The sequence below is a fragment of the Papio anubis genome, chromosome 3 (genome assembly GCF_008728515.1).
Source record: "Papio anubis isolate 15944 chromosome 3, Panubis1.0, whole genome shotgun sequence".
Taxonomy (NCBI): Eukaryota; Metazoa; Chordata; class Mammalia; order Primates; family Cercopithecidae; genus Papio; species Papio anubis.
The window spans coordinates 179,188,788-179,255,149 of record NC_044978.1 but is presented as its reverse complement, the minus strand read 5'-3'; the positions used below and the strand labels follow the sequence as shown (position 1 = coordinate 179,255,149).

Genomic DNA, 66,362 nt, shown 5'->3' with positions numbered 1-66,362 from the left:
CAAGTGTGAGCCACCACACCTGGCCCAAATCTTATGGTACTTACTTAGCACCATAACAATCATTTGTCACAATTCTGTGGGTTAGGAGTTTAGGTAGGGCTCAGCTGGTTGGTTCTTCTGCTTCATATATAGTTTATCACCTAGAGGCACTCACTCTGCTGTGTTGAGCTGCTACCCGTAATGGTTGAAAAATCCAAAAAAGGTCTCACTCACATGTTTAGGGTCTTAACTGGGGTGTTGGAATGGTCAGAGGCATTCTCTTTCACTACCTTAGTGAGAAGGATTCATATGCTCCCTTTGGATGTAAGGAAAGCTGGGGAATGTGGATCCTGTCTGGGAAGCCACTTCTCAGCTAAAACTGTCATTTATATCATGGAGGGGAAGAATGGATGCCAGCAGAAAGCCAACTAGCCCTGCCACGACCAAAAACATCCTCTTATTGTTTAAGCCAGTTTGAGCTACATAAAAAGTCTGGATTATATAAAAAGAGCTGTTAGATATAAGATGTGAATTTGGACTTGTTTTATCTTTTTCCATTTATATATTTCACAATTTTTGTATTTTTCTTTTAAATATTTTAAATATTTTTTGGTGAAAACAACATATATGCAACATTATTTATATTCTCATATATACATGTGCATTTACCATGTATATCACGTATATGAGAGAATATGAGTAGAAACATTATATATATGTGTATATAATACAGTTTCACCTATGAATAATTTTAAAGGAAACTCACATGTTAACAATAAACTAAATCAGGAAATAAAACCATGCCACACCTAGAAATCCAGGTATGTTCCTTCTTAACCCAGATTTCCCTCGCCTCACTGAAGGTAACCCCTTTTGTGACTTCTAGTTTCCCTTCCCTTCTCTTTCCCTTCCCTTCTCTCCCCTCCACTCCCCTCCCTGCCCCTCCCCTCCTTTCCCTTCTCTTCTTTCTTTTTTTTTTTTTTTGAAACAGGGACTTTCTCTGTCACCCAGGCTGGAGTGCAGTGGGATAATCTCAGCTCACTGCAGCCTCAACCTCCTAGGCTCAAGCGATCCTCCTGCCTCAGCCCCCTGAGTAGCTGGAACTACAGGCATGCACCACCACGACCTGTTAGTTGTTTATTTATTTATTTATTTATTTTTTGTAGAGATGGGGTTTTGCCATGTTGCTTAGGCTGGTCTTGAACTCCTGGGTTCAAGTGATCTGCCATCTTAGCCTCCCAAAGTGCTAAAACTACAGGACAGAGTCACTGTACCCAACCTTGGCTAGTCATTTCTTTGCTTTCTTTGTTGTTTTATCCACTAGGAATGCAATCATAAAGAATATGGTATAGTCTTTCCCACTTTTGAACTTTATGTAAATGGAATCATAGTTATTCATTTGTGTATTGCTGCTTTTGCTCAATATAATCTATCTATCTATCTATCATCTATCTAACATCTATCTATCATCTATCTATCTAACATCTATCTCTCATCTATCTAACATCTATCATCTATCTATCTAACATCTATCTCTCATCTATCTATCTATCTATCATCTATCTATCATCTATCTATCATCTCTGTCTATCTGAGATTCACCTGTGTTGATTCAGGTAAGGATAGTTTACTCATTTTGATTGCTCTATGGCAGTGAGTGTTAAAATTGAGTGTGCATCAGAAAACCCAGGAAACTTGTTAAAACACATGTTCCAGGGTCCATCCCTAGAGTTTCTGATGTATTTGATCTGGGATAAGGCCTGAGAATTTGTGTTTCTAACAACTCCCCAGGTGATGCTGGCATGTGGGAGCCGCACTTTGAGACCTGCTGCTCTGTAGTATTCTCTTGTACAAATAAACCACCCTCTATTTATCCAAGTACTGGTAAGGGGCCTATGAATGGTTTTAATTTACAACTATCATGAACAATGCCACTGAACAGTCTTACATATTCTTGTGCACATGAACATGATTCTTTTCTTTTTATTTTTTTTTTGAGACGGAGTCTCACTCTGTCGCCCGGGCTGGAGTGCAGTGGCACATTCTCTCTCGGCTCACTGCAACCTCTGCCTCCCGGGTTCAACCGATTCTCTTGCCTCAGCCTCCCGAGTAGCTGGGGCTACAGGTGTGTACCACTACACCCGGCCAATTTTTTTTTTTTTTTTTTAGTAGAGATGGGGTTTCATCATATTGGCCCAGGCTGGTCTTAAACTCCTGACCTCCCTCAAGTGATCTGCCTGCCTTGGCCTCCCAAAGTGCTGGGATTACAGGCGTGAGCCACCGCGCCTGGCCAAACATGATTTTCTAGCTTACACACCTAGAACAGAATTGCTGGGTCCAGAGCATGCGTATCTTTAACTTTAGAAGATAACATGGAATTATTTTCTTAAGTTTGCTCCTTCTGTTTACTCTCATATTAGAAGTCTAAGAGAGTTTTCATGATTGCCCATATTTTTAATCTTTTAAATAGAAAACATGGCAGATGTGAAACAGTATCTTATTGTGGTTTTCATTTGCGCAGACCTGATTACTAAGGAGGCTGACCATCTTTTCACGCGTGCATTGACTGCTGGGGTTTCAGCAGGGGCTGTCTGTGTATGATGCGAGGGAGTGTCAGGTTTCTTTTCGTTCCAGGTGAGCAGGCAGTTGTCACAGCACCTCTGCCATGCAACCATTCTTCCCCACCATGAGGCACCCCATCTCTCTCTCTCTCTTTTTTTTTTGAGACCGTGTTTCACTCTTGTTGCCCAGGCTAGAGTGCAGTGGCGCGATCTCAGTTCATCGCAACCTCCGCCTCCCGGATTCAAGTGATTCTCCTGCCTCAGCCTGAGTGGCTGGGATTACAGGCATGCACCATCACGCCCGGCTAATTTTTCAGTTTTTTTTAGAGATTGGGTTTTACCATGTTGCCCAGGCTGGTCTCCAACTCCTGGGCTCAAGTGATCTGTCCCCCTCAGCCTCCCAAAGTGCTGGCTGCACCAGGCCAGCCAGACTATTCTTAGTCTTTTTTTTTTTTTTTTTTTGGACAGTCTCCTCTGTTGCCCAGGCATGGCTCATTGCAGCCTTGACTTCCCGGGCTCAGGGGATCCTTCCACCTCAGCCTCCTGAGTAGCTGGGACTACAGGCGTGTGCCACACCCAGTTAATTTTTGTTACTATTTATAGATACGGGGTCTCCCTATTTTGCCCAGGCTGGTCTCAAACTTTTGGGCTTATGTGATCCTCCTGCCTTGACCTCAGCCCAACTATTCTCATCTGGGTGTGTGGAAACCGGCAGCTAGCTACTTCCAGGATCGCTGGTCAGTGCAGTTCTCTCTTATCTCTGCTGAAAGTCCTCTTTCCCTGAGGCTGTTTTTAATGAATAGTCTGTAAGCTTAAGGAAAGCTGTAATTATACTCAAGCAAACAAAATGTTTCTTTAGTGTAGACTCAGTACTGTTATATCAGCACCCACCCTCCTAGAAACAGCCCAGAGAGCTGCCTTGCCCCTTCTGCCATGTGAGGACGGAACAAGATGGCACCATCTGTAAACCAGGAAACAGGCCCTCCCCCAGACCGAATCTGCTGGCACCTCGATCTTGGACTCCCGGCATCCAGAATTGGGAGAAATAAATTCCTGTTGTCGATAAGCCACTCAGCGTACGGTATTCTGTGACAGCAGCCCAAATGGACAAAGATGTGCACTTTCGTGTTTTCTTTTTTTTTTGAGACAGAGTTTCGCTCTTGTCGCCCAGACTGGAGTGCAATGGTGCGATCTCGGCTCACCACTATCTCCGCCTCCTGGGTTCAAGCGATTCTCCTGCCCCAGCCTCCCGAGTAGTTGGGATTACAGGCATGCACCACCATGCCAGGCTAATTTTGTATGTTTAATAGCGACGGGGTTTCTCCATGTTGGTCAGGCTGGTCTCGAACTCCTGACCTTAGGTGATCAGCCCGCCTCGGCCTCCCAAAGTGCTGGGATTATAGTCATCTGCCACCAAGCCCGGCTAATTTTTGTATTTTTTTAGAGAAGGGGTTTCACTATGTTGGCCAGGCTGGTCTCGAACTCCTGGCCTCCAGTGATCCACCCACCTCGGCCTCCCAAAGTGCTGGGATTACAGGCACGAACCACTGCACCCAGCCCCAGTGCACTTTAGAATCATCCTGTCAAGTTCCACGATCAACCTGTTGGGGTTTTTATTGGGTGTATGACTATCAGTGAGCAACATGGTTTATTGGGAATTTGGTGGTTGTTGTTTGTAAAAACAAAACCAAAAAACAAAACAAAAAAACAGGCTGGGCACAGTGGGTGGCTCTAGCCTATAATCCCAGCACTTTGGGAGGCCTAGGTAGGAGGGTTGCTTGAGCTCAGGAGTTCAAGACCAGCCTGGACAACATAGTGAGACTGCATCTCCACAAACATTTTATAAATTAGTTGGGTGTGGTGACTCATGCTTGTAGTCCCAGCTGCTCAGAGCGGTGGGATGGGAGGACTGCCTGAGCCCAGAAGTTACGAGGTTCTAGTGAGCTATGATAGTGACACTGCACTCCCGCCTGGGTGACAGAGCAAGACCTTGTCTCAAATAAAATAAAACAAAAACAAAACAACAAATGGATGCTAGATTTTAGCCAATACTCCGTCTATTGTGGGGGAGGTTTTCCCCGTCATCTATATTCTTCTCGCTCTTCCCAGTTGAGGGTGCTGGGTGTTGGAAGGACTGTAGGAGGAAGTGGCTCTCCTGCTGTTTTTGTTCTGAACGGAGATGGTCAGCATGGGTGATGGTACTTTCGGTGCACATGATTTTTCTACAGCCTGGCAGCGCTGGGGATAACATTTCCATAGTCTTTATTTTTTTCTGAGACAGGGTCTTGCTCTGTTACCCTGGTTGGAATTAGTGACATGATCGTGGCTCACTGAAGCCTCAACCCCCTGGGCTCAAGTGATCCTCCCACGTCAGCCCCCAGAGCAGCTGGGACCACAGGTGCACGCCACCACGCTCGTCTAAAACATAGTTTTTGTAGAGATGGGGTCTCACCATATTTCCCAGGTTGGTCTGGAACACCTGGGCTCAAGCGATCCTCCCGCCTAGGGCTCCCAATGTGTTGGGATTTCAAGCATGAACCACCATGCCTGGCCTCCATAGTCTTCTTTTTGTTTTTGTTTTTTTGGGACAGAGTCTCGCTCTTGTCACCCAGCCTGGAGTGCAGTGGCGCGATCTCCTCTGCCTCCCAGGTTTCAGTGATTGATTCTCCTTCTCAGCCTCCCGAGTAGCTGGGACTACAGGTGCATGCCACCATGCCCAGCTAACTTGTATTGTTAGTAGAGATGGAGTTTCACCATGTTGGCCAGTCTGGTCTTAAACTACTGCTTCGGCCTCCCAAAGTGCTGGGATTAAGGCATGAACTACTGTGCCCAGCCTTCATAATCTTCTTGACACAGAAACCAAGCCCCATGCAGCCCACATGCTCTAAAGGGCTCTTGCCTCACCCCCTGAGCCCTAGCCTCCCACTGCACATCCATGCCACTGGTGGCTGCTCACCTGACCCCACAGGGGTGGCTTATTGCTTGGTCAGCAGCTCCAGCCCAGCTCCTGTCTGGCCAAACCAGAGAATGTCTTTGCTGTCTAGTGGCCAAACTGCACATTGTCCAAAGAGGTCTGAATCCTTCCAAGCTGGTCCTTTTTGGGTACTTTCCTTCAGCCCTAGAGTACCATATAATTTCCTACATCTCATAGTTCACTCTTTAAAACGGCTTAGGCTGGGCACAGTGTCTCATGCCTGTAATCCCAGCACTTTGGGAGGCCAAGGCAGGTGGATCACCTGAGGTCAGGAGTTTGAGGCCAGTCTGGCCAACATGGTGAAACCCTGTCTCTACTAAAAACATAAAAATTAGCCGCTGCAGTGGTGCACCTGTAGTACCAGATACTCGGGAGGCAGAGGCTGGAGAATTGCTTGAACCCAGGAGGTGCAGGTTACAGTGAGCTGGGATCATGACACTGCACTCCAGCCTGGGCGACAGAGTGAGATTCTGTCTTGGGGGGGAAAAAAAAAGTTTCAAAATTGAGATATAATTCACAGACCATAAAATTTATCTTTCAAAGTTAACAATTCAGTGGTTTCTAGTATATTCACAAAGTTGTGCAACCATCATTGCTAATTCCACAATTTCATCATCTTCCAAAGAAACCCCATCCCTGTTAGCTGTCATGCCTCTTCGCTCTTCCTTCAGTCCCTGGCAACCACCAATGTGCTTTGTCTCTTATATACAGATTTGCCTATTCTGGACATTTCACGTAAATAGAATCACACAATATGTTGCCTTTTGTGTCTAGCTTCTTTCACTTAGCATAATGTTTGCAGGATTCACCCAGGCTGTGGCATGTGTCAGAATGTCCTTCCTTTTTATGGCCAAATAATATTCCATGGTATGGACAGAACATATTTCATGTCTTAATTGACCTGTGGATGGACATTTGGGTTGTTGCTACCATTTGACTTTTGAGTAATGCTGCTATGAACGCAGAAGCACAGGTTTTTTGTGGATGGATGCTTTCAATTCTCTTGGGCATAGACCTGGGAAGGTTACACTTTTATCGATATTAATAGTTCTGACATTGGACATCCCTGCTGTGTGGTTTCGTCTCGTCATGGACTCTGATGGCTGCTGTGCCTTCTCTGCTCAACAGGCGGTGCCCCGAGACATAGGTGGGCGTCTGGGGCTGGAACTCTGGCCCGGTGCTACAGCTTCCTCTCCTGCCCTGTGGCAGAGCCAAGCCCCTTGCAGGCCTGTTGCCAGCATGGGATGAGTCTATGAAAACAGGCGGCAGGCAGTAGGTCCACAGCTACCACTGGCAGCCTGGGCAAGCCTGGCAGGGCCTGGACGGCAGATGCGTTTCGGCGCTGCTGTGGGTCTTGTGCTCTGCCTTAGGCAGAATGTCTTGGGTTTGTCTTTTGTGAGTGAATGACACATGAGCGTGCCAAATATCCTTTACTTGACAGAAGAGGAGAGGGCTGGCTTGAGTGTGGGAGGGGAAGAACCTGGATCTTGTAATGTAATTTTTATTTCAAAAAATTAGGGACAAAACCCCAAATAATGACCATTTCCTGCCATTCGCCTGCAGATGAGCAGCTGACTCCCGTCCCTCCACGCTGCTTTTCCCTGTCCTGGGTCTGTTCGGTTACATGGAGTTCCTGGGGGTAGCCCTGGGGACGGGGCATCTGCCCAGGGCTCACTGCTGTTGAAAGTGAACGAAGAATGTCCGGATTTCCTTTGGGTGGACAGTGATGATGGGGCCTCCTGGTGGCCTCGAGGGAAAGGTGGTGTCACCTAGGGGAACAGAGGTGATCTGTTCAGTGTGGCCCAGGATGCCTCCTCCCAGCCTCCCTCTCACCACACTGCACCTGTCTACAGTCTTGCATGTGGCTGCCCAGCCTCCGAGGGTAATTCATAGATTGATCCTGGCCCTAGTGGCCTCACTTCCTCATAGGTGTTGCACTCAAAGCCCAAAAGCTTTCTGAGACCATCTGGTGAGTCTGCCCTTGCCTCACCAGGCTCCCCTGAAGGCATGCCCTGGGGTTGGGCTTCAATCTTGGGAGGCAGCCGTTCACTTATCTATCATTCATCCATCTTCCTTCCTTCTTTCCAACCATCATCTTCCCTCCCTCCCTCCCTCCCTCCGTTCCTCCCTTCCTTCCTCCCACCACCAACTGAGCGTGCACCAGGCACCCGCCACCATGCTGTGTGTAGTAGACAACAGGAGCTGCACAGGACAGAAGAAACTCCCGGGGCCAGGAGAGTGGCGGAGGCACTTGGCCTGATTGGGGACTCTGGGGAGGTCTCCTGGGGAGCTTGAGCAGGTGCTGGCCAGAGTGAATGGGACCTGTGCGTCCCAGGCAGAGGGCATGGTGCGGACAGGGACTGGAGGCTGGAAGCCGCCTGTAGTGCAGGAACTCACAGTGGCATACACCGTGTGAGGCACGGATGGGCTGACGGGCTGAGGTCAGCAGGGCCAAGGTGGGCAGAAGCCCCTGGGCGCCTGGCTCTCTCACCCAGGGCACAAGCAGGGTGTGTGGTCTGCGTGTGCACATGTATAAGTGCACACACACGCCTGTGTGGAGCCCTGGCAGGCAGAGACTAACCCAAAGCCTTAACCGACTGTGGTAGATTTGGGAGGGCTGCAGGTGCAGAGCGGGAAAGCAGCCTCTCGAGGTCGCACAGGCCGGGACAGGCAGATGGTTGGATGTGCACAGGGTCTGACTAGCTCCTGAGCCTAGCCGGAAGTCCTGGGTAGGGAGCTGAAGCGGGGGTCCCCAAACCTCTGTGGCGGCCAGGCCCCGTCCTCCAGCTCCAGCGGTGCAGCATGCCCACATCCCAGGTCCCTGTGAGCGAGCGCTCCTCCACTGCCACCACGGACCCCAGCGCCTGCAGCACAGCCTGCAGGGAGACGAGCAGAGGGACGGTGAGCTGCACGAAGCCCTGGATCTGAGCAGAGAACCAAGACAGCAGCAGGGTGGATACGCCAGGAACTCGGTGTCCTCAGGGCACCAGCCCCTGCCCTAGTGCCTGACACAGCTCCCTCATCTGCTCCTCACAGCACATCTGCGAGGACAGCACTGGCCGTGTACTTTACAGATGAGGACACTGAAGCAGAGGTGCGTGCTTCACCAGGTGGCCGAGCCAGAGGAGCAGCCCGGGAGGTGTGGCATTTTGAGCTGCTCGCCCCATGCAGAGTCCTCCTCTCCTCACATTGCTCAGGTGGCCCCATTTCCAGTCCAGGGAGGAAGCCAGTCAGAGTTACTCCAACCCCCTTTCCCAATAGGCCTTGTCCCAGCCTCCCTTACAGCTAGGGGAGGCTGGAGGCCCTCAGGGGTCTGGAAAAGTCTGTGGAGCAGGAGGGGTGGGGGTGGTTCTTGGAGAAGCTTCTGTGTGCTGATGGAGACAGACAGAGAGAGAGAGAGAGAGAGAGAGAGAGAGCCACTCTAGGGCAAAGCCTTTCTGGCCACTACCGCCCAGCCCCACCCTGCCTTGAAATTTGCTCATGAGGAAGGTCTGTGCCATCCTGTGACCGCAAACAAGCAGATGGCAAAAGACAAACAGCCAGTGTGCCGGCGATGGCAGGAAGACGCCAGCGACCAGGCCCACAGTGATAGTGCTGGGGGTCCACCCGGACATGCTCTTTGGGTGAGAAAACACTCTGTCCTCTGTTCCAAGCACATCTGTTAAGTGTTTTGTGACCTGCAGCCAAACTAACTGCATTCCTAACTCAATGGTCTTTCCACCCCGCCACCGTCCACATCGGGAAGGGAGGCATGGTCCATCCCAACCGTCTCCTCCTCTCAGGGCCTTGGTACTTCCATCTGTGAAACAGGGGAGCATAGATGACCAACTTCCAGGTCCCACGCCGGCCTCCTGGCTCCCCAGGGCAGGCTGGCCGTGTGCTGGGCGTCGGTACCCGCCATGGCCCGGACCTGCTCTCAGGCAGGCCAGGGACTGTGAGGAAAGGGACACCTGCTCCTCTGAGGCGAGGATCATGAAAGAAGACTTGGGGGGTCTAGGAAGACATCATGGCGAAAAGGTCCTGGGGCTTCTCTGGATTCCCCCGAAGACTCAGATGTCAAAGGAGGCCCAAGGCAGAAACACAGAGATTGACAGAAATTCACAGAAATTCTCCACGAGCAGGAAATGAAATAGCAAGAATGCAAACTGGGGAAGAAATGAGGTGACTTAGGTGGCGCCTTCTTGGGAGGGCACGTGGGCAGGCCAGGTGGCGGAAGCCTCGCCTGATGGTGGGGCCAAGAGAGCAACATCAGCCAAGAGAGGAACCTGGAAGGGGCCGAGGCCCGGGGGCCCTGACACTCCAGGAGGCCCCTTAGTGCCAGGGCCTGTCAACAACCTTCTGGGCAAAGAACTCTCACCTCTCCCCATTTTACATGGGGGGAAACTGAGGCCCAGAGGCATGGGGTGCCTGAGACTTACCTGTAGAGCGGCCTGTGGACCCTGGAATGTCTGACTCTAAGCCACCTCTCAAAGCGACTCTATGGAGAATCTGTTTTGTTTTTCGGATTACACAGATGATGTCTGTGTTTTAAAAGTTTTACTACAGAATAAATAAAAAATAAATAAAATGCAGGCCACTCACGCCTGTAATCCCAGCACTTCAGGAGGCCGAGACAGGCAGATTGCTTGAGGCCAGGAGTTCGAGACAGCCTGGGCAACACAGCAAGACCCTGTCTCTACTAAAAATAAAGAAATAGGCTGGGCGTGGTGGCTCACGCCTGTAATCCCAGCACTTTGCGAGGCCGAAATGGGTGGATCACCTGAGGTCAGGAATTCGCGACCAGCCTGACCAACATGGAGAAACCCTGTCTCTACTAAAAGTACAAAATAATTAGCCGGGTGTGGTGGCGCATGCCTGTAATCCCAGTTACTTGGGAGGCTGAGGCAGGAGAATCGCTTGAACCTGGGAGATGGAGGTTGTGGTGAGCCGAGAGCGTGCCATTGCACTCTAGCCTGGGGGACAAGAGTGAAACTCCGTCTCCAATAAATAAATAAATAAATAAATAAATAAAATAAAAATTAGCCAGCGTGGTGATGCGCCTCTGTGGTCCCGGCTACTTGGGAGGTTGAGGTGGGAGGATCACTTGAGCCAGGGAGGCAGAGGTTGCAGTGAGCTGAGATTGTGCCACTGTACTCCAGACTGGGCAATAGAGTGAGATCCTGTCTCTCTCACACAAAAAAACCCTCAAAAAACAGGCCAGTTGAAATACCTGACAAACCCAGAAGACCACAAAGAAGGGCGGGGCGGGGCCCATACCGGTGTCCATTTGGAAGGACGCCCTCGTGGATCTCTTTGCCAAGGCAGTTTCTTGGGGCCACATCTAGGGTTTGCTTTCCTGGCTCATGGTCTGGATGGGGGTGGGGAAGTTCACCTCCAGATTCACTGTCACTGGCTGAGACAGGACTGGGTCCTCACCCACTTCATACAGGTGGTGGAGCCGCAGCAGGACACGGCGGAGGTCAGCCTGGGCTTCCCCTCGATGGCCTTTGGGGACAGAAGAAAGGTGGCAGTGAAGACCCTCATCAACCAACCCCAATGTCCCTGGTCATTACCCGCTGCTTTACACACTCAGCTCCATTTCCTATCCTTACTATCCTTAACCTCCTCCATATGGCTTGGCTGTGTCCCCACCCAAATCTCATCTTGTATTGTAGCTCACATAATTTCCACGTGTCATGGGAGGGACCTGGTGGGAGGTAATTGAATCATGGGGGCGGATCTTTCCTGTGCTGTTCTTGTGATAGCAAGTCTCACGAGATCTGATGGTTTTGTAAAGGGCAGTTCCCCTGCACACACTCTCTTGCCTGCCACCATGTAAGACATGCCTTTGCTCCTCATTTGCCTTCTGCCATGATTGTGAGGCCTCCCCAGCCACGTGGAACTGTGAGTCCATTAAACCTCCTTTCTTCATAAATTACCCAGTCTTGGGCATGTCTTTATGAGCAGCATGAGAACAGACTAATACGCTCCCTGTGAGACAGCTGACATGGCCCCCACTTGACAAGGAAACGAAGGCTCAGAGAGGGGCAGTCACCTGCCTGAGGCACACAGCTGGGGTGTGGCAGAGGGAGGATTCCCACCCAGGTCTAGCTGACTGTAAGGCTGCCCACCATGACACCAGCTGCAATGTTTCCATCCTCGTCCACTATTGTGGGCATGATGGGGCATGTCCTCAAATACTCCAGTCTCTCATACCCTGTCTCCCTTTGAAGTCGGGGGAGGCTGCGTGGCCTCTGTGGCCAATGCAAGGTGAGCTGAAGTGACACAGTACTTCCTGGCAGAAGCTTTTTCCTGCCTTGGTGAGTGAGGAAGCACATGCTGCAATACAAACTCCATCAGCGGGGGGCTTGGCGGCCACAGCAAGAAAAACCTTCCTGCTAACCCCACTGGATGCACAGCATGGGGGAGAAAGGAATGTATACTGTTAAGACTGTGGCATTTGGGGCTCTTCGTTACTGCAGCATACACCAGCCACCCTGATTGATATAATGCTGTCATTTGCCATGAGATGTATGTGATCTCCTGTCCCATCTCTGACCTTCCCACTCAGAAAGGCTCATTGCTATTGCTCCTGTTTTACAGATGGGAAGACTGAGGCTCAGAGGAAAGCACTCAGTTCAAGGTCCTGGAGAGAGGACCTGGTTAACACAGGTGCTTCCTAAACCCTGGCTGGTAGAACCTCAGCTCTGCAGCTATGCCTCAAAGCTGACTGAATCAATCTGTCTCGGATTAGAACTGAGGCATCAGTATTAAAAAAAAAAAAAAATTTGGCAGGGTGTGGTGGCTCACACTTGTAATCCCAGCACTTTGGGAGGCCAAGAAGGCCTGCTGTCAGGAGTTCGAGACCAGCCTGGCCAACACAGTGAAACCTGTCTCTATTAAAAATACAAAATTACAAAAATTAGCTGGGCATGCTGGTGAGCACCTGTAATCCCAGCTACCAGGGAGGCTGAGGTAGGAGAATTGCTTGAACCTGGGTGGTGGAGGTTGCAGTGAGCCAAGATCGCACCACTGCACTCCAGCATGGGCAACAGAGTGAGACTCTGTGTCAAAGAAAAAAACCATTTTTTTTAAGAGACAGGGTCTCGCTCTGTTGCCCAGGCTGGAGTGCAGTAGCATGATAACAGCTCACTGCAGCCTTGAACTCCTGGCCTCAAGTGATCCTCTCACCTCAGCCTCCTGAGTAGCTGGGACCACAGGCATGCATCCCCACACCCGACTCATTTTTTAATTTTTGTGTAGAGACAGAGTCTAGCTATGTTGCCCAGGCTGGTCTCGAACTCCTGGCCTGAAGTGATCCTGCTACCTCGGCCTTCCAAAGTGCTGGCATTACAGATGTGAGCCACCTCGCCTGGCCCGTTTTTAAGAAGCTATCACGGGGCTGTGGGGTAGCTGGTTTTCAGAATGGCACAGGGAAATGGCTGCCCAAGATCACAAAAGCCAAGAGGTTTGTGAAAGTGCTTCCATATCTCCTGGTGTGGTGGTGAGGGGTTCCAGCTCCAAAGCCAGGGAAGACCTCCTGTGTCCTGCACAGCAGAATGGTGGGGGATCCCATTTCACAAGGGGGCTGCAGGTGCCTGGGAAAGCAGGCTCAGGCACACGCCACCACGCCCAGTGAACTTTTCTATTTTTATTTTTATAGAGACAGGGTCTTCCTATGCTGCCCAGGCTGGTCTTGAACTCCTTGGCTCAAGCAATCCGCTTGCCTCGGATTCCCTAAGTGCTGGGATTCCAGGTGTGAGCCACTGCGCCCCACCCTTTTCCTCCTATTCTTAATTCTGCAGGTGTGCCAGGCCTTGGGGGCTTGAGGATGGCCGAGGCATAGTCCGACCCTGCCTTTCAGCTGCTCACACTGTAGAGTGGGCAGAGAAGGTGCAGCTGAGGCTCTGGCAACAGGACAAGTCGGTTCCCAGCAGGTGTTGCTCCCTCGGGGAGCACCCCCCCCCGGTCATGCTGTGCAGGGGGATTCCTCTTGTCCTTGTCATTACTGCCTTGTGACTTGACTGCTTCCCCTCTAGACCAAGCACTCAGAGAGCCGGGACCTTGCCCACCTTGGTCACTGCTCATTCCCCGGAGCCTGGCACGAGATGTGCTGTTGAATGAGTGAGTGGAAGCTCCCAACAGTTAGGCTGCCTAAGCTCAGAGGATGAGTGGAAATTTGGGTGTTTGGGGGCTCCAGGAGGAAGCAGGACTGGCAGGCACCCCTGAGGGTCAGGGGGACTTTAACTAGTTCCTTAGTCTCAGTTGCGGATGGCGGGCTGAGACGGATCCACTCAGAATGGGCTGGGGTCACAGGGCTGGGGGCCAGGCCCGCCTTGCCTCCAGCTTGCCAAGTGACGGATCACTGACTCCTCCCTGGGCCTCACTCTCCCCATATGCCAGATAAGAAACCAGGTGACCCTGCAGAGCCACGATAGCTCTAAGGTGAGCCCCTGTCTGGTGGTGGGCCCAGGCCGGAAGCCTGGTTGACTCAGGGAGGGACAGAGCGGGTCTGAGACCCCAGGGCACCTGCCTCACCTTTCCGGAGACTCTGAGCGTGCTCCGTGTGGTTGGAGCTGTAGCGCCAGCCAGGGATGCTCAGGATCTGCAGATGAAGATTAGGGGGCAGCGTCTCACAGGCTGCTCTTAAGCTGCTGGGGTCCTGGGATGCTCCCTCCTGGTGCAGTCCCTGCAAGGCAGATAGACAGAGTGAGGAGAGGGTTTCGGGCTCAACTCCTCCTCCTGGCACTCAGAGCTCTGCACATGACATGCCCCTGCCCCTGCCAGCCACCTCCCATGCATCCTTGTGGGTAGCCTACCCCGCTCCAGCCCGAAGTGTCTATGCTCCCAACGCCCCAGGCTTCCACTTCCCTGCCTTTGCTCAGACCATAGAGCTTAAGAGCTGGGAGGACCCTGACTCTCCTCAGGACCAATCAGCCATCTTTCCCCAGAACTAGAGCACTGAGGAACTAGAAAGCCCAGAGTCTTAGGTCCTTTTGAGTGGGGAAGGCAGAGCTGTTCTTTGAGGGCAGCCCCAGAGCTGTTCAGAGTCACATCCCAGGTGGGAGGTGAAGGAACGTCTGCAGACAGAGAGAAGTGCAGGTGAGAGATGCACAGGGACAGCCTCACGAGGGCTCCAGGCCCTGAGGCCCAGTTCCACCCCGCCCTTCCCTTGGTTATGTGGGCCTCACCATGCACTCTCCTTGGGGGCTCAGCTACTTCATGTTGGGTTTCCCTTACTTGCAACCAACAGAGATCAGAGTGAGGCCAGGTGGGATGGGGCTGACGACAGCCATGGGGCTTTCTCAGACACAGCCTCATCTCCTTTTGCAGGAAAAGCCCCGGCTACCCAGAAGGAACCACTGACTGGTCTGGGAGAAGAACCTGATGCTGCTAGACCAATCGGATTTCCTCTTCTGGGAATCTGAAGCATGGGAACCAGAGGTGGCTCAATGGCAGTCCTGGGAGACAAGGCTGTGAGCCTCTGCTCCTGAGATGCCCAGAGCTGCCCTGCCCCGTGCCTGTCTGGACCTTGTGTCCAGCTCCTCCTTAGATTCCATAAGCTTCTCCAGGCTCTGCCCAAATAGCTGCCCCTTTAGGCTCTGTTACTTCCAAAGAACCTTAATTGACACCCCCGGACCTGATCCCTGACCTCCTCCCAGCTGTGGTCTCACACTCCTCCACACCCACGAAACACCAGGCCCTCTATGGCACGGCTCCCTCTCCACCCTGAATCCTGGCTCTATACGAATACACCTCCCCTGTCCAACAGCCCAGGAAAACTCTCCTGGGTCAGGGGCTGCTCTTCTGCATCTCCGGTGTGTGGCACAGGCACCCTGCAAGTGCTCAGTGTATGCTTGTTGCATGGGTGGGTGACAGCCTGCCTGCTTGCTACTGTCCTGGGAAGGTTCTGGCTCTAAAACCAAAGCAGGGAAGCACATGCTAATCAAAACCTCCATAGGTGAGCAGAAAAATAAAAGAGTTTAAAGATTGGTGAGAATGGCAGCAAATTGTATCTAGGTCTTGCAGCTCCAAAAGACTATCTTTAAATGTAATCATTGTTTAATGTTTCTCATGTTCTGCTACTTTATAGAGACACAGAACTACATGGTCGTTGATCTGATCCACAGAAGCCTTGGTGGAGGTACAGAATAAGTCCTTCAGATTAGACTATAGATTAGGAATACCCCCACCTGGTGACAGCACACCTAGATTCAGACCAAAATTGTCTTTTATTTTTATTTTTGAGACAGAGTCTTGCTCCGTCACCCAGGCTGAGGTGGAACGGTGCAATCTCAGCTCCCTGTAACCTTTGCCTCCTGGGTTCAAGTGATTCTCCCGCCTCAGTCTCCCGCGTAGCTGGGATTACAGGCATGCACCACCATGCCAGGCCAACAAACCAGTCTTTTAAATGCTAAGCCTCCAGACCTAAAGTGACATGGTGGCATAATGTCATGTTAAGAAAGGAAAAGATACATCAGAGAAGAAAATGGAGAAGACACAGGGAAGAGGCATATGGTGAAATGGGTGAGTCCCAGCTCTGTAGCTACTAGTTGTATGACCTTAAGTGAGCCACTGTTTGCCCTCAGTTTGCCCATCTGTTAAATCAGGGGCTTGGACTAGAGGTCCCTGAGGTCCCTTCTGCCCAAAAGCGGCCCAGATTCATGAGGGCACAGGCCCCTCCCAAGACCCGCCCTGGCCTGGCTGGTGCTGGGGCCGTGATGACGTTACTCTGAAAGGGCACCCCTTACCGGCCAGGTCTCCGAACAGCACCACGGGCCTGTGCTGCAGGGCCACTGCACTCCTCTGGCGCAGAGCAGCGGTGAGGGACCAGGACCCCAGCAGAAGCCAGAGCACTGGGTGGACGACTGAGGTGTCGTTCAGCGTGAGGTTGTAGCCCAGGTCCCAGTCGAAGTTGTTCCACAGCCGCCGGTGGAGCATGACCTGCGGGAAGGCATTGTCCGAGAGGCCCGGCTTGCACCTGGGCATGCCTGTGGGGGGCCGCGAGGGGCTGCTGCGGGACAGACCATGCCTCCTACCTCCACCTGCCCATTCTCTTGGCTGGAGATGCCATGTGCCCGCTCTGACAGCAACGCAAGCCTGCTTTCGTCATCCTCCATGAAGGCCGACTGAACCATGGGGTAGTAATTCTGCAGAGAGAAACGTCCCCAGGAGGGCGATTGGGGCAAAGGACAAGGTAGGTCAGGCATCACCTTCTGGCCATCCCAGCTAGTGCTCCCAACAGGCACAGCAGCAGCGTGGGGCCAGGACCCTGACTTTGGACCCTGAACAGACCGGGGTTCAGACACCAGCTCTGTGGCTTCTGAGCATACGGCCCAGCTGGCGTGGGTGCAGGCCCTGGGCAAGCCCTGGCCAAGTATCATCTCATGGATCCTCACAATGACCCTTTGATGAAGCAGCCATTTTACAGGAGAGGAAACTGAGGCACAAGCCAAGGCACATACCATTCTTGTCTGTGGTAGCACCAGAACTCAGACACCAGTCTGACTCACGGCCTGCACGCTCAAGCCCTGAACGGGCAGACACACAGGCTTTAAAAGAATTCTCTGGAGGCCGGGTGCAGTGGCTCACGCCTGTGATCCCAGCACTTTGGGAGGCCTAGGCGGGCAGATCATCTGAGGTCAGGAGTTCGAGACCAGCCTGGCCATCATTGTGAAACCCCATCTCTACTAAAAATACAAAAATTAGTTGGGCATGGTGGCAGGCGGCTGTAGTCCCAGCTACTCGGGAGGCTGAGGCCGGAGAATGGCATGAACCCGGGAGGCGGAGCTTGCAGTGAGCTGAGATCCGGCCACTGCACTCCAGCCTGGGCGACAGAGCGTGACTCCGTCTCAAAAAAAAAAAAAAAAGGAAAAAGACATTCTCACTGGAGGTCTCTACTGGCCTCTACTGGCCTCCACTGCTACAAGTTGATGCTTAATGGGTCCAGGAAAGGCGCCATCGGGAGTGTGCCTTGTGGGCATCGCAGGGCATACCCGGGCAATGCTGTTGTTCACATAGGAAAGGTAGGGCCTCCGCTGCATCTGGTAGCCGTTGTTGTCTGAGTAGATGACCTGCTGGTTGTTTAGGCTGGTGCTGGTCCTCAGGACAGCCTCGCGGTTCAGCTCCAGGGGGCCAGCTCGGTACTCCTGCTCTATCCGGTGGCAAAGCAGCTCCCCGTCATGGCCCTGCGGCATATGGGTAAGCCGGGAGCGGATTGCATATGTGTAATTCTGTGCTGTCATGTTCCTAGAGGAGAAGGGAGCCTCAGTAAGTAAAGCTCCAGGAACCTTCTAGATGCTTCCTTTTTGCTTCCCTTCCTTCATGTGGGCAGGGTGGGCAGAGCAGGGTAGGGCTGAAAGGCAGGGAGCCTTCTTGGGTCATGTGGACAATAGCACCGCCCAGGACCCGGAGCAGCTGGGAGCAGTCTGGTTCTCCGACGCCGCAGGGCTGCCATGCCGGGCCTGCCTTACATCTGCTCTGATCATGGAAGAACAGGTGCTCTGTGGGCCCTAGGGTCTGTGGGTCTCTCTCCCAGCTCTGAACTTAGCTCCCGACCAATGTGACGTAGCGCACGCAAATGCAACCAGCATGTAGATGCCAGAACAATTCATTTCTTCATCAAACCACATGTCAAACATGGCCCAGGAGCTGGGGTTCAGAGCAAAGGCAGACCCTCATTCACTGAGCTGCCTGCACGTGTGCGCTGACTGTGTGCCGGGCTGTGGGGTCACCCCGGGGGGAAGCACCTGTAGAAGTATTGCCGGATCTCAGTCACAAGCTGTCCTGCCATGATCTCCATTCCCACAGCTTCCCACGCAGGCACCGCGGCCTTGCCCGGTGTGAACAGGTAGTTATCGGAAATGGGGCCCTGTTTCACATCCCCGTTGACGTGGTACTCCAGGAACTCCTGGGTCACGCGCACCGTTCGGTTGCTCTGTCTGCAGAGGCAGGAGAGAGAAGATGTCATTCTCATCCTGCACAAAGTTTCACAGACACCGGCTGGCAAGCCTCTCTCTCCAGATGCCATCTGAGCAGCCTGCGTAGCACTCACGAGACCACGCGACTCGGCTCATCTAGAAGCCCTGAGACCCCATCCACAACCCGTGTGGCCTTAGACTCCATCCTGTCCCAGAACAGGTCACAAAAGAGGAGAGGGACAGAGCCTGCAGATAGGAACCGTAAGCTGTCAGCAGAGGGCACCCCCCAAGAGGTGGAACTGGCTCACCCAGGCTGTGGTCTGCAAGTGAAACCAGTGCAGAAATGGGCTTTTGTCACACTGACCCCGAGCTGTCCAGCAGGACACCAATGTGTACCGACCCTATGTCACGGGCCAGAGCCTTCACTGACTTCACCTGGTTAAATTCTCCCAACCCCCACGGGCAGGGACTATTCACCCATCCCACTCCCGAGGCATCCGAGGCTGGAAGTTGTGACATCATGCACCCAAGATCGCACATCTAGGAAGTGTGCAAGCCAGAACTCAAATTCAGCCCCAACTCCCTCCCTTCTATCAGGATGTTTGTGTTAGGACAGAGGATGGGAGAAGAGCAGGAGGGGGTCCAGTGTTTTAATTGTAAAATGCAATCTTTGGCCTAAGCAAGCACACAAGTGATGTATTTGTATCTGAGTCTGGCCTGGCTGTGGGTGGACAGTGAGGTGGATGGCCTCCACTTCTCTGTGGGATCGTGGTGAGGGTGGGGAAGGAAAGCGAGGCAGGCTGAGGAGGGTGCTACTGAGTGCTGGTGGAAGAAGAGAAAGAAAAAAATTGAGGTCTCTGGCTCTGGACCCCTTCCCCACACCGTCCTTTTAAAAAGCTCCCCCAGGGGCCATCAAAAGAGTAAAAAGACAAGCCATGGAATGGAAGGAGGGATTTGCAAATCCTAAATCTGACAAGGGACTTGTAGCTAGAATATATAAAGAACTCTTACAACTCAATAACAAAAGACAAGCCGATTTAAAAATAGGCAAAGGATATAAAGACACATCTCACCACAGAAGATATGCTAGTGACCAGTAAGTACACGAAGAGATGCTCAACACCATTAGTTAGCAGGGAAATGCAAATCAAAACCATCAGAAGATGCCACTTCTCGCCCACGAGAATGGCTATAATTGAAAAGACAGAAAATAACGAGTGTGGGCGAGGATGTGAAGAAATTGGAACCTTCATCCGCTGCTGGGAGGAACAGAAAATGGTGCAGCCGCTTTGGAAAACGGTCTGGCAGTTCCTCAAAGAGTTAAACATAGACTTAGCTTATGACCAAGCAATTCTACTCCTAGCTATGTACCCAGGAGAAACGAAAATGTATGTCCACGCAAAAACTTGTGCATGAATGTTCAGAGCAGCATTATTGATAGTAGCTAAAATGTGGAAACAACCCAAATGTCCATCAACTAAAGAATGGATAAACAAAATGTGGTACATACATGCGATGGAATAGTATTCAGCCATGAAAAGGAACGAAGTACTGATACGTGCTACGATACTGATGAACCTTGAAAACATGCTTAGTGGGCTGGGCATGGTGGCTCCTGCCTGTCATCCCAGCACTTTGGGAAGCTGAGGCAGGTGGATCACTTGAGCTCAGGAGTTTGAGACCAGCCTGGGCAACATAGTGAAACCCCATCTCTACAAAAAACACAAAAATTAGCTGGGTGTGGTGGTATGCACATGTAATCCCACTTTGGGAAGCTGAGGCAGGCGGATCACTTGAGCTCAGGAGTTTGAGACCAGCCTGGGCAACATAGTGAAACCCCATCTCTACAAAAAACACAAAAATTAGCTGAGGTGGGAGGATCACTTGAGCCCCGGAGGAGGTTGAGGCTGCAGTGAGCCATGATTGTGCCACTGCAATCCAGCCTAGATTATAGAGTGAGACTGTCTCAATCAATCAATCAGTCAATCAATCAATCAAAAAGTGAAAAAAAAAGAAAATATGTGAAGTGAAAGAAGTGAGTTGCAAAAGGACCACATATGTTATGAACAGGCAAATCCATATAGACAGAAATAGACCAGGATTGCCAGGGCCTGTCGAGGAGGGGAAGATGGGGAGTGATTGCTCAACAGCATGAGGTTTCTTTCTGGAGTAATGAAAACGTTCTAAAATTGATTGTGGTGATGGCTGAACAACTCTGTGAATGCACCAAAACCCACTGAATTGCCCACTCTAAATGGATGAGCTGTGTGGTATGTGAAGTGCATCTCAGTCAAGCGGTTACATAAGGAACAAAAGCGCTCCCCGCAACCCAAACTGCCCTGCGGTTGGTGCCTGCACCTTTGGCTTCTCACCCCAGGCCTCGACACAGAGGGTCTTTTCCCTGTGGAACGACCTCCCCTATGCCCTCAAGGCCTGAGGCCTGGCCCCAGGCGTCGTCTCTAGATGGCCCCTACTCTGAATACCAACAGCTCCTCCTTTTTCCTCAGGCGACAGGCATTGGTCTTGCAAGGCTTACCCCTGGCGGGGTTTGGGGAGCCTAATAAGAACTCCTTCATCCTCATTGGAGTTCAGAAGCAAGAGAGACAGACAGGGCCACAAATAGGACAGGACGGCCTGAGCTCCAGTGCTGGAAATGCCAGGTGGGACCCTGGCTGAGGCATGTGGGGTCCAGGGGCTGCCCTAAGGGGCATTTACAGAGGGGGCGTGGGGCCTGAGTGAGGAAGGGGCAGGGCACATTCTGCCTCTCCCGGCCTAACCTGGCAGGCTCGGACCGTGCTGGGGCCTCCCCCATTTCTGCAGCTCCTCTGCCCAACTGCCCCCTTGCCAGCCACCCATGCTGGCTGCTATCACCCCTGCACCTGCCCCGCTCTCCCTCAGGATCCACTAGGGGAAGATGAGGACAGACCTGACTGGGGCCCCATTCCCAGAGAAGTCCTGGAGCTCTGTGGGCAGGGAGCTGTGACAGTGACCTCGAGCTGGGATCCCCCGACACCCACCTCGGTACAAACGCCCCTCTCTCTCCTTCTCTCCCTCCTCTTCTTCCATCTCCCCTCTGCCCCTTCCTGTCCCCTCACTTTCTGCCATGTACTCCTCTCGGTTGGGAGGTCACGTCAGGAGACAAGGTGGGTGTTCTGGTAGAGGCAGCTGGGCCTGATGAAGACTGCACCGGACGTGGCCTAGGAAGGACAAACCGGCCACGAGGTCTTTCTTGGGAGGTCAGCTGCCCACTCTGATGTCCACAAATAGCTGCTGAATGAATGAATGAATGAATGAATGAATGGGAGGTTGGCTGAGTAGATGGAGAGATGAACGGGTAGGTACATAGGTGGGTGGGTAGATGGATGGATGATGAATGGGTGGGTAGGTAGATGGATGGATGGATGGGTAAGTGGGTGGGTGGATGGATAAATGGGTAGATGGATGGATGGATGGATAACTGGGTGGGTAGATAAGTGGGTGGGTGAATAGATGGGTAAGTAGACAGGTGGGTGGGTGGGACTAGATGATTTTGAAAGTCCCTTCTTGCTTTAAAGACAGTATCACTATTTACTGAATAGAGATTTTATGTTTCTCTAAATTAAAAAAAAAGTGGATAACAATATTTCTTTTCTTTCTCAGAGTGAGTCCCTCAGTGCTCCTTTTTTTCTATGGATCAACAGCCCTGGAATGAAAAAGTATACGAAAGCCTTTCCTGCACTGGCCCAGGCTCACGCTTCTAGAATTAAAGATCACAATAGCAGGAAGGGGTTTCACCACCATCTGTCCTTCCCCCAGGCAAGTGAGCAAATGGAGAATCCAGGTAGGGACCTGACATAGGCAGGGTCCTGGCATGCCTGTGCCTCAGAGACAGCAATGGCTGCACCTTACCTCTCCCAGATGCTGTGCATCAGGTTGGTATCCTGGTCGAGCAGCACAATGTAGCAGTCGTTTGCCACAGGCACCAAGCGCCTGCCCGCAGGGCTGGTGCGTCTCCTCCGCCTGCGGCCAAATTGAAGCATGCTGGCCACAGTGGCAGCTGGTTCCTGGGTGCCCTCTTGGGCCCCTGCAGTGGGTCTGATGCTGTAGTGCCGATAACTGAGGCCTGGGATTGTGGTCAGGATAAGCAGGTCATAGGCAGAAGGGGTCTCTGTTGAGTTCTGGATCTGCGAGGCCAGCGGGATGAGACTTGTAACTGTCAGCTTACACACCTTCTGGAATGGGGTGCTCACTACCTGCTGAGGCAGCAGTGTCTTTCCATCTCTCGGACCCTGCCGAGTTCTCCTCCCTGGCCCCGGTTCTGGCCTTCTCTTCTTGCACCCCCACAAACCACAGCAGTCCTGGGAGAACCCTTCAGCGACCTGAAGATAGCTGGTTCTTGGGTCCCCAAAACTTCTCTTACTCTCAGCTCCTGAACTGGGAGCTCCTGAACACCCCCAGCTCCTTTAATCATCCTTCATCAACCAAAGTGATGACTCCCAAAACCAAACCCGAATCCACTGACCCCTTCTGGATCTGAGATCCACGAATACAGCTTCGTGCTTGATGCCTCCACCTGGATGTCCACAGCTGACCTCACCAGCTACCCCATCCCACCCACACCTGCTCCCCACAGCATCCCCATCCAACGATGGCCCTTCCAGCAGCTACCCTGCACCTTCTGCTCCTCTCTGTCCAGCTTTCTCCACCCCTACCCCCTAGTCATCCCATCCCTCAGTCACTCCCCTTCCCCATCCCCCAGGCATCCCCATCCTCCACCCTCCAGCCACTCCCACCCACCACCAAGGTTCCCCACTGCTTTTGTGAGGCCTCTCATCTCCCTTCCCTCTGGCCTCTGCCTGGTCACAGCTGCTGTGGCCCCTCCCTAGGTAACTGCCCAGCATATGCACTGCTGTCCCCATATCCACTCCTGTGCCCACCAACCCATCCACTGCAGCAACCAGAGTGAGCTTTTCCAGACCTTTGTCCACTGCAATCAGGGAAGGAAGCCTCCTCTGGGACCCAGCCTCCTCCCTGCGGCGTCCTTGCTCTCTCCTCTGGCCCCTGGGGCTCTAGCATCACCAACCCTTCCTTCCTGACTCTCCTGCCCTTTCCTGCCTCTGAGCCTGTGCCACGCTGTGCCCTCCACCTGGACTACCTTCTCCTGGGAGGGGCCATACCCCGATCTTTTCATCCCCACGTGGAGGGACTTTTCCAGGTTAACTCTCCTGGCCTCTGCTCGCCTCTGAGGTGTCTGATTTGGGGAGGGAGGCTGGAGGAGGGTACTGTACCCCCTCAGTTCCTGTGCCCCAGTGGGGAGGCCTTTTGGGGGGCCCTATTAGCAAGCTTAATAATGGTGTACACATCCCCCAACCCAGCCTTTATCCCAAATACAGCAGACACCTGTCCCCTGTCTGCCTGATCCCGCACTGATGCGGCCTGGCCCACCTAGTGAAAATGTGTCCCGAGCCCTGCTCTAGTGCCTGTCGCCCTCACGGCGGTCATGGTCTATCATGTTCCGTATTTCTCTGATTTGACTTATCACCTGTCTCCCCCACTGGAACAGATGCCCCAGGCAGTGGGATTTGTGTCTGTTTGGTTAGTACACCATCCCCAGCGCCCAGAACAGGGGCTGACAGAGAGTAGGAGCTCTGGAAATGTATATTGAAGGAATCTACTCTTAACAGATGCTGCATCTGAGTGGGGAAGGGGTGTGTGTGGGGGTCTGCTCAGACCTATACCCTCCCCTCGCCTCTCCGTGCTGGACAAACTCCTCCTCGGTCTCAGTTCCAGCCGAGGGCCCCTCCCCTGGCTCCTGAGCCACCACTCCACCCCGTCACCATCCACGTCTGTGTCCTGAGATAGGGCCTGGCCTCGCACAGGTCCAGGGGCTCAACGCCCAGCCCAGGGCCGGGCCCAGGATGGGCATTCGGGAGCTTTGCTGAGTGAATGAGTGATGGCAGCCCCTCCCCCACCTCCCTGAGAACGCTCAGCTGGGCGGCGTGTCTGGCGCCCTCTGGAACCGGAGTTGGCCTGGCCCACGTGGGGTGTCTGGGTGGTGTGGAGAGAGACAGTCCGGCCCCATCCCTAACGTCGGCGCCTCCATTAAAGCACCCCTTTAAGATTCCTGAAGGCTTTCCCACATGCCGGGGTGGAAATTCATATTAGATCACAAATATTCCCAAAGGCAGGGGAGTGAGCGAAAGCTTCCCACATGTGAGGCCTTTCTAGGGATCAGCCCATACAAGGGGGCCCAGCGAACAGGTGTGTGAACAGGCTTGGTGTGGTGGCTCACGCCTGTAATTCCAGCTCTTTGGGAGGCCGAGGTGGGAGGATTGCTTGAGGCCAGGAGTTTTGAGACCAGCCTGGGCAACATAGTGAGACCCTGCCGCTACCAAAAAACAAACAAAAAAATGAGCCATGTGTGGTGGTGTACACCTGTGGCCAGCCTGGGAGGTCGAGGCTGCAGTGAGCTGTGACTGCACCACTGCACTCCAGCCCGCATGACAAAGTGAAATTTTGCCTCAAAAAAAAAAAAAAAAAGGAAAATTGACACTAAAAATTGTTTTAAAAAGTGTAAGCAGGGCACAACAGTTGAGCGGTTAATGCCACCTCCTGACTCCCACTCAGCATGAGTGATGCCACAGACTGAATGTCTGTGTCCCCTCAAATGGCTGACGTCCGGATTCCAAGTTGTCACTTAGGAGGTGGGGCCTTGGGGAGGTAATTAGGTCAGGAGGGTGTGGCCCTCAAGAATGGGATTAGTGCCCTCGTACAAAAGACCTCAGAGAGCTCCCTCAGCCTCTTTTGCCATGTGAGGACACACAGGAAGATGGCAACCAGGAAGAGGCCCTCACCAGAACCGGGCCATGCTGGCACCTTGATCTTGGAATTCCTGCCTCCAGAACTGTGAGAAATAAATGTCTGTCATTTAAGCCACGTAGTCTATGATAGTTTGTCATAGCAGCCCAAGCAGGCTGAGACAGATCAGGCCCTTATCTCCCGTAGTGTGACCCCATTAGTGCTGGGCACAATGCCGGGCCTGGGTGCAGGGGAAGGCTCAGCTCAAGGCTGGTGGGGCTTGAATGTGGAGCCTGCTCTACCTCTCCCTCGCTGGGGGACTTTGACCAGTCCCTTAGTCTCAGCAGGCCTCCGAGTACATGAGGGGATGACAGGGATGATGACACAGATGGCCCTCGACTTTGGCCACATTGGATGCCCCAAGCCCAGTATCAGTCCGCTGGGTGGATCCAACTGCCCTCAACGGCTGTGGGTCCCTGGGTGAGGTCTTCCTACAAGGGCAGGCTGTCACACTTTCACTCGAACCACAGCTTCGATTGACCAAGGAAGGTTTGGAGGTTGGGATTTTGCCACCTCCCAGCTGTGTGACCTCAGGGACTCTGTGTGGTACAGTAAACATAGATAGATTTGGTCTTTGTCTGCAGCTCTTGCCACAGAGCTCCTAAAACCACTGGAACTTCCTGAGTGATAGGAGTGTCTTCTAAAGTTCATAACAAGCCCTTTCCAACCTTATCTGAGCTTATGCTGTTGAGATGCCTTCTGGCAAGGCCCATAGGTGGCTTCAGGATGGAGCTGCTCCCGAGGAAGCGAGCCCGGGTTAGAGGGCTGGGATGCTAGGCCCTCCCTGCCTCCACCTTGCCAGTGCTCCCCGCAGCTGTCCCTGAGTTGTACCCTTTCTTTCTTCTTCTTCTTCTTTTTTTTTTGAGATGGAGTCTCACTCTTGTTGCTTAGGCTGGAGTGCAGTGGCGCAATCTCAGCTCACTCAACCTCCACCTTCCAGGTTAAAGTGATTCTCCCGCCTCAGCCTCCTGAGCAGCTGGGATTACCACCATGTGCCACCATGCCTGGCTAATTTTTGTATTTTTAGTTGGAGACAGGGTTTCACTATGTTGGCCAGGCTGGTCTCACACTCCTGACCTTGGGTGATCCACCCACTTCAGCCTCCCAAAGTGCTGGGATTACAGGTGTGAGCCACCAAGCCCAGCTAGTTGTACCCTTTCTAACAAAACTGTTATGGTAAGTATGGCACTTGCTTGGGTTCTGTGAGTTGTTCTAATGAATTATCAAACGTGTGTGTGTGTGTATCACGGGAACCCCGAAATTCAGTTAGCAGGACACAAGTGTAGTAGTCCGGGAACCCCATTTGTGGCTGGTGTCTGAAATTAGGGGTCTTGTGAGATTGAGCCCCTAACTTATGGGGTCTGTGCTTACTCCAGTTACTCAGCTCAGGAATGAATTGATTTTAGGACACTCAGTTGGTGTCAGAAAAGTGGAGAATTGGGTGGTGTTGGGAAAAAAAATCGCACTTTGCTTCTCTGAGCCTCAGTTTCCTCTTCTGTAAAACAAAGGCAATAAGGCCTCCCTTGCAGGGTCAGAAGAGACAGTGTGCCCGGCCCAGAGCGGATTCAGCAAGCAGCCACGGCCCCTGCGGCAGGATTTCGTGTCCATACCTGTGAGGGCACTGGGTGGCCCGCCTCATCTGTGACGCGGACTCCAGGGAAACCAACAGTCAGGGTGACGACGGTGGTGACCGTCCAGGCCAGCGGGTTGTAGACCGAGGTGAAATGCCCTGCAGGCCCTGCACCTGCACACAGAGAAGAGGCTTTGCTTGTGCCATGCGACTCACCTTCTGGAATGGGGTGCTCGCTGGGTGCCCCTCAGCATGAGGGAAACTGAGGCAGGTGAGACGCAGCCCTCCAGAACTCCCAGGGGAGCTGAGAAGGGGGCAGGCAAACAGATGTTTCCCACAGACACAGCGTGGGCTACGTTCTGCAGTCTGGCTTCCAGGGCAGGGCAGGCGGAGGGGCTCGCAACACAAGGTGTCCGTGTTGCCCTGGAGAACTGAGGTTCTATTTGCTCCTCATACATCTCTATCAGCCTATTTTACTAATGAGCAAACAGGTCCAGAGAAGTACAGCCACCTGCCCAAGGTGACCCAGCTTCTAAGGCCTGGCTCCAAAGCTTTGAGTGCTGGGCACTGTGAGCCACCAGAGAATTCTCTAGAGCCCAGAAGGTCAAGTCCATCGCCTAGCCTGGCACTTGAGGGCCCTGTGATGAGGACCTGGCCTGTTTTCTGTTGCGTCCTACCAGCTAGTGTGTATGAGCTTTGGCCACGCCCGAGAACTCCCGGATCCCTAAACCCAGCACATACTTCCAGCCTCCCTCCCTCTGCCTGGGCTGTTCCCTCTGCCGGGGACACCTTTCCTGGTCTTCTCTACCTATTCACAGCTTGGGGAAGCCTCTCCTGTGTGTCCATTGGAATGACAGCTCCTCAAAAGGCCCCACCTGGCACCGAAGCCAGACCCCAGCTGAGAGCTCCCATTCTGCCACTGTCTCTTCCACCTGGCTGGTGTTCCTGAGGCTAGGGGGCCTTCCAGAGCCTGCAGGTTGGATGGGATTACACACAGACAGAGACAGGAGGGGAAGGGCATGTTAGGTGCTAGGGCAGTGGGCAGGCCAGAGCTGGGACACTAAGAAGTCCAAGGCAGTCAGGTGCGGTGGCTCTTGCCTGTGATCCCAGCATTTTGATAGACCAAGGTGGGAGGACCACTTGAGCCCAGGAGTTAGAGACCATCTTGGCAACATGGTGAGACTCTGTCTCTCCAAAAAAAGTAAATAAATAAAACAATGAGCCAGGTGTGGTGGCGCATGCCTGTAGTCCTAGCTACTTGGGAGGCTAAGGCGGGAGGATCGCTCAAGCCCAGGAGTTTAAGGCAGCAGTGACCCCATGATTGGCACCACTGCACTCCAGTCTGGGTGACAGAGCGAGACCCTATCTCAGAAAACAAAAAACAAGAAGGAAGTGCAAGATGCCCAAGTGCAGGCTGTGGGTGGGACCTGGGCGCCTGTGCACAGAAAAGTCTCATGTGGGCAGAGGGCCGCCAACCTGTCTTCATTTGTCCAGGATCTTCCCAGTTTGGAAACCCCTCAGTCCCAGGCACACTGGCACGTGATCAGTCACTCTACACATGGGAAACCTCAGTCAAAGAGGTTGGTCCCACAGCTGCCCTGCTGTGATCTCAGTCAAGTGGAGTTTGGGAGGGAGTGCTGGGAGCCAGGAAGGGACCAGGTCCCTGAGGACACTGGCGTACTCTCTGCAAGGCTGGGCAGCACCGGGTTCAGGTTCAATCCCTGCTCTGCTCCTTCCTACCCAAGTGGCCCTGGGCTAGCATATAACTTGAGTCTGTTTCCTCGGCTGTAAAATGAGGACAGTAACCATTCCTATTTTGTACAGATTTTGTGAGGCATTAAATTCAATACTGCACGAAGGGTATTTTGAGCTTAGTAAATGCTCAAAACATGTTAGCTGCTATTTCTGGCTCTTCTTGTAACATCACCAACCCTTCCTCATTGCACGGATGAGCAAACAGAGGCTGGGAGGACTGAAGCCACCTGTCCGAGCTCTCCCCATGGGGAAGGGCGACACGGGCAATGTGGACTCAGAGTCTGAAGCTGGGGTCATCGAGCCCCTCCCCTGATGCCCTCAGGCTCTCCCTTCATAAAGGGGCCACAGCCTCCCTGCAGGTCCTGGCTCACCCGAGCTGGCCGCCGTGGGTGCCTGGGGCTGGAGCTTGTCTAGGACGATGGAGGCCATCAGCTTGCGCACGCCCAGCATCCCCGAGGCCAGGTGCGTCACGTACATGTCTCTCACCTTGGGAGACTCAGTCCCAGTGATGGCATCATGGTGCTGGACCTGCAGCAACCCCCGGGGGGAGGAAGAACAGGATCAGGACCTGACTCTGCGAGGCACCTACAAGGCACCTACTAGGTGCTGGCTCTCATTCTGGTTTGCCAGGTGCCAGTGGAGAAGCAGGGAGTCCCCGCCATTTCACAGAAGAGGGAACTGAGGCCAAGAGAGGCTGAGGAGCTTGCCCAACTTTTCCTGCCCTTGTGGGAACTCATTGTCCCCCATCTCTGGACCTCCTGCTCTGACGGACCCTAAAGTCACCTGATTTCTCCCACAACACAATGACATGTTCTGCCAGCATTTCCTTTTGGGAAACTGTTACAGTGTCATGGCTGGTGCGACCCTTTTTTGGATAGGTGACTGAGGACAAGTTACAGGCTGTCTTGGGTCTGTTTTCCCATCAGTAGATAGGGGATGGGTGGAGACGGACACTGGTGAACTGGCTATTCAGTAGCCACTGCTCCGAGCAGCCTGTGCACACCAGCACATCCAGTTGCCCCACCGTCCTCCTGAGCAAGCTCGTTGTTCTCATTGTACAGGAAGGAATTAGGTCTCGGATGGGTGTGGGAATCACGTGCCTGACGTCACACAGCTGAGCCGAGATTTGGAAGCAGGCAGGGCTGTCGGACACAAATGCCACTCCACCTTGTCCTTTATCCCTCTTGCTAAACTGCTACAAAGCTTAATGAGGCCACCAGCTGGATGGATCAGGCTGTGGTCCCAGCCTTGGCCTGGGTTCACCATGCACCGGCCTTGTAACCAAAGGGAACCTCAGTTTCCCCTCTGTAACGTGGGGCCTCTAGTGCCCCAGGGCTGGGAGGATTGGCTAGGACAAGGGAGGGGAGGTGCGCAGCATGGGGGGGGTTCCAATCCTGCCACTGTGGCTAAGTGTGGTGTTACCTCGGAGACGGCCCAGCGAAGCTGCTGGAGCTGCTGCAGGGCCCAGGCGGGGTCCAGATGCCCCTGGGGGGCCGGCCACATGTAGCGCGTGAACATGGACTCCCCGGCATACAACAAGGCGCTGGCTCGCCGGGCCAGCCCCTTCAGTGTGCTGCGGGACGTGTAGAAGCCCGTCCAGGCCTGGAATGGTTCTGGGAGACAATGGAAGACAGTGAGCTTGAGACGGCCTGACCCAGAAGTCTGCTAAGCTCCAGCCCTGGAAGAGCTGAGAAGCTGGGGCTGCAGAGGCAGCCTCTGCCAGGATCACCCAAGGAGGCAGTGAGCCCAGGGCTTACGGCTCCCAATTCAGGGCTCCTCCCATAGCCAGACTAGGAACTGCCCAGAAAGCCCTGGGTAGGCCCTGGGCAGGGCGGGAGAGGCAGGCTGCACTGGGGCAGGTGGGGTGGGGTGCTGAAGGATGGTGATCGGAGGCAAGCCCAGGGTGCCTAGGAAACACAGGACAGCTGTGTGAGCAAAGGGCCTGGGAGAGACCCAGCGGGGAAGACGAGGAGCCAGGTGGGCAGGACCCTGCTGAGAAGGGCCTTGACCACACAGAGGCCTTCATGTGTGACGTGGGCATGGGGAGGCCAGGACAGGCATGCGTTTCAGCAGGGATTCTCTGGGCGTCCCGGGAGGATGGATGGTAGGAGGCAGCAAGGGCTCAGAGTCCCCAGGGAGCCACTGTCCTGATGCAAGACAGAGAGGATGAGGATGGCCAGGGCCCATGCAGGAGGCAGGAGGGCTGAATCCTTCCAGGGAGTAGCTGTCTGTCTCAGAAGGGAGCTTCCTATTGCTTCTGCTTTCCTGCTCCTTGGGGTCTGGGATGTGCCCAGATTGGCCTTGATTCCTTGTTCTTCCCCCACTGGTCCTGGACCAGACTGGGAGGGGTGGTCCCATGGCCCAGGGGACAGGTCATAGCCTGTGGGTCAGATGGGGTCCTCCACAGCTTTGTAGCCATGTTGAGAGTGGGTGGTGAGGCCCGATTCCATTCAGTCTGGCAGGGGCTCCACAGCCTCAGCGATCACCACCACACCATGCCTGCCTGAACACCATGCCCACCTGGACAGAGCCACACCCAACTTGACTCGGGTGTATCCCTACCCGCTAGATGTAGCCACACCCACAGTCACTACCCCACCCACCTCACCATTAGCCATGCCCACATTAACATATCTCCTCCTGCCCTGATTACAACCACACCCACATCCGTGGACATCCCCCAACCCCTGTGTGTAGCCCCGATTACAACCACACCCACATCCGTGGACATCCCCCAACCCCTGTGTGTAGCCCCACCTGCCTCCAACGTGGTGTCAACAGCAGGGGCTGGAGACTATGCAGCTCCACTGGTCACCATGCAAACCCAGAGGCTGGGGCCCAGAGAGGCAGGACTAACCCAGGTCATGGGTGAGTCAAGGCAGTGCCCAGGCCAGAATGAGCCCTGCAGTTGGAGTCCATCTGTGGCATCTCTTTGGAAGGGAAATGTTATGGTTTGAATACCCCTCCAAAACCCATGTTAAAATTTAATTGCCATTGTGACTGTATTAAGAGGTGGGATGCTTAAGAGGAGATTAGGCCACGAAGGCTCTGCCCTCATGAACAGATTAATGTCATTGTCATGGGACTGGGATTGTTAGAAAAGCAAGTTCAACCCCCTTGTCTGGCCATTCTTTTGCACTTAGCCTTCAGCCACGGGTGATGCAGCAAGAAGGCCCTCTCTAGACACCAGCCCTCCACCTTGGACTTCCTGGCCTCCACACCTGTTAGCCAAAGAAATTTTGTTTCCTTATCAATGATCCATTCTGTGTTATTCTGTTATAGCAGCACCCAAAGGGCTAGGACACCGGCTGAGCCCAGCCTCTGTGCTGGGCAGGAGGCTGAGAGCGCTTCCTCTCTTTGAATTTTCACAGCAACCCTATCTATGGACAAGGCACCACAAATGTCCCCCTTTGGAGACAGGGTGGTTTCATGACTTGCACACGGCCAGGGAGTAGAGGCTCACTCACAGCCAGCCCTCTTAGCTCTCAGGCTGTGTTGCTGGTGGCCAGCCCGGTTCTGGCCTGAGGACACAGGCAGGATGCACAGAAGGTGCCCAGTAATGACTGTGCAGTAATGACTGAGCCTGAGTCAGCCTCAGCATCAGGAAAAGCTTCCTAGAGGAGGTTTATGTGGAACTCATGCAGGAAGAGAAGGTGGCGGAGGCTGCTCCCAGCAAGAGGCACCACCTGTGCAAAGGCCAGAGGCAGGAAACTGCATGTGTGGGCAATGATGAGAGGCTGAACCCTGTGGGAACCAGGGGGTGCATGTGGTGGCCAGGACGTCCAGGTGGAGTGAGCAGGTGGGGGCCAGTCTCTGCCCCTACGCCCCACACAGGACCTGCCTGGCACCCCTCCAGGGCTTGGAGAGCAGTGCTGAGCAGACACTGAGGTGGGCAGAGGGTACGTGGACTATACTCTCCCTGCCACCAAACTACCACCCCAGCCCCTGGAAGCCTGTACCTGTGGAATAGGGCAGGAAGTCATGGTGGTCGCGGACACGCCAGGTGACATTGAGAGCGTGCAGGGCACGGAAGTAGTCGCCCAGTGTGGCGTACTGCACTGAGACACCGAGCTCGGCAGCATGGCTGTTGATGTGGTCCAGCAGTGGGTCCATGTTGGCGAACTGCACCGAGGCATTGAAGAACTGCTTGTCACATCCCTGTGGGGACACGGGAGCAACACCCTGTGCTGTGGGAGCAGGGCGCTCGCCCAGCGGGGCTGGGCTCATCACCGCCCCCCACCGGCTGCCCTCCCGGTCTTCAAAGCGGCCAACAGGGGCCCCAGACCAGCTCCCATAGCAGAACTTCCTGGGCATCTTGTTTTTTTTTTTTTTTCTTTTTGAGACGGAGTCTCACTCTGTCACCCAGGCTGGAGTGCAGTGGCTTGATCTCAGCTCATGCAACTCCGCCTCCGGGTTCAAGCGATTCTTCTGCCTCAGCCTCCCTGAGTAGTTGGGATTACAGGCACGCACCACCACACCTGGCTAATTTTTATATTTTTAGTAGAGACAGGGTTTTACCATGTTGGCCAGGCTGGTTCCGAACTCCTGACCTCAGGTGATCTGCCTGCCTTGGCCTCCCCCAAAGTGCTGAGATTACAGGTGTGAGCCACAGCGCTCGGCCCTGGGCATCTCTTAAGGCCCATCAGTGTTAGTACTTATCCAAATCATTATAATTAATGATTATTAATTATTAGAATATAATGATTAATAACAACAATAATAGCCATGACTCAGTTACTGACCTTAAGCTTGCCTTCAAAAGGGCAGTCATGGATTAAGAAGGCAGGCTCTGGGGCTGGCCTGACTGGATCTGAACGCAAATTCCACCCCTTCCTAGCCACCCTGCTAAGGAACTCTGTGGCCTCAGGAAAATTCCTTAACCTCTCTGGCCCTTGGTTCCCTCAACTGTGAAATGGATACCAGCCTGCTTCCCAGGCTCAGTGGTGCAAATTAGACGGATAAGACAAATATATCCCGTGGGGCAGTGCCCAGCACACAGCAGGTACTCACTAAAGGTTAGCTGTGATGATGGCCACAACGCGCTGGGCACCGGCCTCCTGGGAACGCGCCACCTCTCACCAAGCCTATGAAGCCTGCTGCCACCCTCCCCTTTTACAGTGGAGGCAACTGAAGCTCAGTGGACTCTAAGGCATGCAGTGCCTGAGCCAGGAGCCAGGAGCCAGGCTTCCAGCCCAGGCGGGGAGGAGAGCAGAGTGGGAGCTAGAGAGGCCAGTGTGGGTGAGGGTGCTTCTCCAGGTGGGGGAGGGGCTGGTAGAGTGGGAGAGGCCCAGGGGTCTGCAGGGAAGGAGGAGGAGCCACTGGGCTGAGCATGGCGGCCTAGCCGGATCTGGATAGGGTGGCCCTGGGTGCAGGGGCCAGGGCTTGCACGGTGCTCCTTGGGCTGTGTTGAGGGCACAGGGCCTGGGACTCCGCCTTACCCAGGGCCAGAGGACATGGGGTGTCTGGAACCAGGCGGCCCTCTGCTTCACGTTGGCCACCAGAGCCTCAGCATAGAGGTTGATGTTGGCTGGGGTGACGGGCTCACTCATGTTGGGGTACACCCCATCTGGGGGAGGCTTGGGGAAGACGGCCACGCCATTCCAGTAAAATCCTGACCTGTGCGAGGGCAGAAAGTTAGGGGAGAAGACGCGAGCTCTGTGGACAGCCAGGGCTCATACCCAAGTCCCACATTCTCCCAGTCTTGGCACCTTGGCGCATCATTTCACCCAGAGCCTGAATTCCCCCACTCCATGACGGATGGTGGCCCACAGAAGATTTGTTTGCTCATTCACGCAGGCCAACTTCTTGCCCATCAGACCCCGGGTCCCAGGACCCCAAAGAGGCCGGGGCCCTGGTGAGGCAAGTGAGGCTCTGGCCTAGGGCACAAAATTTATCGGGGTGCCTCAAATCTCAGTAGTTGAGATAAATGATATTTTAATGCAGTACTTTAAAAAATGAAAATTAATGCAAAAAACCCATGAGGAACAAAATGTCAGAGTTTTAAATAAAGACAGGCTCAGTATTTAACATCTTTCTCCATTTGCCTTAGGCTGGGGGTATGGAGAACCCCCAGTTAGTTAAGTGCCTTTCTTGCTCACACTGTGCAGCCTCGGGGTAATAGCCGTGGAACCCTTGTCTGGAGCTCTCCAACCTGGGCAGCCCCTTCCAGCATTCCCACCTCTGTTTCTTTTACAGACAGGGTCTCGCTCTGTTACCCAGGCCAAAGTGCAGTGATATGATCACGGCTCACTGCAGGTTCGAACTCCTGGGCTCAGGCCATCACCTCAGCCTTCCCAGGAGCTGAGACTACCACCATGCTCAACTTATTTTTAAATTTTGTGTAGAGATGAGGTCTTGCTCTGTGGCCCAGGCTGGTCTCAAATTCCTGGGCTCAAGCAGTCCTCCCACCTCGGCCTCCCAAAGCATTGGGATCACAGTCATCAGCCACCAGCAGTCACCTCTAGCCTCACCAAGCTTTAGTCTCCCTGGTAGACTGCGGAGCGGGTTGTTGTGAGGATTAAATGCAAGTCATTTATGGAAAGGAGCTAGAAACAGTGCCGGGCGCAGAGGAGGGCTGACAAGTGGCAGGGACCGCTAACGAATCCCGGCCGGCGTTCTTCACTGCCTCTGCCTTGCCCGTTGTCTTTCCTCTTCCAAGACAGGCTAAGCACCTGGCCAGGGCAGAGCGTGGATTTGAACCCAGGACCGTCTGACTGCACAGAGACCAAGGCTGGCTGCTGCCACCATGTAGAGGCTGCGGAGCCGGTGGCCTCAATCCATCGCTGGCTCTACCATTTCTGCCAGCTGTGGGACCTGGGGTGGGCTGCCGTGCCTCGGTTTCTCCTTCTGTAAGATGGAGCACTCACAACATCTCGGTCAGGGGATCGCTGCGAGGGTCTATGAGGTATCACAGGGAGAATACTCGAAACAGGCCCTGGCTCATGGTGGGTGCTCGAAACAGCGAGCCAGGAACGTGCATGTGGGCTCACTGCCTACCCTCTCTGCCCCCAGGGGGTCCTGGTCCATGGCTCCATACTCCTGGTCCCCACTCAGTCTTCACCCAAAGCCTTCTGGGGAAGAAGGTGTACAGCGAGGCTAAAATCCCATGTGCTTCTTGACATCTGAGCCTTGGAGGCCCCCAGGGGTCTAGGAGTCCCCTGCTGTCACCTGATAGCTTCCACCAGCAGAAAAGTCCTCTTGTCTAGCTCTTCCACTATCAGTCGGACCAGCTGCACCCCACCTGGTCCTCCACACAACAGTTTCCACCTCCCTGCCAGCTGGTGAAATTATTCAGATGAGCCACTCACGTCCTCTGCAGGAGCCGAGGGCACCTGCCCCCTTGCTGCTACACAGCTGCCCCTACGTGTTCAGTCTGCTCCACAGTGCATCCCCATGGGGCCTTGGCGTGCGCGGTATGAGCTGTGATTGTACGTGACAAACAGAAACTGCTGTGGATGTCACCTGTGCTGGGTAGGGTGGTGTGTATTCAACCATCCACCGTTTAGGGTGAGGACCCCTCCCTCACCACGGGGTGAATAGGAGGTGATTGGACAGGGGCAGCTCTACAAGACAAGGATGAGCAGCGATGTATTCTCGGGGCTCTGTAGGCCCCTTCCCTCTCCCACTCTTCCACGCTTTTTTTTTTTTTTTTTTTTTTTTTGAGATGGAGTCTCATTCTGTCACCCAGGCTAGAGTGCACTCACAGTCTTGGCTCACTGCAACCTTCACCTTGCGGGTTCAAGTGATTCTTCTGCCCCAGCCTCCCGAGTAGCTGAGATTACAGGCACCGCTGCCACGCCTGGCTAATTTTTGTATTTTTAGTAGAGACAGAGTTTTACCAGGTTGGCCAGGCTGGTCTCAAACTCCTGACCTCAAGTGACCCACCTGCCTCGGCCTCCCAAAGTGCTGGGATTACAGGCATGAGGCAGCGCACCCAGCGAAGATCTCATCCAACAATCCTCTGTTGGGACAGGGACTCATAACAAGAAGCAATTCAGAGTCACACAGAACTGGAGTCAAATCCTGCCTCCCCTACTTACCAGCTGGGTGACCCTGATCTGGTCACTTACCCTCTCTGAACCTCAGTTTCCACATCTGTAAAATGGGGTTGATAACCCCACCCACTTTGTTGGGGAGGCTTAAGAATGGGAAACCATGTGTGGAAATGCTTAAGGAGCTCTTGTCAAAAACTGCAGAATAGGGCTGGGCACGGTGGCTCATGCCTGTAATCCCAGCACTTTGGGAGGCCGAGGCAGGTGGATCATCTCAGGTCAGGAGTTTGAGACCAGCCTAGATAACATAGTGAAACTCCATCTCTACTAAAAAGACAAAAATTAGCTGGGCGTGGTGGCGGGCGCCTGTAATCCCAGCTACTCAGGAGGCTGAGGCAAAAGAATCGCTTGAATCCAGGAGGCGGAGGTTGCAGTGAGCCAAGATGGCGCCACTGCACTCCAGGCTGGGCGACAGAGCAGAAACTCTTGTCTTAAACAAACAAACAAACAAACAAAAACAAAACTGCAGAAGAGCTGCAGGGGCTGGGCAGACCCTGCTGTCAGATCCCAAAGGCACTGCGGAAGGGCACGTACCTATTGGAGAAAGGGATGTGGGACGGGGTGCAATAGCTGTACTGGTCCATGATGTGCGTGAAGATTTCCTGCTGCTCTGAGAGGGATGAGGACCCTCGCCACACGAACTGCAGCCCCTGCAAACCGAGGAGGAGAGTGAGGCTGGAGGGGCCATGTGGCTGCCCCAGCTCCACTTTCCTCAGCCCCATCTGGGTGTCTCCTGCCTGTCCTCACCTCAGCCCTCCCTCAGTGGTTCAGGGATGAGATCTCCCCTGCCGTTTCCTAAGACTGGCTGTGGGATTTGCCCTCTGGAAGCCGTGCTCATTCACCCCGCGCACTCCTCAATGCAGGATTTTCTCTGCCAAAGCCTGTAGAATCAGCACCTTCTAACTCTGCTTGAATGCCCCCAGGTGCAGGAAGCTCATTACTTCTCACCAAGTGTGTAGTTTATTTTTTATTTTTTATTTTTTTTTTTGAGACGGAGTCTCACTCTGTCGCCCAGGCTGGAGTGCAGTGGCATGATCTCGGCTCACTGAAACCTTCACCTCCTGGGTTCAAGTGACTGTCCTGCCTCAGCCTCCCGAGTAGCTGGGATTACAGGCGCCTGCTACCACGCCCGGCTAAGTTTCGTATTTTTAGTAGAGACGGGGTTTTTGGCCAGGCTGGTCTCGAACTCTTGACCTCATGTGATCCGCCCGCCTCACTCAGCCTCCCAAAGGGCTGGGATTACAGGCGTGAGCCACTGTGCCCAGCCGGAAATGGGGTCTTTACAGAAGTAATCAAGTTAAAATGAGTTCATTAGGGTGGGTCCTAATACAATAGGATGGATGTCCTTAAAAAAAGGGAAAATTGAGACACAGACATGCACACAGGGAAGATGATACGGGGCACCAGGAGAAGCGGGACATCCACAAGCCAAGGAGAGAGGCCTGGAGCAGCTCCTTCCCTTGCACCTTCAGAGGGAGCGTGACCCTGTCGACACCTTGACCCTGAACGTGCAGCCTCTAGAACCATGGGACAATATGTTTCTATTGCTTAAGTCACCAGTCTGTGGTCCTTTGTTATGGCAGCCCCAGCAAATGATGACACTATCCCATAAGGTTGCTGTGAGGGTTAAAAGAAATGCAAGATGAAGGTGGGCACCAGTGGCTCCCGCCTGTAATACCAGCACTTTGGGAGGCTGAGGTGGGTGGATCGCTTGAGACCAGGAGTTTGAGACCAGCCTGGCCAACATGGTGAAACCCCGTCTCTACAAGAAACACACACAAAATTTAGCTGGGCGTGGTGGCGCTCACCTATAATCCCAGCTACTTGAGCGGCTGCGGCACAAGAATCGCTTGAACCCGGGAGGCAGAGTTTATAGTGAGCCGAGATTGTGCCACTGCATTCCAGCCTGGGTGACAGAGCAAGACCCTGTCTCGAAGAAAGAAAAGGAAAGAAAGAAAGAAGGGGGGGGAGAGAGAGAGAGAGAGAGAGAGAGAGAGAGAAAGAAAGGAAGGAAGGAAGGAAGGAAGGAAGGAAAGAAGGAAGGAAGGAAGGAAGAGGGAGGGAGGCAGGGAGGGAGGGAGGAAGGGAAGGAAGGAAGGAAGGAAGGAGAGAAAGAGAGAGAGAGAAAGAGAGAGAAAGAGAGAGAGAGAAAGAGAGAGAGAAAGAGAGAAGGAAGGAAGGAGGAAAGAAGAAGGAAAGAAGAAGGAAAAAGGAAAGCAAGCAAGCAAGCAAAGCAAAGAAAAAGAAATGAAGGATGAGTAGGGCCTGGTACCAGGCCTGGCACTCCCAAGGGCACAACTGAAGGCAGCGTCTACCATGGTTGTTGTTGCTACTTAAGTCTTGTAACAGTTGCCCACACACCTGAAGAATCACAGCGTCTCTGCTAACTGTTCTCCCAGCTAAACACGCCCTGCCATTCCTCTGGTTGTCAACCCCTGCTTACTGAGTGCCATTCTGCTCTAGTCCCTGTGGGAGGCCCACAGAAGGGGTCAGCCCTGCCTCAGGCCCAGCTGATGGGGATAGGGGTCTGGAAGCAGGAGGCAGCCAAACTGTGCCCGTAGCTCTGTGAGAAGCTGGGTGTACAGGGAGGGCGGTCCTCCTGGTGGGGGAGACGACAAGAGCAAAGGTTAGGGGACAGCCCCGTGGTCTATGCAGCTGCCAAGAATTCCCGAACACTCTGGCATAGAGCAGCAGCTTTCTACCATGCTCTGATCCAAGGAAGGAAGGGAGGAGCAGTCGCTGGGCGGCAGCAGACGCGGCACACCACTCACCCGGGCCTCCTGCATGGCTGCCTTCAGGTCGTAGTCGATCCGGGAGCCGAGGTGGGCGTTGAAGCCCGCCAGCGCGAATAGGGTGGGGGTCGTGGCAGAGGCGCCAAATGGGTCAACGTGCCAGGAGAACTGTGGCCGGATCCCAAATGTTTCATAGAGAAATCCGTGTCCTTCTGCAAAGACAGCATCACCCTGCTGGTGCCTGGATGTGCCTCCTGGCCCCACGCTCACCCAGGGGAACCTACCTGTCCAGTGGGTTGCAGTGCCAGCTACTGGGCCAGGCAGGGTCATGCTGAACTGCAGAGGTGAGGGTGTTAATTATTAACTTTTAATCATGGTGAAGTACATATAACATACAATTTACCACCTTAATCATTTCTAAGTGTACAGCTGAATAGTGTTAGTACATTCACACCGTTATACAACCACCACCACCATCCCTTTCCAGAACGTTCTCCTCTTCCCAAATTGAAGCTCTTGTCCTCATGAAACACTAACTCCCTATGCCCCTCCCCAAGCCCCTAGCACCCCCATTCTACTCCCTGACTCCATGAATTTGACAACTCTAGATACCAGTGGAATCACATAGCATTAGTCCTTCTGTGACTGACGTATTTCACTCTGTGTAATGTCCTTAAGGTTCCTGCATGTTACAGCATGTGCAGGGGTGAGGATTTTTGTGTGAACTTAGATAGAGCACTGATTTTGATGATGCGATGGAGGTCTCGGACATCACCAACAATAAAAGGTTAAAAGTGAACTTCAAACCTAAGTGTGTGGTGGTTCAAAGACGTCCAAGCCTAGCAATGTGGCTCATGCCTGTAATCCTGGCACTTTGGGAGGCTGAGGTGGGAGGACTGCTTGAGCCCAGGAGTTTGAGACCAGCCTGGGCAGTAGAGTGAGACCCCATCTCTACACATGCACACAAACTTAAAAAAAATTAGCCAGGCGTGGTGGCACATGTCTGTAGTCCCAGGTACTTGAGGGGCTGAGGTGGGAGGATCACTTGAGCTCAGGAGGTTGAGGCTGCAGTGAGCCGTGATCCCACCACTGCACTTCAGCCTGGGTGACAGAATGAGACTGTCTCAAACAAACAAACCAACAAACAAACAAAAAAGAAAAGACATCCATAAATCATTGCTACTTCTTCAAGAGATGAGGCTTAGGGCCTAGAGGGTGGCCAGACTCAGTGACTCACTTCTAACAAACATAAGGAGGCAGAAGTGCCTGTGTGTCCCTGAGGCAAGAAGGTGCAGGGCATGCAGCTTCTACTGTGGCTGCTCTTGCCTGCTCTCCTGGGTCACTGCTCTGGGAGGCCAGCTGCTGTGCCATGAGCAGTCACACAGCAAGGAACCAAGGCCTCCTCTCACAGCCACAGAAGCCAGCCTGGAGTAGACCCTTCAGCCCCAGTCCAGCCCTCAGATGACACTGCCCCATCTGACTCCTTGATAGCAACTTCTCAAGAGGTCCTGAGCCAGAACCCCCTGGCTAAGCCACTCCTCAGCTCCTCACCCATAGGAGCTGTAGATTCAAAATGCTTGTTTTCAGAAGCCCCTGAGTTTGGGGGCAATTTACTACATGGAGATAGATCATGAATACAAAGGGCTCCATGCCAGAATCACCCAACTATTCATTTATTCATTTATTACTTAAGAGCCACCATAGTAAACCAGATATTGGGTTCAGTGGTGCAGGGAGAAAGAAAACCCCAGACTTGTATAAGGCATTGATTAATGTTCCCCAAGTCCTTCCCCGAAATATAATCTTTTAAACACCTTGAGAGATGGGTGTTATAATCCACACTTTAAGACTGCTGAACAACATCTCAGAGAACTCTCATAACTGATCTAGACTCAAACTGCCTTTCACTGATGAACTCGCAGTCCTGGAGACCCTGGCTGAGGCTCAGACGATGCCTGGGGTGCGGGGACTGAGCAGCGGTCAGACCCATGAGTAAGGCCAAGACAGGGCAGGGGGTGACTGTGGGAGGTGAGGGGTGGGGCTGGCGTCAGGTGCACAGCAGAGGTGACAGGGGATCAGAGGGAGCTTGGACTAGGATGTGGGCGGACGCTGTGCATGTGTAAGCAGAGAGGATGGAGAAGGAGCAGCCAGAGGGTCGGGGGAGCACAGGGGGAGTGCTAGCTGCAGGATGAAGGAGGGCAACAGCACTGCACTGAGAGGAGCCAGGAGCTCTGGAAGGTGCGGCCTCGCACCAGACAGGGCGGCCAGTGGGGGCAGGCTGACCGCTGCCAAGTCAGCACCCCTTCTTCACTGGCAGAACCTTCCCTCTGTTCAGGGGGCACCATGCCCAGCCTCAAGGGATGAATCACAGTTGATCTAAGCCAAATGTGGCACGCTCACTCCCTCTTGTCAGATATTTGTTCCCTCAGTCTGTCTGCCAGCTGGAGGAGCATTGTTAAGTAATGAACTGGGTGGGAGGCCATCGAGCTGAGCCGGCTCCAGGCCTCGGGTTCCTCCGTTAGCAAACCCAAATCCAACTCAGTGTAAACAGGAAAACAGAACTTAAGCTTGACCCATCGGAAACTGCCAACCAACCTCTAACGAGGGACTGTTCACTGTAGGCACATGTTTTCTTTGTCTTACTTTCAGGAGCACCTTATAGAAGTTTCTCCCTCATATGCCCCTAGTGGAGCCCTGAACTGCTCACAGTCTAGTACTTCCTGATTCAGGAATCACTGTTGGTTCAAATGAATGCTAACATTTTAGCGTGTCTAAGTTTATCCAACAGAATAGACCATGGCTATAGAAAGCCCCCTCTCTTCCTTTTACTGCCTTGAATGTGGTGTCTGGTAACATGATTCCTGGAGCTATGGAAGCCATCTTGTGACCACAAGGGTAAGGACATGAGAATCACAGATATCAAGGTACTGCAGAACCAGTCCCAAACTATCCCCATCTTATTAAGTAAACAGTAAATGTTCTTAAGACTCAAGTCGCTTTGTTACAAGTAGTTAGACAAGCATGAGTCGGGCAGGCGAGGGCTCTTCCCCCACCCACTAGGAATGTTGGGTGATGGTTTGGCAATTATCATATTGCCTCTCTAAAAGTAACAAATTGGCAGCCAGCACTAGGGAGAGGGCATTTCCTGATGGTCCACACCTGTTGCACTAATGTGTTAATTGAACGCAGGTGCCAGGGAGACACAACGTCCCAGGCACGTGGATTAAGAGACAAAATGGTGGAGTTTGACCTTCCAGGGGCACTCCACTGGAAAAGGGAAGAAAGCGTCAGATGGGCATGCGTGCAACTTCCTAAACACACTGCGTGTGCTTACCTCCCAAGGGTAAGGAGGTCACTGTGCGTGTGGGTAGCCCAGCCTAAGGGAAGGATCACGGGAAAGGGGACCAACCTATAAAGTCCTAGGATCAAGGATCAACACAGCACTTGACTTTCACGTGCCCACTTGGGACTCTTCCAAGCATACTTTCCTTTCTTTCTCGTTTTAAAGCCTTTTTAAATAAACTTCCACTTCTGCTCTGAAACATGCCTCAGTCTTGTTTTCTGCCTTATGCCCCTCTGTTGAATTCTTTCTTCTGAGGAGGCAAGAATTGAGGTTGCTGCAGACCTGTACAGATTAGCTGCTGGTAACTTGGGTACCTTCCACCAGTAACAGCTTTACTCAGGTTTTCTGGTCCTCTAGCAGAAAGCATTCCTGAGACTTCAGGGTGATTCATGACCAAAACTGTTAATTGGCCTCTGATATACATTTTGTCCTTCTTCCTTTTAGTATCAGAACCACACACTCCTTCTTGGTTTCAGCAGGGCACATGGACTCCCAGCCAGAGACTACATTCCCCAGCCTCCTTTGCAACTGGTAGAGATCACATGATATCACTTTGGCCAATGGGCTGTGAGCAAAATAACAGACTCTATTCCCCAGCAGTCCCTGCAGTTGAGGGAGGCCATGTGACTAAGTTCTGGCCAATGGAAATGTGAGGAGTGATGTGGGCCAGTTCTAGGTCGCCTTTTACAAGTAAGCTGCCTGCCCTGGCTCCACCATTCCCTATCCCCTAGTTGCTGGAAGGACAACTGAGTGGGGTGAGCCAGCCTAGACTGCAACTCAGGCAGGAAACACTGTTGGGGATGGCTGAGCATCAAGATGGAAGCAACCTGGATCCCTGGGTCACTCCATGGAGCAGAGCCACCTAATCACCAGAGTGGCCTGCACTGCAGACTTCCACAGGAAAGAAACACACTTTCCTTCTTGTTGGAGTCACTTGGTCTCTGTTCAACCTGCTGAACCAATATCCTCACCAGCATAATGACCAGGCCACAAGGAAGCTCACTAGCATGTGGAGGGCAGAGGCCAGGCTGCAGGGGCTGAGGGTGAAGTAGTGGGAGGTGTTGGGGGGTGAGGGGGTGGTGAGAATAAATGTCACTACAGCCTGAGCTGGAGGGGCTTGCTTTACAATCATGTTGAGATCGGGAGTTCAAGACTAGCCTGGGCAACATAGTGGACCCCATCTTAGAAAAAAAAGAAAAATTTGAAGAGACAATTTAAGTGTGTTTTTAATACTGCTGGGGGCCGGGCTTGGTGGCTAACGTCTGTAATCCTAGCATTTTGGGAGGCCAAGGTGGGCGGATCACTTGAAGTCAGGAGTTCAAGACCAGCCTGGCCAACATGGTGAAATCCCCATCTTTACTAAAAATATGAAAATTAGCTGGGCATAGTGGTGCATGCCTGTACTCCCGGCTACCCAGGAGGCTGAGGCATGAGAATTGCTTGAACCCACAAGGCAGAGATTGCAGTGAGCCGAGATTGCGCCACTGCACTCCAGCCTGAGTGACAGAGTGAGACTCTGTCTAACAACAACAACAACAACAACAACAACGACAATGACAACACTGCTGGAAGGAGGCAGACAGACAAGAGAAGGTGGAAGAGAGTCTGTGACACAGAAGAGGGATCGCTGATTGAGTGGGAGGAGAGTGGGGTTGGGGTACAGGACTTAGAGCTTGGGTTTGAATGGCCAGGACAGCAGTGGTCATCCAGGATGGCCCAAGGTGTCTCCTTGACTCTCGCTTGGACCCTGTGCCTCTCAGCACCTCTGAGGCGGGAGCTGGGCTCTCTCCCCTCAGGATAGGGGCGGGGGGTTCTTTCCTTCTGGCACCTGCCACTCTGCTGGGCCTCCGCTAAACATCCCAGCTGGGAAGGTGTCCCCTCAGGGAGGGGCATGAAAGCTCTTACCCCCGGGGGCTGCTGCCCACACCCAGCTTTTCCCTGTCACTGCAGTGCTGGGAACAAATGCTTTTCCCCTCACTAGAAATGTCACATCTAAAATTAAGGTGGTGTTGGCGTGCCTGCCGGGAGCAGGAGTTGGGGAGGTAAAGGCTGGAAAGGTGAGCTCACGGGCAGGCCCGGCATCCCAGGCCCTGGCGGGCAGCCAGGCGTGGGTCTTGGTTAAGGAGATGCTTTGGCACCCCAGTACCCCAAGAAGCAGGTTAGAGGTCTAGAGGCTGCGCCAGCCTGATCCTGTCTTCCTTTGCTGTCCAGGGCCTGTCCCGAGGCAGGGGCTCCACCAAGGTGAGATGGAGATGAAGGGCCTGGAAGCAGTGAGGGGTGATCCAGCCTCTCTCACTCCAACGTATCTGAGAAAACCATCCCAATGTGGACATAATTCACAGCCAGAATGCCTGGCACATCTGAGATGGGCGGTCTGAAAAGGCCACCCAGAGAGTCCGATACACACACTCTTCCCCCGCCCTAGGGACTACAAGTTCAGGAAAGAGCCCAGGCCAGGCACACATGGGCTTGAGCGCCAGTTCTGCTACCTACTGCATACAAACCCCACACCTCTCTGTACCTCAGTTTCCTCATCTGTCAAATGGGGCTGTGAATAGTACCACCTGCTACCAGGCTGTTCTGAGGCAACTAAGAGTACGTGGGAAAGCGCTTGGCTCGGCCACGAGGGAGAGGGGCTCAGCCACAAGTAACCTTCCTGACTTGGCCGGGCTAGGGTCGGATCTGGGTCCCATCACTTAGCTGGCGGTGGGCACATTTTGATAGCATTTGAGCCTCAAACTTTTTTACGAATAAGCATTTGTAAGATTACCCATCTACCAGATTGCCCTGAGGACTGAAAAAAATACGTGTACATCTGGTACCTAGAACAAGGTGGTTATCATGAAAGGAACCTGAGAGCCCCATGAGCTTGGACAGGTTTGGAAATGGAGCCTCACAGCATCCGCTCTCTCTCGTGTCTCCGGGGGCTCTTCCTGCCCCAGAGCGACACAGCCGGAGGTTCCCTGGGGCTTCCAGTTGCCAGGGCAGACCTGCAGGGTCAGCACTGGGGTATCAGCACTTAGGCATGGTGGGCTGAGGCCAGAGGCGAGGTACCCCAGCGGTGGGTACCCTCAGGTCAGGGCAGTTCAGCGCCCACCCCTTGCCCAGCTTTGCCCAGTGAGCAGTGCTCTGGGCCAGACCCTATGCTGGGTGCTGAGATGAGTCAGATGGGGGTCCCTGCCAGGGGCATCTTGAGGTTCAGCGGTTAGGGGGGGAGGTGACACAGAACTGCAGAGACTCAGAGATTTCCCACGGGAGGGGCTTCTCAGCTATGTCTTGAGGAGGAGGGTGGAGAACGAGGGGGAGCACTGCGTGAAATGGCACAGGTGAGAAACAGCCCCAGAGCCTCCTCGCTGGTGCAGGGCAGGAGGCAGGTGGGGGACACGCCTACAGCGTCACATGTGCCCTGGCAGTGGGTCTGTGAGGGGGTGTGGGGAAGTCTGTTGGGATGGATCCCTTGCCCATACTTCACACGGGGGAGTGAAAGAGCAGGGGCTGTGGAGTCAGGGAGTCACAGCAGGCGGCTGAGGGCAAGGTGCTCACTCTGAGCCTCGCTCTCCTCCCCTGTTACCTCTGGGCCTGTGAGGATGCATGGCGACAAGCAGGGGCTGAGCTCCTGGTCGGGGGAGGAGCTCTGTCTGTAGGGCTGTGTCCATCACGCCTCCTTCTCATGGAAGGGCAAGTCTAGGGCTTGAGCAAAGTCCAGATGTAAGGCGATAAGAAACTGAGACAGGGGAACGTTCCAGATTAAAGGAGAGAAAAGGGAGAGTGCCAAAAACATCCTTTGACAACACTGCACTCCGCCTCGATGTTTTACAAATGGGGAAATCAGGGCCCACGCTGTAGTGGAGTGACTGTGGACTTGGAGCTTCAGTCCCTAGGCCTGGACTCAAGTCCGGGCCATCTGCCCTGGAGAGAGTCACTGCGTTTCTTTGGGTCTCAGTTTCTACGTCTGCAAAATGAGACTGGGCATCACCATGCCTCACCATCAGCCTGCCATTAGGATTGGCTGGGGGTGTCACTAATGAAAAGACATTTGGTGGCGGTGAAGGAAATCAGAGTGCCCACTGACACTGTGGAGTGCTAGTGCTGAGGGGCAGTGAGACATGATGGTGAGGGACAGCCTGCATCAATGAAATAATGTAATTATAGAAAATGTCATGTCGTAAAGTAATGGCATTAAAGATAATAAATATTAAAATCATCAAAATGTAATCATAATCATAATATAAATAAAATAAATAATAAAAATAAATATCCGTAATATCATCATCTCCATTAATGCGTCATAAATAATATCATCATGTCATCGTCGTCGTAAATATCGTAATAAATGTCATCATCGTCGTCTCGTCGTAATATCGTCGTAAATATCTCGTCTCGTCATAATCATGTCATCATCATGTCGTCGTCTCGTAAATATCATAATCATCTCTCGTCAAATAAAATGTCATTATAAAATAAATAATGTCATCATCATCATCATCATCATATCCACTCATCATCATCGTAAATGTCATAAAATAATAATATCAGAAAAATCTTTAATAAATAAAAATATCTCAATAAAAATATAAAGTAAAATATAAGTAAATGTCATCATATTAATGTCGTAAATCATAAAAATAAAAATGGCATAAATCAATAAAAATGTAAATAGTAAAGAAATATCGTTAAATCAATATAGAGGTGGTGACAGTAGTGGTGATGGTAGTGGTAGTGATGGTCACTGTGGTGGTGAAGGGTGGTGATGGTGGTGGTGGTGGTAGTGGTAATGATGGTCATTGTGGTGGTAAAGGGTGGTGGTGGTGGTGATGGTGGTGGTAGTAGTCATGATCATTGTGGTGTTGAGAGGTGGTAGTAATAATGAAGGTGGTGATTGTGATGGAAGGCAGCAAACATTTGCTGAGCATTTACTAGGGAACCCACATCCTACCAAAGTGCTTTATTTGAATTATCCCAATTTAATAGTCACAACAACCCTTTGAGGTAAGTATTACCATCAAACTCATTTTATCTATGAGGAAACTGAAGTTACATTCCTTTCCAGGGTCACAGAGGAGGGAATTGGCAGAGCCAGGATATATTGAGACCATCTGACTCCAGAATTCATGCTCTTAACCCCCATGTTCAACCTCCTTGGTGAGGCATGAATACGGCACTAGCAAATCACTGTTTTCACTGGTTAACATTCCCCCACCCCACTAAGACGGGCAGACAGAGCTCAGAAGCTGGGGGTTCTGATACCGCGTCCCAGTCCCACTGGAGGTCCTGAGGGACCCCGGGTGCAGGGTAGGGTGGCCAAACCTGTGAGCTGCAGGATCTGGTCATCAAGGTGCGTCACGGCCTCGTCATGCATGACCTGGCCTCCGATGACAAATTCCAGGCGTCCTTCCTCCAGGAGCTGGCGGACCTTGACATGGGCAGGCAGAGAGAAAAAAGCCAGTTACAGCTCCTGAGCATGGCTGGGTCTGTGGGGGACACGCTTACAGCGCCACTCCCCACCCTTGCTTACTCTGCAAAAGCAGGGCAGTGTCTGTCCTGGTCCACACTGTGTCTCCACCACCTAGAAATCATGCAGCCCTCACGGGGCATTTGAGATATGTATTTGTACATATAAGATTTGCTTAAATCTTATTTTATTAAATAATTCGAAACTTTAGAAAAGTTTCAGAAATAGAACAAAGAGCTCCCATATCCTTTCCCAGGGTTCACTCATCACTACCGTTTTTAACCTATTTGCTTAACACCCCCGTCTCTACACACATAATACCTTTATTCCACCTTTGCTGCTAACCAAGTTAGCAACAGCATACCCTTGACGTTACGCGCTTCAGTATGTGTACACACAGCTGTTTATAGGCGGTACCTTTGGTTTGTTTCTTAAGGTGCACTATTTGTAGATCATTCACTCAACACATGTTAAGTGAGCACCTAGTATACAACCGACACTGTTCAGGCACCGGAGGTTCAGCAGTGAATGAAGTAGGCAAAAATTCCTGCCTCCAGGGAGCCCCGCCACAAGTTTCCTGCCCAGGTCTTCACTGGGCCATGCAGTGAAGGGCTAGGAGACAGACCACTGGGTTTGGTGGGGTCCACCTGAAGAAGCATGGGCCGCCCACAGGATACCCTGGAAAGGCCTGCCTCGAGTCAGGCATGCCTGGCCCAGAATCCCACCTGCCCCTTACAAGCTGTGTGACTGCAGGCCAGTAGCCTGCCCTCTCTGAACCTGGAACGTCTCTTTAACTCGAGGTAACAACCCCACTATCTGGCAGCATCAAGTGGCCATTGGATGTCCGGCTCCTTCCCGTGACTCTGGTGGGACCTGGTGGACACCCTGCTCTCTCTTCTCGGCTTCACTCCCTTGAGCAAGTCGCTTGGCATCTCTGAACTTTATGTTCAGCAACTGTTCTGAAGGCAGGTGGATACCGGGGAGGAAACTAAGAACCCCTGAATATCGTCCTGGGTGCTCACACCAGGGCTTCAATCTTGGCATGACCTCTCTGCAATGGGGCAGTCACCCCGCTTAATGGAAGTGGAATGTGCAGTTCGCAGAGGCTAGTCATGTCCCCTGGTGCGGGGGCAGGATGGGACCCAGGCTGCCTCACTGTGCAGTGGGGACTCTGACTCTCCATCCTGTATGAAGTAACCTGCTGCCTACCCTCGAACCACAGGGACTGTCGCAACCTCATCAAGGGTCATCAGACCCCGGGCCCAGGGGGCCAGGCAGCTAACACAAATGAGAGAAGAGGGTGAGGGCTCGGGGACACCTGGGATGCCTGGTGTCAGGAGGCACTGCTGACTTAGTACCAGCTGGCACGGAAGTGCATACCTGGGTTGCCAGAGCTGGCAGTTTTTTCAAGAGTAGACAGAAATTCAGGATTAAATTGAAAGCAGTCTCTCCTAGGCATGGAACTGACCATAAACCTTGATCTAAACAAGGCTTGTGAACAGCCCGGTGGGGTTTTGGCCCTGTGATTTACGCCAGCCTGGCCCTGGCCCTGGCTAGAACTGCCCCATTGAGTTTTCCGCCTGGGTCTTCGCCAGGCCACTGGGCCAGCTGAGTCACCTGGTGACCTTGTTACCTGGTGTTTCTGCTGCTCCGAGGCGACGCCATCCCACCACAGCCGGAAAAACTCCTGCTCTACCGCGATGAACCGGCGCTGCTGGCCGCGGGCCAGCTCTTCCACCACTGAGGTGTAGACATTGGCGGCGTATGCCTGCATGCTTTCCTGGGGGAGGGGACAGCATCACACCAGCCCCGGTCTAACACGACCAAGTGTCCCTGGGGCCCCTGCCATTCGCTGGGTGTGTCTGCACAGAGTTGGGGGCTCTGCCCTTCCTTCCCTGCTGCTCACTCACCACACAGCTATTAGGCACCCGCTCCACACCAGGCTCTCCCCACTGGATGGGATCGTGCTCTCCTGGGGGAGAGGGACGGGGAAACAGACACCCTGCATGGGCAGAGACACGTGCCCTCCCAGACCAGGGGTCAGGGACAGCTTCCCAGAGGGGTGAGCAAGCTGGGCCCTGAGCGTGCAACTGGGGGGGCTGGGCCCTGAGTGTGCCATTGAGAGGCAGCACAGGAAAGTCTTAGGGCCCAGTGGGGGTGTGGTCCAGTGACCCCAAAGGGGCCTGCTGGGGCTGAAATGATGAAAGCTGGTGCTGAGAGGAGGAGCTCCCCAGGCTGTCCCTGAGGTCTAGCCATCTTCCTCCCCAAGGCTGGGAGCTCCAAGGACCAGAGCTGCAGTGTGTTCCCGTCGGAGTCCCCAGGGCCCTGCACTCGGGGTGCCCACAGAGGGCTTAAATTAATGGAAGGAGCACCGAGCAGGGAGCCAGGAGGCGTGGGACTTATTCCCGGGTGACCTTGGGCAAGGCACCAACCCTCTTTGGGCCTCGGTTTCCTCCTCTGGAAACTGGCTGTAGTGGGCATGCTTCCCCTACCCTTCACAGATGGGGAAACTGAGGCTCAGGGACCAAAGCCCCTCGCCCAAAATCCTGAGCACAACCAGGAGGTGACCACAGGTCCACCTTCACCCCTGTCCTAGGGGGCGGAGGACGCTGAGCTGGCCTCCAATATTCAGCCCCGCAGGGGACCAGCCCGGCCCCTTCCCAGCGGGCACCTGACATCCACCTGCTCTGAAGCCAGCCCCACCCTCTCCTGCTCCAGGCTTCCCTGGGAAATGGGTTACTGCTGTCAACCCCCATGCCCCTCCCCAGCCGGGAATGCAGGGGCCCCTCCAATCTGCAACACCTCCAGAAGGGGTAATGGGGGTGCAGAGGCAGGAAGTGACTGGCTCAAAGTTAGCGACGCAACCAGTCAATAGCAGCGTGGGGTCCTGAACCCACTGAGCCTCCTTCTGCGCCGGCATCGGGCCCCGGGACACAAACCCACCCTTGGATTCCGCGGGGAGAGGGAAGCTGCAGCCTTGGGGGCGCGCGGGGCGTCGTCGGCACCTACCTGCACAGTGTAGACCCAGCCCACGTCCATGTGGCTGTGGGGCACCACGAAGGCCTGGATGGGGTCGGCGGACTGGACCCCCGGCGGTCGCAACAATAGCAGCAGTGCCAGCAGCGGCAGCCAGCGAAGCTGCCCCATCCCTGCGGCCGGCCGGGAAGGAGCCTGGCCCACTTCCGGGTCCGCGAGGGGCGGGGCGACCGCGCGGGCGGGGACGCGGCCCATTGGCTGCGGGCGGGGGCGGGGCCCATTGGCTGCAGGCTGGACGCCCACCTCAGGAAGCGCGGGAAGGGTGAGCTGGAGGCGCGGGGCCCGCGGGGGGCAGGGCGCCTGCTCTTTGCGGTTTAGCTTTCCATCCCCGTCTCCAGCTTCCTGGCCTTCCCCCCGTCCAGCCTTTCAGCCCCATCTCCCCCAAGCCTGCCAGATCTCCCCCATCCAGAGGAGACCCCCCTCGCCCAAAGCCCACACTCTGGTGGTGCCTCTCGGAGCCTGTGCCTCTTCGCAATACCTGCATCCCGCCCTCTGGACTCGGCTCCAGGATTCAGAGACTGCCGTGCAAAATTCAGCTCAGCACGCACCCCGTGAGCTCTGCCACCAGGAACCTTCCCTGACGACCCTTTCCCTCCTCTCCCTCGCGTCGAAACCCCCATCTGGGCGGCACCATGGGGGACTTGTTATGGGACTGTCTCCTTTTTTTTTTGGACAGGGTCTCACTGTCTCCCAGGCCGGAGTGCAGTGGCGCGATCAGGGCTCAGTGCAGCCTTGACCTCCTGGGCTCAAGTGATCCTCCCACCTTGGCCTCCTGAGTAGCTGGGACCACAGGAGCTGCCCCGCCCAGCTAATTAAAAAAAAAAAAAATTGTAGACATGGCGGCGTCACTATGTTGCCCAGGCTGCTCCCAAACTCCTGGGCTCAAGCGATCCTCCTGCCTCCGCCTCCCAAAGTGCTGGGATTACAGGCATAAACCACCATGCCTGGCTCAACTGTCTCCATTTTAAGGAGGATAACTGGCTTTCAGAGATAGTTCCTGACTTGTCCGAGATCACGCAGTTAGTGGAGGAGCCAAGACAAGCTTTCTGGGTTACTGGATGGTGACCTGGGGCGACATGGGTAACCTCGCTGAGCCTCAGTGAAATGGGGCAGATAGAGGAGCTGCGAACGAAGTGAGGATGCACCCAGGCTGAGAGCGTGAGCACAGCAACCCTTGCCTGCATTCAAGGGAGGTGCGGTCACCTTGGTGCAGCCTGTTGGGGACTGTTGTCTGGAGCCAGCCCTGTCCACTATTCCCTGCCCCAGAAAGCAAGGGTCTGTGGCTTAGGGTTTACCATCTGAGAACCACATGGCTGTGCCCTTGCCTGGCATTTTCTAGCGGAGCAAGAGCTGCAGCTCTGAGCAAAAGTGCTGGTCCTCTTGCCCGTTCGTGTAACAAATGGAAACCGAGAACAGGTTTTCCAAGCAGGTCTGCCTCCTCCTTCTGTCCTTAGGACCCCTGCATCCCCATAACCTCAGGTCAGATGCTCTGAGCCTGATGTGGACAGTACTCACTAACACACATCCCCATGGCCAGCCAGGCTCACAGCTGGACTCCACTCTCCAGCCTCTGCATCCAGGTGCGGCCATGTGGCTAAGTGCTAGGCAATGGGTGGGGGCGGGCGCTGTGCTCCTCTTCCAGGCTGGCCCCTAACAACCTCCTGTGGGTGAGCCCTGCTCTCTTTCTCACCTACTGCCCCAGTGGAGGGCACTCCGAGGACCTCAGGGAGGTCAGAGCCACCAATGGAGGCTCTGAAGAACCACATGGAACTATGAGAAACCCAAAGAGCTGTGACAAGAGGGAGAAATAAGCTTTAATTGGGTTAAGCCACTGAGTTTATCAATAAGGCAGTGTCACAATCTTTGGCAGATTGGGCTCCACGACATTACCCACCCCCCCAAGCTCTTTGTGGGATTTGGTTGACAAGAAAAACCGTACTCTGTAAAATATCTCAAAAGGTTTATTCTAAGCCAAATATGAGTGGCCATGGCCTATGACACAGCCTCAGGAGGTCCTGAGAACAGGTGCCCAAGGTGGTTGGGCTATAGCTTTATACATTTTATGGGGACAGAAGTTACAGGCAAAGACATGAATCAATACATGTAAAGTATACATTGGTTTGGCCCAGAAAGGTGGGACATCTTGAAGTGGGTGGGTGGTGCTTCCAGGTCAGAGGAGGATTCAAAGACTTCCTGACTGGCGATTGGTTAAACGAGTCAAGCTTTACCTGAAGAGTTGGAGTCGGCAGAAAGAAATGCTTGAGTTAAGACAACAGGGTTGTGGAAGCTAAGGTTCTTGTTATGTAGATGAAGCCTCCAGTTAGCAGGCTTCAGACAGAATAGATGTGCAAGTCTCCTGGGACCTTAAAAGGTATCAGACTCTCTGGAAAAGAGCTAGTAAGGGAAGGAGATTCTCTACAAAATGCAAGTTTCCCCCACAAGAGATGACTTTGCAAGGCCGTTTCAAATTATGTCAAAGAAAATTTATTTTGGGGTAAAATACTTTGATTTCCTTTGGGGCCTGCTCTCTGTCGTGTGTTGCTATACTAGAGTCACGTTACTGTTGGTATCTGATTGCTACAAAGGGTGTTCTGTCAGTCTTAGGAGGATCTCTATGTTAATGTTAATGCTGGTCAGTTGTGCCAAAACTTAAAGGGAGGAGGCTGTAATGAGGCGTGTATGATCCCCCACTTCCCATCATGGCCTGAACTAGTTTTTTTGTTTTTGGGGGGGTCCCCTTGGCCAACAGGGGGTCCATTCTGTCAGTTGGGGCTTGTAATTTTATTTTTGGTTTACAATATGATCTTGACCTTCTTCCTTTTGGGAGATAGGGTCTTTGTCTCCTCCCATTGAATCTTGTTTATTTATTGTTTTTTATTTTATTAATTTTTGTTTTTTAGAGATAGTCTTGCTCTGTTGCCCAGGCCAGAGTGCAGTGGTGGACTCCTAACTTACTTCAGCCTCAAACTCCTAGGCTCAGGTGATCCTCCTGTTGCAGCCTCCTGAGTAGCTGAGACCACAGGTATGTGCCATCTTGCCTGGCTAATGAAAACCTTTTTTAAAATTTTAGATATAATATCTTGTTATGTTGCCCCAGCTGATCTTGAACTCCTGGGCTCAAGGCATCCTCCCACCATCACCTCGCAAAGTGCTGAAATTATAGGTGCATGCCACCATGTCCAACTAATTTTTCTTTTCTTTTTTGTGGACAAGATCTCTCTGTGTTGCCCAGGCTGGTCTGAAACTCCTAGCCTCAAGAGATCCTCCTAAAGTGTTGGGATTACATGCATGAGCTGCCTTGCCTGGCCCATGGGTGGGCTTGTGACACACTTATGACAAAGAGAATGTAGTGAAAGTGGTACTGTGTGACTTCCATGACATCCATGTTCACTGGAACACTCATGCGTGGAGGCCTGAGTTGCCCTGTCAGCAGTCCAACTACCCTGAGGCCACCACACTGTGAGGAAGCCCAACCAACCCACATGGGGCAGACCACATGGAACAGCTCAAGATCACCATGCTGTTTCAGCTCCAGCCCCCCATCTGACTACAACCACATGTGAGACCTCATGTCATTTTCTCTCCCGCCCACTGTATCACAGCTGTGTAGGTTTCATTTGTACTTTCCTCAAGGCTCTTGCATGAGCTCTTGCTTCACTTAGTCTCAGGCTTGAAGCTGATACTCACAACCCTCTTCTGAATTACTCATTCAGATCCCTTTCACCCTCGACTAGACCCATGCTGGACTAGATAGCTTACCTGGTGGGTTGCCCCAGATCCTCACCCCAGTGAGACTGAGCCCCTGGTGACCATTCCCTTCTTGATCCATAGCTGCTCACTTGCCTATTTGCTGACTACATCAGGTGAAAGAGTCCCGAGGGACACCCATGTGGGTGGCACACAGTCTTCTCTGCTTCCGTTGTGTGACAGCAACCTTACCTCCTCTGATGGTTCAGGTGAACTGCCCCTGCTCGATGGGTGACTCTTCCTCTGCCTACTGGTGTCTTGACATGAGTAGCCTGGCGTGACTGGTGTCGCTTAGTGGAAGCATTCCCCCTTTGGAAACCAGAACCTCCGAAGCTGCAGACTCTGCAGTTGTGTGGACAGGAAGCACACATTCTCCAAGTAGGTCACTGAGAGTGATGCTAAGTGAGGCTATTCCTGCTTCCATTCTTTGGTTCTTAGGTCCAGGTATTTTACCTACTGGGGACACCGTGTACTGGTCATTGACTTGGGGTGTACATACACCTTGGAGGATGGTGCCTTTGCTTCACAGGTGGCACCTCGAAGCTGGTGCTGTGGCTGAGCCTTCAACTGGCCACTCCATCCTCCCATCAGCCAGCAGTCTCTGGGTGGTACAGCACATAATAGGACCACTAGACACCATGGGTGTGCCTGCGGTTGCCCCTCTTTTGCTGTGAAGTGGAGCCCTTGGCCCGATGTGATGTTACACCCTCATTTTGGGCTCTAATACTGGAGCAAGCCAGCCACCATGTCATGAAGACTCTCGAGCCATCTGTGGAGAGGCCCACCTAGGGAGGAATGGAGACCTCCCACCAACAGCCGGCACTGTCCTGCCAGCCTGGGCGTGAGTGCCTTGGAAGCAGGCCCTCCAGCCCAGGCCCGGCCATTCCCGAGGACATTCTGACTGCAACCTCAGGGAGGCCCATGAGGCAGCAACACACAGTGAAACCACCCTGGATTCTTCACCTGCAGACACCGGGGTTATCATAAACATCTATTGCTGCTTTCAGTCACACTTCCTGAAATATTTGGGTATTTTCCCCTAGTGTCTGGTTACCTGAGTCAGTGAGCATCAGTCCTGTTGGGGAAGGAGTAGGGGATTCCCATAGGCCTTTGTCACGATGTTGCAGAGTCCTTCTTCCTGGGAACACGCTTTTCCCTTCAGTGGATGGCATTTGGATTTGAAAACTGGCTCAGGTCTGGACACTGGGCAACGGATCAGGATTTCTCTTTGGGGTGGCTGCTCTCAGCCTCCTAACCCCATCTGCCTTGATTTGTCCAGAGAGGATGGGCCAAGTCTCACCTGTGTCAGCCATCCATCCATCTTGCCCCTAGGGTGCTTCTTTCTCTCTCTTTCTTTCTTTCTTTCTTTCTTTCTTTCTTTCTTTCTTTCTTTCTTTCTTTCTTTCTTTCTTTCTTTCTTTCTTTCTTTCTTTCTTTCTCTCTCTCTCTTTTTCTTTCTTTTCCTTTCTTTTTCTTCCTCTCTCTTTCCCCTTCCTTCCTTTCTCCCTCTCTCCTTTCTTTCTTTCTTCTTTCTTTCTCTTTCTTTCTTTCTCTCCCCTTTCTTTCTTTTTCTCTCTCTTTCCCCTTCCTTCCTTTCTCTCCTTCCTTCCTTCCTCTCTCTTTCTCTCTTTCTTCTTTCTTGTTTTTCGGAATTTCACTCTTGTTGCCCAGGCTGGAGTGCAGTGGCATGATCATGGCTCACTGCAACCTCCACCTCCCATGTTCAAGCAATTCTCCTGCCTCAGCCTACCGAGTAGCTGAGATTACAGGCACCCACAACCATGCCCAGCTAATTTTTTTTTTTTAAGTAGAGATGGGGTTTTACCATGTTGGCCAGGTTGGTCTTGAACTCCTGACCTCAGGTGATCCACCTGCCTCAGCCTTTCAAAGTGCTGGGATTATAGGCATGAGCCACCACACCCAGCCAGGTGCTGTTTTCTATCAAGCATCTCCATGGCTCGCCGTGGACCTCACTGCGTTCTAGCCTTGATGCTTGTTAAAGTGATTGCATTGACCTTGCTTCTGGTGGTTTGGTGTGCGCTCCCAGCCCCTTATTTCTGGATCCTCTTATTCCCAGCACTCTCAGCAAGCCTCGTTCTGTAATGGCACCTCCCACCACCCACCCTGGCCTATGGCAGTCAGCCCTACCCCTGAGCTACCTGGTGAAGCCAGTGCCGGGTCAATGGGACGTCCTCGGTGGTGTCTTGTGGAACGCTGTCACCCAGTGGGTTTTCTGTCTGCTCCGGTCCATGCCCACTTCTCTGTCTTTTGATCCCTTCTTCTATCATCTGCCATCTTTCTCCAAGTTTCAAGAGCCACTTCAGCAGTGCGTTAGCACTGTCTCCTGCTGTTAAATCCGGCGTGACTGGTGTCTTAGTCATCTTGGGCTGCCATAAGAAGAAACCACAGACTGAATGGCTTAAACAGCAGACATTTATTTTCTCGTGGTTCTGGAGGCTGGAAGTCCAAGATCAAGGTACCAGCAGGATCAGTTTCTGGAGAGAGCTTGCTCCTTGCCTTGTACATGGCTGTCTTCTCCCTGTGTCCTCACATAGGCTTTCCTCTTTGCATGTAAGGCGGGGGGAGGCAGGGGGAGGGGGGAGAGAGAGAGAGAGAGAGAGAGAGAGAGGCAGAGAGACAGAGAGACAGACAGAGAGAGAGAGAGGGAATGAGATCTGGTGTCTTTTCCTCCTTTTCTAAGGATGCCAGCCTTATCAGGTTAGGGTCTCACCCTGATGACCTCATTTTACCTTAATCACCTCCTTATAGGCCCTATCTCCAAATACAGTCACATTGGGGGTTAGAGCTTCCACCTATGAATTTTTGGGGGGATACAATAGAGTCCATAACAACGGGAGAAGGCCCCCATTTCACGAGCTCCTCCCGCCCTTGATCCAGTCCCAAGAGCACTGTCCCACCTCCACTGCTCCATGCTGGCTGGGTCCATAGCTCCTTCAGGGTGTAGTCTTGTCCTCCCTGGCTGGTCCAGCATGTCCCCAGGTGGGTGTGGTTGTGACTTAACCCCAGTGATGAATCTGGTGGTCGGCACAGTTTGTAGGTGGATTCTGAGGGCAGGATGTTTGGTCTTCCACGTTGAAGGCTGCGGTATCATCTTTAGGCAAGGAGAGGCTGTTATCCTCTGAGGGAGGACTTGGGCACTTCTGCAGGCCCAGGGGGTCCAGGTAAATCTGGGGAACCACAATTGGAGACTGTGCATTCACTCAGACATCTCATCATGCGCTTCTTGGAGTCCCACTCCTTTGTGATCAGGGCTAGAAGCTTGGCATTGCAGACCTGACAGGATTGGGCACCTGGCCTACTCTGCAGCTTCCCTCTTCATAACTAAGCCCTGGGCTGGTTCTTGCCTTTTTTTTTTTTTTTTTTTTGAGACAGAGTTTTTGCTCTTGTCGCCCAGGCTGGAGTGCAATGGTGCAATCTCACTGCAACCTCCACCTCCCGAGTTCAAGCAATCCTCCTGCCTCAGCCTCCTGTGTAGCTGGGCTCACAGGTGCCTGCCACCATGCCTGGCTAATTTTTGTATTTTTAGTAGAGATGGAGTTTCACCCTGTTGGCCTGGCTGGTCTTGAACTCCTGACCTCAGGTGATCTGCCCCCCTCAACCTCCCAACGTGCTGGGATTACAGGCATGAACCATGACACCCAACGGGGATCACATTTCAACCTGAGATTTGAAGGGGGCAAATATCCAAACTCCATCAGGAGGGTAGGGTAGTGGGTACAGTTTTTAATTGGGTACAATTTAAAGGGGTGCAGTTTTAAATAGCAAAATCCACATTGAGAAAGGGACATCTGAGCAGGAGGTGTGGAAGAGGGCGGTGTGGATGTCTGGGGACCAAGCTTACCAAACTTACTGGGCAGCAGTCACTGTAAGTGCAAAGGCCCTGAGGCAGGACCATGCCTGGTAAGCTCAGGAGCCAGCAAGGAGGTCCCTGTAGCTGGAATGGAGGGAACCAGGGGAAGAAAAACAGGAGGGAAGGTTCTAGAATGGGGGACAGTGGACAGATATGGGGCTTTGGCTTTTACTTTGAAGGAGATGGGAGCCACTGCAGGATTTTGAGCAAAGACTGAGGTGATCTGACTTATGTTGTAAGAGGATCCCTCTGACTGCTGTGTTGCTGGGTGGAGAACACACCAGACCCGGCTGGGCCAGAAGTGGGGAGACCAAGTAGGAGGCGTGTGCAATAGTCCAGGTGAGACATGACGGTGGTTAGGACCTGGGAATAGCGGTGGAGGTGGTGACACGTGGTCGGGCTTGACTGTGTTTTGCAGAAAGAGCTGACAGAACCTGCTGGTGAATATGATGTGCTGTGTGAGCCATGGGGAGGCAGGGATGATGGGATGATGATGTGGTGTAGGTACAATGTGCACAGGCCTGTGTTGACACAAAGCATTTATTTCATTTCCCTTGGTCTCTTCTAATGGCTGGTCTGAGTTGGTTTCTTTTTCCTCCTCAACTGTTTTCTGAGCTGTAACAGCAGTGAGAGAGTGTCCCTCCTGGCCCCGGGGACACACCCTTCTGTGGCTGGGGTTGGGGGAGGGGATTCCTCACTGCAGTGAAGTAGGAGGAGTCTCCTGGGTGGGGGGAAGTATCTGGGCATCTTCTGTGACAATCTCAGATGAAAGTTCGGCTTCACTTCACGGGGGGTGGCATTTCACTGCAGGGACAGACTACAGCCTAGAAACATGTCTTTCTAAGAACAGGCTCTGGCGTGCCCAGCCCGAAGAGGCTATTTTAGGTTTTGGGTTCTGTTACTTTGGTTACTAGTAGCAAATTGTTGTCAGAAAAAAAGCTGGTGCCAAATGTGTATCCCCCCCATCCCCCACTCTGATGTGATGTACTGCAAAGGCTTCCCATTTGAATCAAAGCTCTGTCATGAAAAACGCAGGATCCAGAAGGGCCAATACAGCGACGTGGACTGTTTCAGGTTATGCCAGTGTTCTCTGGCATTGACGCTCCTCAAAGCGGCCATCGCTGCTCTTGGAAGTGTAGCGTGTGCCCTCGCCCTTCTTCACCAGACTTGTCCCAGGTGACTCACAAGGAGCAACAGCCTGACCTCTGTAGGTGTGAGAGTTTGCGATAGGGGCCCACCAGCGCCGTCTCCCGTTCAGTCTGGACTCTGTGACATCAGCACTCTTCGTCCTCCTGAGCAAGTGGGACAGTTCTGGGGAACTTCCTCTTGCTTTAATGGGTGAACTGCTTGGGACTATGTCCAGTGCCATATGGTCTTCCCGATCAGCAGCAGGGACCCTGGCATACTCCTGCCCCCAGGCCTTCCATGGCTACCCAGTGTCTCTGTCAGGAAGCCTCATCCTCAGCTTGTATTGCAGATAATTCAGGGTTTAGCCCCAACTTGCTTTTTTGGCCGTACCTCCCACATGCTTGTACTGCATTCCTTCCAGCAACTGCAGTCAGGCCCCATGGCTCCCCATCCTCACCCCCCTTTCCTCTTCTGTGTGTCTCTTCCGCCTGGAATGAGCTCGCTTCCTTCAGCCACCACCCTTGCGTGGCTGGATCCTTCAAGTCCCTTCCTACTGCAAGCCCTTTGCACATGCTGACCCTCCTGCCTGGAAGCACTTCCTCCACTCTTTGTGGGATGGACTGCGATTCCTCCTTTGTGTCTTGCACGTGGAAGGCCAAAGAGAGCGTCCATGAACCTCCCCTCTCCATAGCATTGATGGCTGTATAGAATTCAATAGTAATTTGTGCATTTGGTTAACATGTTCCTCACCTTCTACACCATAGGCTCCATGAGACTTTGTTTTGTTCACTACCAGATGTGGCACCTGGGAGAAAGGAGGGGCTGTCTACCTTTTGTCGAAAGAACAAATTAATTTATTATTACCCGCATGCCTGTTTCCCTTGCACACTCAAGGAAATGGGCCATGACCTGGTGCAGTGCAAAAAGCTCAGCCGAGGAGCTCCTCCCACCTCCGTAGCTCACCTGCAGTGTAAGCAAGTCACTTAACCCTGGGGCAGGGATGATGCATCCCATGGCTCCTGGCAGCCTGACCCAGAGCCTCCAGGTTCTAACCTTTAAAATGGGGATATTTATACCTATTCATAGGGTTGTTGTAAATATGAAACTAGGCCATGCCAAGTGAATGCCCGGGACCTGACCCAGGTCCACCCCACCTCAGGCTGTAAGGCTGCCCGTGGGACCTGTATTTATCAGGAAAACCTTTCATGCCCCGATGCTGTGCCAGGCCCAGGGCTGGGAGCTGAGAGAACAGGGGCTGATGCTGCTGCAGGATGCCCTCATGTCGGAAGACAGGCACTGCCTGGGGGAGAAGCTGCTCTGGGGCTTTTGGGGCTCCTGGGAGGACCCTGGAGGCCTTCCTGGAGGAGGAGGTGAAGAAGTTGGACTTTCCAGGCCAAGAAGGAAGAGGGAGGGGGTCAGAGGCTTAGAAGACAGAGGAACTGGGATGATCCCTCCTGCTAGGTGAGGTGTAGAGGGGCTAGGATTCAGCTCAGGGGCCTAGAACTGGGCCAAGGTGGGGTGGGGTGACCTGACCTTGGGCCTGGGGCCTGCCGCACTCTTTCCTTCCCTCTGCTCTCCTTCTTCTGCTCCCTGGAGGGTCTCTCCTTAGCCATTCCCTCTCCTCTCCCTTCCTGGGAGGGTAACCGAGGAGAGGGGGAAGTGGGGGCATTAACGTGTGACTCTGTGGCTGTCTGCTCGCGCTTTGTGCACACTGGCATCATGGGGTTCTGTGCTCATTCAGGGAGAGGCAGCTGGGACCCCAAGAGGGCCAGCGGCCCCTCGTGCCTTAGGATCACCCTGGGAGCACGCTCTCTCCTCCCTGCTTTGATGGGCTTCTCTAGCCCTGGCCCTTCCCAGGGGACGTCCAGCCTCCTCCTCTCGGCGTGGCCGATTGCTCTTCCTCCTTCGTCTGTTGCACGTGGAAGGTCGGAGGGCGCGTCCGTGAAGCTCCCGCTCTTCCTCATGGCATTGATTGCTGTACCCCTCGGACCCAGTGTGGGGGCAGGGGTGGGCAGCGACCCCGGCTCCCAGCGGGGCGGGTCTGGGGAAGGGCAGGACGCAAAGGGGCTCAAACCAGAATCGCAGTCTGGAGCTGGAGCCTCTCCTTGGCCAGTTACTCCGGCTGAGTCCCTTTCCCTCTCCGTGCCTCAGTTTCTTCTCAGTAAAATGGGCATCGCCGTGAGGCAGGCGGCCCTCGCGCGGTGACGGTGACGGCTGGCAGAGGCGGCTGCCGCGGGACCGGTGGGTGGGGCAGAAAGGGACGCTTCTGTCCGCGGCAACAGCCCCAGCGCTCGCACCCACACCCCGCCCCGCGCCCTCACCCTGCGCCTCTCACCCGGTGCCCGGCCCCGCGCCCCGGGATCCGCGCCCTGCGATCCGCGCCTCGCGATCCTCGCCCAGCGCCCACCCTGGGCGCCCGCAGCCGCACCCGGCGCCCCGCACCCGCGCTCCGGGCGGAGCCTCCTGGGCGCGCCTCCCCGCCCGCCCGCCCGCCCGCCCGCGCAGGGAGCCGAGCCCGGAGGAGGCGGAGGAGGAGCGGCCGCCGCGCCCGGCCCCCCGCAGCCGCCCGGAGGACGCCCGTCGCGGTCGCAGCCTGCGGAGCCGCCCATGGCCCAGCAGCCGGGTTAGCCTCGCCGCGCGCCCCCCCCCCCCCCCCCCCGCCCCGGGCCCGCGCTCACGCGCCCTTGCTGTTTTGCCAGCTGACCGCGCCCCCGCCGCGCCCGCCGCGCCCGCCGCCGACCAGGGCTCCTGGTGCCTGTGCCAGCTCAATGGGGCCGCCGACCTCGAAGTTTCCGAAGGTAAGCGCGGGCTGCAGGGCGCCCGGCCCCGCCGCTCCGGAGCCGCCCCGCGCCCACCCCGCCTGATCCCCAGCCCCGCAGGACCTCACCCTGCCCGGGGACGCGGCCCTCGGGTGTGGGACTCCCGCCACTGGAGGACAGGGCGCGTCTTCGCGGGCCAGAAGCGGGACTCAGAGAGCCCGGGCACCGACCCCGGCGCCGTCCTGGGGCAGGGCTGGCTCAGCTAGGGTCCGAAGTGCCGGGGTCCCTCCGGAGCCCGTGCTCTCGGGGTCTTGAGGGAACCCGACAGAACCGGCTTGGAACCCTGCCTCCAGCACTTGCCCGCCGCGAGAGCCCGGGCTGATCGCTCCACCGGTGTCAGCCACAGCGTCTCGGCCGAGAACCGGCGCGCTCGAGCCCCCGGCTTGCTGCCCGGCTGAAGGTGCGGGCGCGGGGTCCAGCGCTGAGTCGGGGGTAAGACCCAATGCCGCGGAGTTCAGTCCCGGCCGCGGGTACCATCCAGCAGCGTCTACGCGCTCCTCCCGCTGCCCGCGCCGGTGGGTGCTGAGTCAGGCCCGGCTGCTGCTCCGGTTTGGAGAAGCTTTTTTTTTTTTTTTTTTGCTGGCAGGGGACAGTCCATGACAGTGGCGCGCCCAGAGCCCGAGGAGCGTCGGTGGGATGGACAGCTGCTCTCGCACCCTGGGAGGTGACCCGGGTTGGCTTTTCTGCGGAGGGTCCCAGGGACAGGGACCACGCACTCTGTGGCCCGAGACGCTGCCCCGCCTGGGTTGAATCCTGGCTTCACCCTGACTGGCCGGGTGGCCTTCAGCAAGTGGCTTACTCTCTCAGGGCCTCAGTTTCTCTTCTGTGAAATGGGGATGACGTTGCTTGGGGGCAAGGTTGTGGCAGAGAGAAAAGAGGAGGCCTATGGGGGGTACTGGTGAGGGCCCAGGAATCTGTTTTTGCTTTCTTCCCTCCTCCCTTCAGGGGCCCAGTGAGGTGGGTGATGGAAGGTACAGAGGGCTGGTGGACCTGGGCAGGGTGCTGGCCTCTGTCACTTTATATAACAAGCACACAGTTCCAAGAGCTTTCAAATATCCGCCCCCCACTCCGTTGAATCCTCGCCACATTATCCCCATTATAGGATAAGGAAACTGAGGCGCAGAGAAGTTAAGTAACTTGCCAGAGGCCACACAGCTGCCAGTGGCAGAGCTCCAGAGGCTGTGCTTCTCCTGGGCGGGTCCTCCTTGGCCTGTGCTCACACTGTCACGGGAAGATGTCACAGGGACACTATCAGCAAAGTGGAGGGGACAGGCTGTGGCAGGGATTGGGGCCCGCTGCCCACAGGTGAGCTCCTCTGCCGGATCTCAGTGCCCCCACAATCTGCTGCAGCTGCCTCCTCAGTCTCATTGTCCCCCATGCTCTGACCACGCCCTGGTCGCCTGCTCATGCTCAGCTCCCTCCAGGCCCCTGAATGTGTCTGTTCCCACCTCCCTGCTGTGGAGTGAGGGTTTCCACCCACCTGGGATGCCTTCTCTGTCCCAGGTGTCCTCATCCCTGGGAATACCCTCACCCCTTGAGGGCAGGGACTATATCCGGTCATGTCTGCAGGACACTGACTGTGCTCAGCAAATCGCAGCTTCTCAGTATGGAATTGTTGACTGTCGATTAGTGAGTGCATGAGTGAGTGAATGCCACATGGCCTTTCTCTGCTTTTTAGAAAAGGGGTAGGCAGGCTCGATGTAGAACCTTCTCCAGCTCTCTTAGGACTCCCCAGAGCCTGCTTGCGGCTGGCAGTGGGTCGTGGAAGACCTTTGGGCTGGGAGTCAGTCCCCGAGTTCTGAACGCCAGTGTGTGTATGTGTCATGTATGTATCTGTGGGTGTGTCTGTGTATCTATGTGTGCATCTGTGTGTGTATCCAAGTGTGTCTGTGTATGTCTGCACATCTCCATGTCTGTATAGGTGTGTCTGTGCGTGTTTGTGTCTCTTTCTGCGTGTGTAGCCATTAAACCCTTTTTGGAATAAAAAACTTGCAAAATGAATGCATGATCACATGCATCTTGGAAAAACATGAAACAATATAGAAATAGTTGGAGTAAAAGGTGCAAGTCCTCCCCTCCCCCTCCCCACCTCCTTCCTACCCAGGACCAGCTACATAATTTGTGGGGCTCAGTGCAAAATGAAAATGCAGGGCCCTGTGTTCAAAAAGTAGGGGAAAATGTGGTTAAAAGTACGCACCTTCTTCTGCACTCTCTCTCCACCTGTCATGGTGGTTTTATTTCCTATGTAACATCGTGTTCCTTTGGGCATAGGCATGCTTGCAGGGTGAGTGCAGACTCTTGCAAGACACCTGTCTTCTGGCCAGGGACAGGGAAGTTGAGTGTTGAGTCAGGCATCTCCCCTTCCCACAGGTCCACAGGCTGATGCCCCAACCCATGGCAGACAGGTAGCTCACAGGGCATTGCAGCCTTTGGGTTGAGACACAATTGGCACCTGATGTTCCTGCTGAACTGCCACCAAACACACAGTGGCACTACCAGCCCAGGGAAGGGTGGTCACCACCATGATCCACCCCAGGATGCACTGGGGTGCATACACTTCTAGATCCTGTCCCTTGCCAGGGGAGGAGGGCAGCAGTGACACTGGGACCAGGCACAAATAGGAGGAAGGATGGGGTCCAAGGTGCCAGAGGCCAGGGGAGCAGGCAGCTGAGAACCCGGGTCGGGGAGGCGGCAGGAGGCAGAAGCACATGCTCCATGCCCACAGCGCAGGCTCTGCTGTTCCATCAGACATTGCTTAGGAAGCATACATTCAAAGATAAAGCTATCAGGAATTTGATGACTCTGCAGAGCCTTAAACCCTAAGCAAGAGCCCCTTCCATGCATGAGGCCTGCATGGCTGCATGGGTCACACACTCATGAAGCAGGTCTAGCTCCAACCCCATGGCTGTGGATAGGCACAGAGCTCCAGTAACAGCAGCCAACACTGAGAGGCACTATGTAGGATCCAGGGACGCTTCCAGTGCTTCCTCGGCATGAGCTGCTTTCCTTCCGACCACAACCCCATGAAATAGGTGCTCTTGTTGGCTCCGTTTTACTGAGGCACAGAGAGGTTAAGTGATTTGCCTGAGGTCCCACAGCTATTAGTGGTGGAGAGCCTTTCAGTCCTATCCCAAGGCTTGTCCTCAGTCACTGTACCCCACCATCTCTCAACAAGGGCCTGAAGCTCACTGCTTCTGTTGGGAAAAAAAGCAAATCTTATTTTTTTCCATTTGCTGGTATGGAAACGCCCCTGGCTTGGAGTTGCTTCCAGAAAAACATAGAAGTTCCAGCCCTTAGTCTGGTAGCCAAGAGCCTGGGTGGGCTGGGCCTGGGGGGCTGTGCACTGTCCCCTGCTCGCCCTCCTCCAGGAGAGTTCCCAGGAGGCCTTGGGGCTGCTCCCTGCCCTGGGGCACCCCTGCCCCTGCCTTGCCTGGCCAACGCCTGCACAGCCTTCAAGGCCCCCGGATGCCTCTTCCTTGGTGGGCTTCCCCTGTGGTTACCCAACACCTTAAGGGATGTGTCAGTTTCAACGTGGGATCCCCAGGGTTTGACTTGCCCCTTGGGGTCACACACCACATGTTTGAGGAGTGAATGGATGAAATGGTCTG

The 66,362-nt window shown here is 53.8% G+C and overlaps 1 protein-coding gene across 1 annotated transcript; it reads right to left on the bottom strand.

Moving 5' to 3' along the window:
* Positions 1-6,043: 6,043 nt before the first annotated feature.
* MAN2B2 (mannosidase alpha class 2B member 2) lies at positions 6,044-51,343 on the bottom strand. The gene is given in 20 exon segments (XM_021938242.2): positions 6,044-7,283; positions 8,273-8,390; positions 10,886-10,998; positions 14,032-14,134; positions 14,136-14,182; positions 16,245-16,437; positions 16,533-16,643; positions 17,490-17,742; positions 18,243-18,434; positions 22,302-22,576; positions 26,861-26,994; positions 28,947-29,103; positions 29,998-30,188; positions 32,535-32,733; positions 34,014-34,191; positions 37,161-37,276; positions 39,398-39,570; positions 48,009-48,114; positions 49,787-49,933; positions 51,163-51,343. Coding segments are annotated over 20 exon segments (3,042 nt in total). The 5' UTR covers positions 51,301-51,343; the 3' UTR covers positions 6,044-7,185.
* Between the last annotated feature and the right edge of the window lie 15,019 nt (positions 51,344-66,362).